The sequence below is a fragment of the Labeo rohita genome, chromosome 3 (genome assembly GCF_022985175.1).
Source record: "Labeo rohita strain BAU-BD-2019 chromosome 3, IGBB_LRoh.1.0, whole genome shotgun sequence".
Taxonomy (NCBI): Eukaryota; Metazoa; Chordata; class Actinopteri; order Cypriniformes; family Cyprinidae; genus Labeo; species Labeo rohita.
This window is the reverse complement of record NC_066871.1, coordinates 12,631,501-12,703,589: the sequence shown is the minus strand read 5'-3', so window position 1 is coordinate 12,703,589 and position 72,089 is coordinate 12,631,501. Positions and strand designations below refer to the sequence as shown.

The 72,089-nt window shown below is 35.7% G+C and overlaps 3 protein-coding genes across 7 annotated transcripts in view; 1 reads left to right on the top strand and 2 right to left on the bottom strand.

The window, feature by feature from the left end:
- Positions 1–11,192, bottom strand: part of si:ch211-198m17.1 (mucin-2) — a 22,684-nt gene extending 11,492 nt beyond the window's left edge. For all 3 annotated transcript variants that reach the window (XM_051106823.1, XM_051106824.1, XM_051106825.1), the window contains exons 1-2: positions 10,962–11,192; positions 1,775–1,852 (exon numbers count right to left, since the gene is read on the bottom strand). In XM_051106823.1, coding sequence (XP_050962780.1) covers positions 1,775–1,852; positions 10,962–11,010 — 127 coding nt within the window. In that variant the 5' untranslated portion in view covers positions 11,011–11,192. The remainder of the gene's footprint in view (positions 1–1,774; positions 1,853–10,961) is intronic.
- A 9,735-nt stretch (positions 11,193–20,927) lies between these two features.
- Positions 20,928–37,367, bottom strand: znf281a (zinc finger protein 281a). The gene is made up of 7 exons (XM_051106827.1): positions 37,188–37,367; positions 31,668–32,213; positions 28,163–28,264; positions 27,908–28,031; positions 25,326–25,409; positions 25,086–25,204; positions 20,928–25,010 (listed from the first exon to the last, which is right to left on the bottom strand). The coding sequence occupies exons 2-7, from the start codon at positions 32,115–32,117 to the stop codon at positions 23,373–23,375; spliced, it is 2,517 nt and encodes an 838-aa protein (XP_050962784.1). The 5' UTR covers positions 32,118–32,213; positions 37,188–37,367; the 3' UTR covers positions 20,928–23,372.
- Positions 37,368–43,319: 5,952 nt separating this feature from the next.
- On the top strand, positions 43,320–71,502 carry kcnj19a (potassium inwardly rectifying channel subfamily J member 19a). 3 transcript variants are annotated; one of them, XM_051106828.1, is made up of 3 exons: positions 43,320–44,395; positions 60,569–60,785; positions 69,240–71,502. In XM_051106828.1, the coding sequence occupies exons 1-3, from the start codon at positions 43,727–43,729 to the stop codon at positions 69,875–69,877; spliced, it is 1,524 nt and encodes a 507-aa protein (XP_050962785.1). In that variant the 5' UTR covers positions 43,320–43,726; the 3' UTR covers positions 69,878–71,502. The 3 variants fall into 3 exon arrangements, with proteins under 3 accessions (XP_050962785.1, XP_050962786.1, XP_050962787.1); XM_051106829.1 differs by lacking the exon at positions 69,240–71,502 and adding an exon at positions 64,747–65,084; XM_051106830.1 differs by lacking the exon at positions 69,240–71,502 and adding an exon at positions 64,671–64,716 and having other exon boundaries at positions 43,321–44,395.
- Positions 71,503–72,089: the final 587 nt, after the last annotated feature.

The following is a 72,089-nucleotide window of genomic DNA, read 5'->3' as shown; positions in this document are numbered from 1 at the left end:
TGAATTCTTCAAATAAAGTGCGCTAATATTTATCAGTGTGTCTACTTACACTACAAACTGAACTCAAACTGAATTCTTCAAATAAAGTGCGCTAATATTTATCAGTGTGTCTATTTACACTACAAACTGAATTCAAACTGAATTCTTCAAATAAAGTGCGCTAATATTTATCAGTGTCTATTTACACTACAAACTGAATTCAAACTGAATTCTTCAAATAAAGTGCACTAATATTTATCAGAGTGTCTATTTGTAAGTGCAAAAAGCTTGCCTTGTTGGCAGAGGCTGTTTACACTAACTCCACCCACCACTGTGTGGATGGGCCAGACAACATTACAAAAGACATCCATCGAATAGCGGTATTGGTGGAGTAGGAACTAAGAAGTGCGTCAGTAACTTTTGACGTAATCGATCCAAGTTCAAATCTGCCTTTTACCAAACTCATTCTTCTCCAGTTTTTCTCTCTTTTTCTATGACATATCAAATTGGAAAGGCATTTATTTTCAATAAAAATGAAGGAAATTTTCGAAAAAAAAAAAGTGGAACTAACGTAACTCACAGCTATTTAAAGGGATAGTTCATCCAAAAATGAACATTCTGTCATTGATTACTCACCTTCATGTCATTTCAAACCCGTAAGACCTTTGTTCATCTTCGGAATACAAATTAAGATTTTTTTTTGATGAAATTCGAGAGCTTTCTGACCTTGCACAGATAACTGACATGTTTAAGGCCCAGAAAAGTAGTAAGGACATCGATAAAATAGTCCATATGACATCAGTGGTTCAACCGTAATATTACGAAGCTACAAGAATACTTTTTGTGCCTTGAATGTGTCAGTTGTCTTGCTGTCTATTTCAAAAATATCTTAATTTGTGTTTTGAAGATTAACAAAGGTTTTATGGGTTCAGAACGTCATGAGTATTTAATGACAGAATTTTCTTCTTTTTTTTTTTCTTCCCTTTAATGAAAAGTGTTTATTGGGTAGGGTTAGGAGTAAGGTGGCATCCATTTAATAATTTGAATAAAAATGGTGATTCAGACCTAATACATTATTTTTGCATCATTTTATAATGTACTACAATTCTGATACAATATCTGCCACTATTTGCACTAAGTATAAACAGCATCTAACTACTATTTACACTTATTACAAAAAATACTGCTATTTTTAAACAGTCTATTGCTATTTTCATGTAGTGTAAATAGAATCTATTGCTATTTGCACTTAGTGTAAAAAGCATATATAATAGCAAATGTATGAACGCTAATAGCAAATAGCCTCTGCCAATAAGTGTATATAGCTGTAGGCAGTAGCTGCTCTTCTAAAATACTTAAAGCCCATCAATACTTCATTAAACACATGAAAGACAAGTAAATAAGCAATGGAACTTGCTGAACAATGCAGACGTGTTCTGGTTAAATTGTTTTTAAAATCATATGCAAAACTTGACCGACAGGTCTGAGAATTGCATGACTGAATTCTGAATGACTTGAATGAGAAAACAAAAAAAAAATTTCTTACAAAATTGTTTTCACTTAAAAGAAAGATCAAATGTATTATAAGGACAGCGTTCTGCTTTATGTAACTTCTGAAGCAACATCATATTAGCAAGAATATTTTATTGAGGTAGCTGAGGTTGATATATGTGTTACTATAAACTGTATATAATAATATCTGATATGATAACTTCATTTGTCACTGGAAGTAAATTAAATATTGCAATGACTGAACTAGCTAATGTTTTGTATTAGAAGCAGTGAACTACCTTACCGGTAGTATTGGCTGGGATGTCTGTTGCATCAACAGTTGAATTTATGCTTGGGGTTGTGGTGGATGTCACTATTACAGCTGTGAAAACAGAGACAAAATTAGTCAGATGGTATGAGATGCATATGCAACAAATACATACAATTTTGGAACACAAGTTTCGATCTTCATTCAGTTCCTGTAAGTCTGTTTCATGTAATCCAATCAGGCAGGCCCAGTTACTAATTCAGCAGTGCTATTTGCTGTCAAACACAACAACTACACAAAACATGCATCGCATCCTGTTAGTAATTTCATTAGTTTCCAAGAACAAACAGTCATATAGAGTGACTGTCACCTGCAGTTATATTCTGCTTGTCTTAGTACTTAGCAACCACACACAAAAGAACAATAGATTAGAAAAATGGAAAAATGAACTCCAAAACACACACACACACACAGATGTTCTATCTCTAATCATGGCTCTATTATTACTATTGTTTGCTCTTGAAATCCAAACACTGACAAAGATATAGAAATTAGGAACTTTCACACTATTGCATAACTGCCCAGTTTTTATTAATATTTCTCCACACACCTACATACTCACACATAGACTTTCTTTGATTCACAGTTTACCTAGCAATAAAGTCACATTTATTCATGCTTAGCTGATGACAAAAGGTTAATAAAGATGTCAGTAGAATTCTTATTTATTAACATAGCTCACGTATAAAATGTTAAATCAATTAAACTGGAACAAAGGAACAAAGAAGTCTTTCACATATGCTTTGAGTGCCTCCCATGTTGGGAGACCTTTGTAAAGGATCCATGTTTTTACCAAATTATGATACATGTTCACATTTCCTCTGGATTTAATGCAGCATTGCTTAAAATTAAAGATCCGGCAGACTTAGATGCACTACATTCAAATTAGAAACATCTATTTCCCTTCATAGTTTATCACATTCTTATATATTTTGTAAAGTATACTACAGATATATACAGCTTAATATGACTGACCGATCCTGCATTTTGTATTAAATACTGACATTAATACCCATCTTGTGTGTTTTCCCAAGGCCAGTGCATGACTTAGGGTGATTAGCCTACTTGCTAATCCTTTCCAGACACAAAGGGGATGAGTGGGTTAAAGCATGGTCCAGTTCTAGCTCAAACCAGCACCAGAAAAGTCTGGATGAGAAATGAGGCTGTCTGGGTCAAAGAGCACATAAGACTCACTTCTGACCAGAGCAGAGGTCAGGTCAGATGTGATCTTACTGGAATGTACTAAGTTAATTGAATTTACCAAAAACATATGACCTCTTATATGAGGGTAAGTGTGGGCTGGACAGCAAAGGTTGGGAACCCCTTGCAAAATCTGTGAAAATGTGAGATCATGCAAAATGCATGTTGTTTTTATTTAGCACTGTCTTGAGTAAGATATTTTACATAAAATATGTTTACATATTAGTCCACAAGACAAAAGAAAATAGATGACCCTTCCCGTCTGAATGAAAATGATATTGTAATCTCCACTGTATGCCTTTTCCACATCGGACACCAGCAGACTTTCTCCTGCAGTCTCTATCACAGACTAAGAACAAACACTTAATATTATTTATCATGGAGTTTGATTATTAAGTTTATATCTGACCTTCCCCAAATTGTACAAATGATTATTGTTATTAAAATTATTTCATTTTAATTTTATTTTTGTTTATTTAATTTTTTATTTTGTTCTGTTTTTGTTAAAAAAAGGAAAATTGAATGGCAGAAGACGAATGTAACTACATTTCTTTGAAATAATGTGCAGTTGTTTATGCTGCTACATCAAAAAAAAAAATTTCAAAAATAAATAAAAAAATTGCTGAAATTATTAAAATAACCCCCTTAAAGTTTGGGAACCCTTGGTTCTTAATACTGTGTGTGGTTACCTGAATCATCTCTGACTGTTTTTTTTTTTTTTTGGTGATTGTTGTTTATACGAGTCCCTTGTTTGTTCTGAACAGTTGAACTGAGCACTGTTCTTCAGAAAGATCCTCCAAGTCCTGCAGATTCTTCAGTTCTCCAGCATCTTTTGCATATTTGAACCCTTTCCAGCAGTGACTGTATGATTTTGAGATCCATCTTTTTACAATTCAATAATTCACAATAATAATTATAAGGTTCAATAATTCACAGATGCTCCTGAAGGAAACACAATGCATTAAGAGAAACATGCAAGTATCTTCTGTTGCTTCTGAAGGGCAGTACTAAATGGAAAAAAAAAATGATATTTTAACAAAATAAGAAAAATCTTCATCCTGTTCAAAAGTTTTCACCCCCGGCTCTTAATGCATCGTGTCTCCTTCTGGAGCAAAAATAAATAAATAAATAAATAAAAATAACATGCATTTGGTGTGATCTCCCTTATTTTATTACAATTATTCACATTTTCACAGATTCTGCATAGGGGTTCCCAAACTTTCACATGCCACTGTATATATGTGTACACAACCTATAGTCATTTTTAAACAATAGTTGGTTTAAATAAAACATTTATTCATATTTCACTGGGTTGTTTTTCACTCAGCATTTTTTTGAGTGTACATTTTGATTTAAGAACACATAAGAAACATATGGCTGATTACCCCTTGTCTACTGCTAGCTGGTCAAACTAGTTCTTAAGACAGAGTCTTAACATAGTGGCTATTTGTTTATGCACTGTTTATGATACACTTAGATCAATAACTTTAAAGTCAGTCAACTAATTACAGACTACTAGCCTGCTGAGGGAACTCACAGGATGAATTTGCTACCGTCACCCTAGCATTCAAATACATGCTCACAGTAAGCATTCATTCAGGTCAAAGGAAGCCAAGTTGCTCCTGTTCTGTTACCAGAGTAGCTGATGTGTCAACACCCTGTCTCCTAACCAAATTCCACTATTGCTATGTACAGTAAGACCTCTATTTCTCAACTAATGTGTGTGTGGCAGGTATAAAATGACCTTGGAGCCTGTCTCACTCCCTCTCACACAGACACACACCCACTAGATTTGTTAGCTATGTGGCAATGAGCTTAAGTCTAAGATCTGTTATTTACTGTGTTGTAACTGTAATTGATACGTATGAAGCAATGTTATATATAATGTTTTTAGACAGAACATACACACTGAGGGGTAGGCAGTGTAAGAAAGACCAAATAAGATGGGTTGTGTGTGTGAGAGAGTGTGTGAGAGTTAAACATGGGGGTTGACAGGCAGATCTGAGATGCCCTGAGGCTGGAATCTTCTGCAGTCGTGGCTCCCTGCTTCAAAGCGGAAAACTTGACGCCAGGCGGCAGGAAAACCTAACAACTGCGAAGTGCTTTCACCTCCACCTCCCACGGATAAACACACCCACACTCACTATCATCATCCTGGCTCTCTAAAACACACGTAACCTTCTCATTCTCGTAACCCAACACAAAGACCATGTCTGACTTTCTGTGACACGCACTGATTGCCCTTTCTCTCGGTTTAATTATCTCCTCCATTCACTCCATGGCTCAATTAAAATCTTTTGTCAAGTAAGAAAATAGGCTTCATCCGAGTCAATAGTCAAAGATGGGTTTCGGTTATTGGACAAGCTGTTAAATATACTTTAATTATGTAAAATAATATTTCCTTGTATGTGTTTGTAGCATGTGCTGTTCAGCAGCTACAGCTTAAACGGAGGCAATAAATTGATTGGAATATATAGATTCATACCATGTTTAACAGCTGTGGAAAGAGAACTGACGTTTGTTTATACTCTTCCTGTTTTACAGCAAGGGTGTGAGTACAAAAGTACGTCAGTCTATACACAATGTTATCTGATGTTTTCACTACCTTTTTTTTTTTTTTACCACCAATGTTTTTCCTGGCATTTCAGATATATTTTTAACTTAACATACTGTTTTATAGGGTGGGGTGGTTTATGTTCTGTCACTTTTATTTAAAATAAAAAATATTTTACAATTCTGTCATCATTTACATGGTGAGTAAATGGTGACTCAGTTTTTATTTTTGGGTGAACTATGCCTCTAAATTGTCCTCTAGGCCATAGGAAATGAGATGATACATTTTATATACTTAGTTGTACTAAAGGATATCTGCTATCAGCTGGAATGAAAAGGCAGCATCTAAATAAGGGCCATAAAAATATATCTTCAAAAACATCATCTAGTGACAAGATTTCCCAAGGTCCTCTAGTGACATCCCACCTCAAGAAAAAGCTGTGTCATTGTAATCGAATTAAGCGGAATAATAACATTAACCTGCTATCAAACAATTAGTGAATGTAGTTAATAATTTTAACAATTTATAACTCTTATAACTAATTTTAGCAATTTTAGTTTTATTCACATACTTTGTACATTTGTAATTACATTTGTGTACATTAGTGCTGTCAAACGATTAATTGCGATTAATCGCATCCAAAATAAAAGTTACTGTTTACATAATATATGTGTGTATACTGTGTATATTTATTATGTATATATAACACACATACAGTATATATTTTGAAAACATTTACATGTATTTAGGCTACATGTATATATTTTTATTCATAAAATTAATATTATATATAAATATATTTAATATATAAACAGAACATTTTTCTTAAATATATCCATGTGTGTGTGTGTGTGTGTAATTACATATGCATAATAAATATACACAGTACACATACATGTATTTTGTAAACAGAAACTTTTATTTTGGATGCGATTAATCGTGATTAATCGTTTGACAGCACTAGTACATTTGTGCTGATATTTAGCCTTAGATGCATTCTCTTTGGCATTAAACCAAAGTACAAATATACTTTGTTACCTTCCTGTCATTTACTTTGAAAAACAAAAATAGATTAGCATATAAAAAGCCATGTGAATCTTTCAAATATGGAGATAAAACCAAAATTGTTTACAGTTTCCTAGATAGGAAGATCCATTCCCGGTCTACCATAGTTTTGTACAAGCAGGTTTACGAGGTTACCGAAACTTGCGTGTGTTTTTTAGCTTCCGTTCCTCACTAATATTGTTACATACTCAGTCATGATATTATTGTTCCTCTATCTTATCTTTGCTGTCTCTCTATTGTGGCACAGATGTACTCTCCCATAGTCAGTCTGTTCCTCCTTCACACGGTTTTATCTATATTGAACATTGAGCATTTGGAGCTACGTGACCTCGTGAACAAGTCGTTCCTGGTTCTCTAAAACTACTTTTGTGATCAAAAAATAAATGACTGACTTCATCCAAAATGAACATTAAAATGGAAAATCTAAAAATGAAGTTGATTGTAACAGATATATTAAATATCTGATTCATTTTTAAGTATCGTCATCACTATTAATATTACGACTTGAACAAACCACTAACTTTAAGGTAGGAATGTGCTATAGCAATGAATGATAACTCAAATCCTATAAGTTGTTAATAAAAGCACAAAGCACTTAAATGTTCTTTAGCCTCTAGTTACAGTATTTTTGGTTTCCATAGCACTTGAGCTAAATGCTTGTTATAAATCATTAAGTTCTCTTTTTTGGTCCCTTAACCACACTTCCTCTTCCTGTCTAAAACTAGTTAATTTTGCCATTTGTAGACAAGCCATTATGATGCCATATACTCTCCCATACTCTCTCTTACAATGGCTTACAAAGCTCTAAATGGCTTTTAGGTAACAGATGGTTCCCTGGAGAAGCACTTCTGCGCTAGTACGAACTAGACGAACTCACACTCAATCATATCCAATTAAAGCACAGTCAGCCTATGCTGTCCAATTAAAGGGGCAGATTTACAACATCTAATCCCAAAAACATGGAGAAGAGAAGAGAAGAGAAGAGAAGAGAAGAGAAGAGAAGAGAAGAGAAGAGAAGAGAAGAGAAGAGAAGAGAAGAGAAGAGAAGAGGCACCTGATTACAAAAATAATTACTATTATAAAGAATTTCTGAAAACTACAAATATCAAAATAGACTATGTATTTTTATATACAGTTAAAAATGTATATTAATCTCCTTGTAGTTTTAGTTGAGTCTTAATTTACAAAACAGACTGCATTCATTAACTATATTGGTTGTGCTGGAGAGCTTCTTTATCCCTCAGATGCCCAGATTAGCATTACAGCACTTTGCCTGGATTAGAGCTCTCTCTCTCTGAAACAAAGGCCTTATTCCACAATCCTCCCTCGCCCAGCCCCGCATAATCAGACCTCATCTGATTCAATAACATCATTTAACTTATTACTTATTTAAAAACATCACATTAAAAATAGCAACAACAGCACGTCTGTTTCTGACAAGATACTGGAGTACCAAGGAGGCAGCTGAATTGAATGACTTTGCTTTTATACAACAGTTCAATAAACAAGAAGTTAATATTACTTACATTAAGACACAATATTACTGGCTACTGTGTCTACCAGCACAAAAGTCACAAACAAAGCCACATTTAGGAATTAGCAATTAGCAGCGCATTTTAGTGGAATGAATAGGTTTAGCAAATGATTCAATGACAATGACAATACCTTATACCTGTACCTTATTTACCACATAAATGGTACATATTAGGGGCTTTCACTTTGAGTTCTTATGAACTAGCCACCAGGGCAGGTCTGACTCTGTTTTCTATGTTCGTGGAGTAAGTATATGTAAAAAAAAAAAATGCCCCTGCACAATTAAACAGTGTATTATGACTGTTGCGATTAAAATTAAATGTGAAAATGAATGAAAAGTGTCAATTCACAGGATTACACTATTGCTTTTACACGCAGTGTTGAGCCTTATAACCAGTCAAATGCGTTTCTGTTGAATTTAGGAATGCATTGGCCAATCAGAGGCACTTATATTAGCTAACGCTGAAAACGCCAGAGCTGTTGATCACGTTCCCGCATGATAAACACAAGTGCAGATATGATGTAAATAAAATATCAATTTTGCCACTTCAGTGATTATAATTAGAGTTTTTGCATAAGTTGCGCTAGACTACACTAACGTCATGGCATGCAACAACATGCTAGTCTGTGAAGTCAGAATATGACGTGCCCAAAATGCAGACACAAAACAAAAACATTGTGTTTTCTATATCGATAGAGCAAAAAAAGAGCAAAAACAATCTACAATATTGCTTTTTGTCATAATACTGCAGCTCTCAGAGCTCCTGTTGTTTACATGTGTAGTTTAGATACAATTTTAAACAGTCTATTGTTATTGACAACAGTTTAAAATATTGATTGGGTAAATTTAAGTATGGTGATTAGTATAAGGTGATTCTAAAAATTGTCCTCATTAATGTAAAAAATGTAAATATTGCCCCTTAACAGAAAAGTTGATTTGTTTCATTCCTGTTTTTAAACGAATCAGCTGATTTAATGATTCAAATGATAACTCAAAAAGTAAGTCCCTTTTTGTCAGTGTATGTGGGATACTTTTAATCCCTTATTTTATATATTATCTCACACGTTTGTCATTTTCCTCACACATGACGTCTTGCCGTCTATGTGCCATCCTGTCATTCTCTCTTTCCTTTGCTTTCTGTCTTTGACAGGTCCACTGGTGGGACACAGCTGGACTTGGTGCCAGACATAAAGACAGGACGTACCCACAGGCTATTCTTCAACTGCAGTCGTGGAACTCCACACACACAGTAGGACTTATTTTATTAAAAACACAAACATGCCCTAAGCCAAAGGCGGTACATCCTGTGGTGCCATATCTATACACAATCTATTATGTGACTAACTAGGACTCCTGTCTGCCACAATAATAAATTAACATCTGAAATTTGAGTACAATTTTTGAAATAAACATATCAGTTTGTGATCAGTGAGTATCAAATTAAGATTGTAAGATCACAATAAGAACTGCAACACAAAAAGCTCATATTCAGAATGAAACACAGGATATTTGATATCTATGGTAGGTCCTGTACTAAAGGATGTGACGTAGCCAAGCCCAAGAGTCCTCACACCCACCCAAGTGTGTTTGTGCGTGAATGAACATCAGAGAGTCTCAAAGTCATGGTACAATGACTCACCACAGACTAACCCTCACACCACACAAAATGCGAAAAAAAAAAAACATTGTGGCATTGAAGCTTTTGATCTTTTCCATTTAGTCAAAGACAGTGTGAACTGCTCTTTTATTAATTATCTTGCTGAAAAATCCTCTATGGGTTTTGAGAGTCAGTTTTAGGTTTGATTTGAGGTTTTAAAAGTCACAAATGTCTCAGTTAAGAACAAAAAGACCCATTAAGAACCAGTAAGAACAGAAAGTTTATTTTTCTTCTTTTCAAGCAATAGTGGATTGTGTACAAAGGGGCACCGGGTACATGTTTATCATTACTAATACTTGTTTCATTTAATGTAATATATTACTTTGAAACCTAAAACTGCATGATGTGAATCATTCAGTCAGTTATTCAAAATGTTTCCCACTGACCACAACTGACCAATGACATATTTGCATGTGATTATGATTTATGAGAGAAAAAAACAATCTTTTAAAAAGCATAGTAGACCGTTTCATTATTAGGCTATGCCTATATTTAAGGTACTAAATGTGGCACTTCTGTCTTCACACAGAGCTTTGTCAGAGGGACAAACTGCTTATTTTAGACTATTGAAATTAGCCATACTAAACGTTAACACGAAATCAAGACAGAGCGCACATTAGTTTACCTATATTTTATTTACTTTCATTGCTCAGCAACTAGCAAATGTTACCGGTGGGATTAACCGAGTTAGCTAAGGACAACGCTGAACGCCTATCATGCTCTTAATATGCTATACAGGTAGTCAGCTCACTACGTTTTGCGTGGCGAAGAGCATCACGTTGTTTATTTTATTCCTTAAAATCCGGATCTACTGCGTAAAGTCTTACGCGCTCAAAGTCTTTCACTGGATCATTCATATGTGCCTCACGTTTTGTTTGGTGTTGCCATGCGAAAGTTTTGCCTCTTACAAACACTTCTAAGCAGAGACGAGCATTAGTATAAAACTGAAATGTAATTGTGAAATTTTTCCAGCGCTCGAGACTGTCCATGGTCCTTAAAACATAACACGGTAACGGCGCAACTCAAATCATCACCAGTGGGTTAGTATACAAAATAAAATATCGCTAGTCTTTCTTTTCAAATATAGGCTACTTATTGTATATCTATAATAAACCCATCAGCAAACACAAACACACGCAGACAGCAGGCTTACCTGAAGTTGAGATTAATATTAATAGGAATAGTTGATGCGTCAGTAACATAGTTCTCTACTGAAGTGTCGTTCATACAAATGATTAAAACTACAAAAAGAAAGTGATACTGTAAAAATAATGAAAACAGATTCCCTAGAAGATGTCTTCCGTGTCCAGAGCTTTATGTCCGTTAACTAGGTGGCTCTCGGAGGTTTATTTCCTTTGGAGGATAGAGATCCGCTACAGGTGGTTTCAAAGAGGCAGCGAGTTAAATACGCCTGCAGGGGGAGGATACTTAAGCTAGATTGCGAAACAGGACTCGAAATCAGTGTGGCACATTCATTTCTTTTTCTCCAACACACCCAACATTAAAAACTCCAGGTATATATTGTAATAAACTTAACAAGTACCTCAGGTGAAATGACCTATTTGTTTATTTATTTGTTTGTATGTTTGTTTGGTTTAATCAAAATCACAAGTTATGCATTAAAACAATTATTAGTACCAGTAGTAGTAGTTAGTTAAATATATTTGATCCCGTGGCACACATTTGGTTTAACGTCATGGGTGTGTTAAGAAAATGTCACTTAACAAGGACTCCTTTAATGAAATCAATGGTTAACTTCCTATTTTTAAATGTTCTAAGCTCCATTTGTTATGGGGTGCTTTAGGTATGCTTTATTTGCATTAGTTTGGAGCATTTGCATCAATGTGGCGTTTATTTGCAGTAACATGAGTGATAGGAGGGAGGTCAAAAAATCCATCAGGACTCATGTAAAGACCTCTTAAAGATAAAATTGTTTGCCATAGGAAAAAAAAAACGTTTGGAAAAAAAGTTTGAAACAGTTTAAAGATAGTGTTATAGTTACGGATAGACAGAATGAAGTTTTTTTTTTTTTTTTTAATCTAAAAAACAGAACGTTTTGTGTGAAGGGTAGGTTTGGGGGGGATAGAATATACAGTTTTTATTATGTCTAACTAGGACTCCTGTCTGCCATAATGATAATTTAAGTTTGAGTAAATTTGAGTAAAATTTATGAAAAATAAAGAAAAAAAAAAATATATATATATATATATGAAATAAGTGTATCAGTTTGTGATTAGTGAATATCAAATTAAGGCTGCGAGATCACAATCAGAGTTGCAACACAGAAGCACATAATTTGAATGAAACAGGATATTTGATATCCAATCCTGCAAGTGCTCACATTCACACCCATGTGCATGCAAAATGCAAAAACACTGTGGCATTTATCTTTTAAAGGAATAGAAAATACAGTTTGTGTAGTATAAAAACCATTACGCCCATGAAATGTGCCCATAATGATGATTTTTCCAAATTTTATACTGTCACTTTATCAAGGAAACACATAATTCAGATAGTCAATCAGTATTCCTAGAAGCAGAAGGTATTGTTAATACCATTATCTTTTAACCTGTATACTGACGCACAAGTTAAGCAGTTGCACAATTAGAGCACACCTTATTGTGAAACATTTTACAAATTCTTTTTCACAAAATTAACTCAAGCCTTCAAATAAGTCTTTTATGAGGCTATAAAGAGCTTCTGCTTTGAACTAAAGCATATCTGGAGATGTCAGCTTTACAGGCATATTTGATGTTTGCAGACTCCATAATGAAGCATGAGCAAACCTCAATAACAAATATGAAAATTAAAACCATGGAGAGGAAAACAGTATAAAAAAGAGTCTGACGTCAAAGGTTTATTGTTCTAATTCACTCCAAAAACTCATTAGGACCTTCACAATAAGGGTGGGAAGCACTCATATCTCCAAGCGAAATGGTCTGTTTGATATCGTTTTAAGGAGAATGTCTTGACATTTTGTGCTCAAACTCCTTTGCTTGTATCAAGTAGCTACAGACACTCCCTTTCTTCTTATCCTTCTTATCACTTTGGAAAATTTGTGGATTGCCAAGGACAGGATGGCAACATAGGCCTTTTGTTTGACCATCAGTGATAAAAAAAGAACTACTGTGAACACTCCAAGCTCCAACAGATAAAACTTAGCCATGCTAAGACTCAGTGTCAACTAACATGCCACAGCAAAATGTCAGGAAAACAAACAGCTTGAATATTGTTCTGTTGAGACATATTTCCTTGTTAGTTTCTTTTCAAGGCACGTATGTATAATAAACAAAAAAAAATATTTTACAAGACAATTAACAAACAGGTATTTACTGTCTCTTAGATGTTTCCTGATCAGAACATCATGGAATGAGAATATCTTGGGTCTTCCAGGTCTAATCGCTCATCTTCTGAATGTTCTAGACACACTTAAATGTTTATCAAAAGCTTACCATTATGTGTCATTTGCTATGTGATAACGACTGATCTGTGCTGGCATTCAGACAATGTGAGAGGGTAAAGAGATCTAGAGCTGAGGCGACCATATTGTTAACATTTTAAATGGTCATAAAGACAAATGGGGGTTTGTGTAATGAGGAGGGCTTGAACTTTAATCTGTGCAGGAATGCAAAGTCATTCAGTGCTGAGTATATCAGTATAGTCTGTGTAGCAATGACACTGACAGTGACATCAGATTTCACCATCACAGCTAGCAAAAATATGTTCTATTAAAAAAATGCTTTAATAAAATCCCCATTAAGTCATAAAAATGTTATTTCTGAATGTTCTCGGAATGTTCGAAACGGCCAGATTTTTAAGTGTTTTAAAAAACGTTTCTTTCTTGGTCGGGAACGTAAAGAGGAAATCCACTTCCAGAACAACAATTTACAAATAATTTACTCACACCCTTGTCAACCAAGATGTTCGTGTCTTTCTGTCTTCAGTCGTAAAGAATTTATGGTTTTTGAGGAAAACATTTCAGGATTTTTCTTCGTATAATTGACTTGTGCCCCAGATTTTGAACTTCGAAAATGTAGTTTAAATGCAGCCTCAAAAGGCTCTAAATGATCCCAGCCGAGGAAGAAGTGTCTTATCTAGCGAAACGATCTGCCATTTTTTTTGAAAAATAAAAATGTGTATACTTTTTAAGCACAAAAGCTTGTGTAGCACAGGCTCTGGGATGCGCGTTCACAACACTACCTACTATTGAATCAGTCAAAAGGTCACGCGGAACCACAGACCCAATGTTTACAAAGCGAACGTGCAAAGTAAGTCAAACGCTGTTTACAGACAAAAAGCTACAATGATGTCGAACGATTCTGAAGTTGTAGGAGAAAATAAGATTTTTCGACATTCTCTATCTTTTTGAGCCGGAGTACACAGACGATGAACTTAGACGTGATTCGTAATAGTGATGGAAAGTTCGGATCATTTTACCGACTCAGACCTTTGAATCTCGTTCAGCAAAATGAACGAATCTTTTTTTCCGAGTCATTTCGTTCATTTTAGCAAAGTATAATTAAAATGTTACGTGTTACTTCCCTAACACATCTACTGCTTACACAAACGTTGATCACACTCCAAACAAGACAAAATTGTAATTCTATCAGAAACAGAAAAGATTAATTCATTGTTTACCTGGGTCTTTAGTCTGTGATTAGCTCACATCACCTCTTATCTGACAAGTTTTAGGTTTTGAGTCGTTCGATCATCATGTGACAGCCCCATAAGATGAACGAACGACTTGAATAACCCAAAGACTCGAAACAGGAGAACTAATTCCAGTACAGAACCTAATGGAATGTTGTGCATGCGTGACTGAACGAATCACTCCCCGAGATGACTCGTTCTTCCCGAGTCACATTAAAGATCCGTTCAGAATGAATGAATCATTCAAGAACGCGCATTCCAGAGCTTGTGCTACACGAACTTTTGTGCTTAAAAAGTATACAAATTTTTATTTTTTGAAAATAAATGACCGATCGTTTCGCTAGATAAGACCCTTCTTCCTCGGCTGGGATTGTTTAGAGCCCTTTGAAGCTGCATTTAAACTACATTTTGGAAGTTCAAAAATGGGGGCACAAGTCCATTATACGAAGAAAAATCCTGAAATGTTTTCCTAAAAAACAGGAAGACGACTAAAAACAGGAAGACATGAACATCTTGGATGACATAGAGGGTGAGTAAATTATTTGTAAATTGTTGTTCTCGAAGTTTTAGACTGCACTTAAGCATAAAAACACCATAAGACAATTTAAAATATTTAGGAAACATGTTAAGTTCAAATACTTGTTTCTACAAAAACAATGCTACAGCCTGTTATTCTATTTTAAAAATGTGCATTAATTGTAGGAATATCTGTTTTTGTTTTGGTCTGTTTGATTTCGCCCACCCAATCACCCAATGGTATTCGACACCTCGGGTTGCCAGTTGCCAAGCGGAAAACACAGCGTAATTTAGCCACTGAAGCGAGCAAACTGGGTAAGAGATCGCAGATTTTACCCGATCTAAAAAGCCCCGGCATCCGTCTAAAAGCTTTATGACCAGAGATTAAAATATGATTAAAATCAACTCATCAGCTGTGTAAGTCTTGTCATCTTCCACTGTCAGATGCGCTCCTTCCTGTTGCATGTCCTCAACCTGGCAACCCTCGTGAGCGTTCCGTCTGAGGAGGAGGCAGGAGAACCAATATTTTGAATTTGGACTGCAGTACCCATTTCAACCACTAGCTGTCAATATGTAAATATTGCACCTTAAAACAAGACAAAAATGTCCAACAAAAATGTTTCAGGGAAAAAAAAAAGTTTTATCATGAACAATAAATAACATTTTTGTTTTAATACTTTTTGGGAACATTAATAAAGCCCAGAGAACATTGAACGAATGTTCTATTATTGTTACTGGAATAACGAGTTCATAACTTTTCCAGAACGTTCTGAGAACATTTCCTGTTAGCTGGGATGTTACCATTGACAGATCACCTAACTTCCCTTAAATTTGATAGTATTCTTAAGTTATTATAGTAGTAATTTATAGTATTCTTAAGTTTTATTACACACTTTCTTCTGCAGTAAGTAAACTGTTTTACTGGCATTGTCAATTAAGGCAGTTATTAGTGAACCAAATTATTAGGCTGACTTGTCTAAACATCTCCTCTATAAATGTTGGAAAATGCTGTTCAGAAGAGAAAAGACAAGAACATGGTTGCCAGGTTTTCACAACAAAACCTTCCCAATTGCAACTCAAAAACAGTCCAAAACTAGCTGAGTCGTGTTTTGAGGTGGGTCCCCTGTTAAAAATTGCGCTCCGGGGGAAATACTACACATTTTTTTGTTGGCGTTCCCCTAGTACATTCGCATTTCAGGGCTTATTGAGGTCACTTTAACCCACGGACATCAAAAACAACCCACGGCAACAGTGTTAAAGCTGCCCAATTCCATGAGAAAACCACAGACATGGCAACACTGATCAAGAATAATGTATTCACAATTACCCTAGTAAAAAGTAATTTAATTTCTTTTATACTAAGTATAGTTCAAATCTATTAACATATTTACTGACATATTGCTTTAAACTTCTTGATTTAAAAATTATAATTAAACTTAATTTGGAGTACTACCTACTTGTGCACAATGCACTAGTTCTAATGTCACTATTGATGAGGATTGTATGATCTTTGAATAATATCGGTCTTTAAATTCAAAATATTTAAAGTGCACCTAAAATATATTTGGAATAGTTCTACTTTATCACAATCACATATACTTAAGTATATGTTTAGTTATACTTCAGCACTACTTCTGCACAATTAAAGTCCATTAAGTACAAAATTAGTTGTTCTAATTTAGCAGACTTTAAGTATACCATTTTAAAGCAGAATTGCAAGGTATTTCTATTAAGTACATAAATATGTAAATGTATTTGTAGTATATTTAGCACAAATAAATGTACTTTAAATACATTTTAGTATTTTTTTCCCACTGGGATATCAATGAGAATAGAACAAAATATTAGAGTAATGTCAAGAGATCTTTGACCAAGACTTCTGCCTCACTTTTTTTTTTAGGTTAGTTCAGTAATGTTAGATTGAGGAAGCAGATTTAATTACAGCCTTACTGACATAATAAAAAGCATTTTGGATTAAACGTCACAACTACGCACAAGAAGTTCAAAAAAGCTCTATTTGCTCATGGCTTTATGTTTCAAGCGAACTCTTTCCATTATATACTTATGAAAATGTGAGGGAATCCAAACAAATATTGTGATAAGCAGGCAAATCACCATTAGCCAGCCAGCATCGGTCCAAGAATGGGAAACAGGGCTTAATCTGCAGCACATGAAAATATTTTATATTCTGGTTAAGAACAGATGTTTACATAGTAAACATAGGGTTTTTATAGTACGTACTGAAACATGACCTTTCAGGGAGACTCCATAATAAGAGATTTAATCATTGTAGTGTTTTCAAACCTGTTTTTTTAAGCAAAACGTATTGCGTATTTTTGTGAAAACAGGTGAAATGTGTCTTTGTTTTGAGAACCGAATGAATGGTTTGGAACATTGTGCTAACTGAATCAATTATAGTGTGTGAGCAATCGAGAAAACCTGTAATGTGATTGGAACATGACTGAGTTAAGGGAGGGAAGTTTTCCACCTAGTATAAGCAGGTATTGACAAGTTCAGCTTTACCTTTAAAGTAAAGTGACTTTCTTTCCAACAACATGCATTTACATACAATGTGCGAGTAAGTTGTTCATTTTTACTGACGTATTACAGGAAGTAAAATGAGGAAACGGGAACAAAAATAATTGTAAAATGGAAGTTCCATGAAATGTATTAAATACTAGTGCCATCATTCTTTTATGATGCCCATTGACTCATTTCTACAGTTCAAATTCTTTCAGTAATAGACTTTATGGCACACCTCTGAGCTGTTGTTTTCATGTCTTGTCCTCAAGCGGTTCTAAACCATCAGTAAACTATGTAAGCGCTTGTTCGGCAAGATTACTGCGTTCGAATATGTTGCTTGTTCCTAAGAAACACGGGACAAAAGTTTTATGTGTCCAGTCATTCATCAAAAGGACAGGACACAGAGAACCACAATAAATCCTTTTGCCTTTAATTAAAGCTGAAGAAGGACTGTTTTATGGTAAACTGACGGTCGTACAGCTGCAACATACAAGAACCTACAAATCAAGTGCGATTTTAGTAAAATAAGTTCTTTTCTCTTTTGGACGTTAATTAGATTTAATCGTTTTGGTTTCATGTTATAAATTAAAAAAGTATGGGTGTCATTCAGTAACAAAAGTAGTATGCAGTGTACAAAATAACACATTTATCTAAGCTTCATTTATTTTGATAAATGAACTTAAAGGTTGCTGTTTATTTAAGTGGTTACTGTTGTTGTTGTTGTTTTTTTAATAAAATACATGTCTAATTGCTTACTAATTTATGATGTTAAGTAAGCACAGACAGATCATCATACATCTCTTCCTTTTGTCTTTTAAAAAATGCATTCAAAATGCATCCACTGAGAAGTCTGTTCCAGGGCAAGGAAACCAGGAAGAGACATTATTTTCTCATTATGTATCTCACTTCTTCCTTATTAGTCTGGTTTAAATGGAATCATGAAATTTTGTAATGTAAACAGATAACAAATGCGTGTCAGAAACATTTGAAAAACATTCTCATTATACTGCATAGCTGACAAAGACACCATCTCAGTGACGCCAAACTAACAATGCATCCTAAGTTCCTAACAAGAACCGCATTCAGGTTCACTTTAGTTCTACTGGGATATCCTATTATTAAAAATAGGACACTGAAATGAAGAAAAGCACAAAGTATAGATATGAGCAGTCCTGTCATATTACACCGAGCAACATACAGTCAAACAAAATCTCAACGCAGACCAGGGATTTCCTCCTGTTTTCACAAAATGAGGAAATGTGAGTGAAGAAGAAAGCATTGCAGCTTGAAGCTCATTAAGTCAATAGATGCTTGGCTGAAATGCACATTAGTCATGTCACATGTGACAAGTCTCTGTTTGCTCAATCGTTCTTAGGACACGATACATCTTTTATAGCTTTATGACATGCACGTTGCTGTAGTGACAAAGGCTTGGTTCTTAACAGTATATCTTTGTTAGAAAGCTGCTCCTTTGGCCTCATTGCTTACTGAGAACGATACTAATTTAGAAAGCTACAACTTCCTGATAAGATGAATGCTAAAGTTATTTAGAAGAGTTAATTTTCATAACAGCTTTACTAATGTGACGTGAACGGTTACAAATGAACCGTTCGTGGACTTTAAACCTTTTAAGTGACTGAGTGCTGTGTCTAGTGTGTTGTTTTAACACAATAAATAGGGGCCATTTAAATATCAGGTCTCAAATCACCACAGATTCTTATATTCTTGGAATTTAATGCATGCATATTTGTGATCCTGAACCACTAAACCAAAAATCATTATGATATTAAGTAAAGATCATGTTCCAGGAAGATATTTAGGAAATTTCCTACCATAAACAAATTAAAACTTAATTTTTTATTAGTAATTTGCAGTACTAAGAACTTCATTTGGACAACTCTAAAGGCGATTGTCTTTTTTGAACCCTCAGATTCTAGATTTTCCAAAAATGTACCTTTATGACTGGTTTTGTGGTCCAGGGTCATATTTGAAACATGATAATATTATTACAGAAAAAAGAAAAAGTACGGTGGTATGCTTACCCCAACCTAACATATTTTCCATAATAATAATATTAAAAAAAGAAGGTCATCTAACTTTTTTTTTTTCTCCTAATGACTCTACTCCTCAGACATTATGAACAAATGAATCATCTGTTGATTGCGAAGCTAAATTTATTACCCCGCAACGAACAGGGACATAAATGTCTCTATTGACTCTAATTGTACTAAAAATTCCTTGATGTTGTAAGATACAAGCAAATGCTTAAACTTAAAAATGACTTTAAATATTTGATCAGCATTTAGCCCACATAAAATGGGCAGCCGTCTAAATGTTTCATAAACACTTTCAAAATCATGTAATAATCTAGGCCACAATGTATAAAGGTTATAAGACAATATCTTGTGTATTCCTGTTAAGATAAAACTCAATGATTTCTACTTTTAAAATTGGTAGAAGGGAAGGGGAAAATAACCATTTTCTATTTTATTAATTTAATTAAAATGTCATTTATTTCTGTGATGGCAAAGCTGAATTTTCAGCTTCATTACTCCAGTCTTCAGTGTCATGTTCCGTCAGAAATCGTTCCATTATGCTAATTTGCTGCTCAATAAACATTATCAACAGTGATACATTTTAAGGATGATGTTAGAATCCAAAATCCAAAATAGATCATTCATTCACATGCAATCTGGGAATGGTTGTGAACTTCAGGGCACTTCATAGGTAGGCCCTGATAACCAAGTTGTACAGGATTGGATAGAGAGCTATAAAAACACCTCAAACACAGTCCGTGCTCCACCCTGACACAGATATCACCTCATAATGGTGCGAGTGATCAGATACCAAGAAAACACAATACGTTTTGCTCAATTTTAGAAAGGTTTGCCTCTTTCTAACTACTTTCAGTCATGAGAATAAGCTAATTGCTCTGATTGTAACTCTTGGTTTATGGTCAGCATGACAGAGCAAGACTCAAGATTAGATTCAAACTCACCCCTACTTTTGCATTAGCGGTTCAGAACCTTAAGTTCACTTACTTAAGCCCTTCAGCTCAAAAAGATACGGTATGTTTATCCAACAAGATACTGAAGTACGGTATGTAAACACATCACACAACAGAAATAAATCCATGCATCCGAACACACTGATCTCAGCATTTTTATTGTTTTTCCTAATCAATAATAAAGTCAAAATGGACAGGTATAGCCCTGTGTATCAGATCACAAGAATCTGTAATAAAATAAGACAGGAGAGAAAAAGATCATTAGCTACAAATTTGGCATGGTGACAAAAAGGGGGCAAAAAGAAAACATTATCAAAAAATTTACATGCAAAAAAAAAAAAAAAAAAAAAAAATGTAGTGTTATTAACTATGTAAACAAAATAAATACTTTCAGGAATATACAGCGAAAAGCCAAAGAAGAAGAAAAAAAAAAAAACCTTATGGTGGCAACCACTGACACATTGATGGCTGGCATTATTCAAGCCACATAGGATATCATTCAAGGCTTAACAGTGTCTGAGGGGGCTTTTACACATTGAACCGGAAATCATATTTCAGCTGTGCTTCACGTCAAATCATAACAACATACAGAACACAACTGCAGGGCACAGGATGAATTTAAAACTAAAATAAATTCAAAGCAAATGCTAAAGACTTCAACTAAGATTTCAAATCATAGCGTCTTTGGATCTCCTGCCCTTACATTTTTGAAAACAATACAAATCGACCACCTTGCGGTCAGAAGAGGAGGGAAAAAAAGGAAACCGGACAATAAAAAAAAAGACAAGTTTAATGGCAAAGGGGCTATTTGAGGCGTTTCTTAACGGTAGCCACGTCAGTCATGCTACATACAGTCACTCTTTGATATCCCTGCTTCTGTCACCAGTGATATGAGGTATAAAAACCATCATCTATGATGATTTGAGTCATCACACTCCTCATTAATGTGATTATTACTACTATAGTGAACGGAGTAGCCCAATCTTGCTAAATGAGTCCTAGTGGTCAGTTTGTGTTCCCTAAGAGACGTCCGCCTGTCAAACAATCTTGCATGTGGTTCTGTCCTTTTTGGGTTTGGTGGGTAAAACACACGAAAGAAGGAACAACATTAGATGACAGCAATTCGAGGACAGTGTAACAGCAGCCAACAGCGCTGATGGAAGACAGTTATTGATCGTTTCAAAAAAAAAAAAAAAAAATTACAATAATACTTGTACAGTACAAAATCATACATATAAAAATGTAGTTCAAGGTAATACTTTGCCCTGCATGCACACTGCAATAGTTGGCTGAATTCCTTTTGGACTGTTCAGTCGGTGTATTTAGGACCAATACTATATAAATTACTAAGAGCGGGACTTTTTACAAGTCGCCTCTGGTGAAAGGCTTGAGAAAAAAAAAAATTAACATTGTACAACAGGGGCCATTTAAACACAAAGCACGTTTTCCCAACCCAAAACAAAATGGAGACGAAACCCCCCCCCTCTATAACCTGCCCTACGTCCATGAGAAGCTGGGAATAAAATATAAAAAGAGACACCCTACACTCCCACCCCAAGAAAAGCCCACCCTTAATTCCAGCAAACACGTCCCGTTGAAACTAAAGTATCTCGTAAGACCAACCTCATCATTGGTCTTTTCAACATAATCTACGCTTCCTAAAAATGAATCCCACCCCTTTTCTGTCCACTGCCCCCCCTTTTAAAAAACAGCATGTCAGTTACACAGTTCACATTCTGTGTGATCAGCCTGGGTGGTTTCATTCACCATGTAAATAAAACAGGATCAAAAAAAGTGCTAAATGGGATTCTTTCTGACAAAGAAGGGGTAGGAGGAGTGGACGGAGGGAGAGAGGGATGAGCAAGCCAGACAGGCGCAGAAGAATCCCTCGATCTGGCCTGTGCCATGAGGCACTTACACGCTCGCATGCAGCGCCCTCTAGTGTAAAGCCCTTGGCTTCGCAATCCAAGGGGAAAAAAGGAGGACAGGGTGAAGGAGCTTTATACGCCTCCCTTCACAAACTCAACCCTCTTTATCTCCCTCCAAGTCACCTGCCAGTCTCAAGAAACAGTATATGTTATTTTACATACAGATATTCTTATAAATATATATTTATATATATATGGCCCTTACTGAAAGAGAATGTGAGCATTTCACATTGACATAAAAGTACCATAATCTCTATACAGCTAAGTGGAAAGTGGTGTCAGTGTAATTTAACAGGCAGCGCGTTTGTCGTTTACTTGTCGCACTTATTCAGAAGAATTAAAAAAAGATCTCCTGAAAAAGCTCTTTGTATTTGCAAAACGTCTGCCTCTTGGATGAATGCTTGCTTGCTACCCTTTTTATAGATTTGCCGTCCACACGTTTTCCTGAGTAATACTTGAATCATTGTAACAGACGATTTCAGTTCTGGGAGACTCCCTGCCATTGCTTTTTCATAGTTGTTTTTACATGCTTGTGAAGTCAATTGCTAAAATGTACGTGAATGACTTTTGGAAAAAAAGTAAACAGAAGTAATTTAGTTTACGGTTTCATCTATTCATTAACTAAAAGCCGAACTAGGAGCATTTCCTTAATTTCCAAAGGAAATTAAAAAAAAAGAAGAACGTAATAATGGAAAATGCATCGCAGGCCAAAGGAGGGTGAAATTTCATATAAACATAATGGCAGTGAGAAAAACATGACTTAAAAACATTACAATTTCATTGAAGTAGGAGAACTAAATAACAATAATAATAACAATATTAATAATAACAATAATAACAATAATAATAACAACAACAACGACAATAATACAAAATAAAGACAGCATGACAAAATAAACATAGGGAACCTCCATCTGAGCATCTAGGCACAGGAGCCCATTCACCTGTAGCTTTGGCTTGTTGGGGTTTTGGAGCCACTGCTGACTGGGTCGCTGGCATCAGCCAAGAGACTGCTATACCCTGAGAATTCGGAGACTGATGTCTGTAAGCGGTGAGTTACCTCTCCCCCCGAGTCACTGCTGAAGGCCAGGGACACTCGGCCCCCTTTAAACTGTGCCCCGAAAGCCTGGGCAAAGTTCTCGATCTGATAAGGAGCCTTGGCTGGGTCCAACGTAGCCAGGTCCTGGGAGAATCCTCCAGTGGTGGCTGCGGCTCCGTTTTTCGGCCCTTGCTGTTCCTTTGGCCCGCCCAGGTCGGGAGGCTGAGGTGTGATCTGGTAGGCGTTGGTGTTGGGGGTGTGTGGAGGTGGCGGAGGGGAGGTGTGCTGCTTCTCCAGCTGTTCGGTGAGCTCCTGGGAAGGTGTGAGCTGCTGCGTGTGCGCAGACTGCTCCAGGCTGCTCAAGTGGAAGCCCGTTGGAGGCGACGAGCCCTCTAGGAGGCCAAAGTGGGACTTTGGCACAGACGAAAGGGAGGGCGAAGACGAGACGGGTTGAGAGAACGAGTACTCGAGAGGTGAGGAAGTATACACGTGCTTGTCTGACAAAAGCGGGCCTGAAAACGGTCCCGTCGTAGTCACGGCAGAACCGGGACTGGAACCCAACGGGAAGCTTGCGCTGTGACTGGTCCTCTCCAGTGCCTGTAGGAGAAAACGTGAGTACTCGTGCATGATTACGGCTTTGTCGCCACTGTTGGGACTTGACGGGGTGTCCTCGGTTCCCAAGGGGTCTGTGGGATCCGTGGCGGCTGGTTGGAGCTCAACGTGATGGGGATCAGTGATGTCGAAGGTCACGTCAGGCTTGTGAGCGTAGTGGTCCAACAAGCTCTGGAGAACCTCATCTGGGATACCAGACTTGTCCTGCTTTATATCTACCAGAGGGGAGTCCAGAAGGCCAAGTGCAGCGTCGCCATCTAGCACGCCGGAAACGACACCCTGGATGACCGTCGGTTGCGACTGCAGATGGCTGACGCCTACGTCATAGTCTGAAGCTCCGGAAGCTGCAGCCCCATTGTTCGGCACATGGAGGTATCGCCTCTTCTTCAGGAACTGCATGGCATCGTCATAGTTGCTGCTGCTTGGACCAACTTTGGTTCCTGGACCTGGAAGAAGCCCGAGGCCATCCAAGCCTCCTCCCGTGGGCAACTCCATGCCTCCTGGCTTGGGTTGATCCATGGGGTGAGTGTTCTTCTCCAGGGACTTTCTGTTCCCCTTCTTGAAGGCCATCTTGGGAGCCCGGCCATGTTCACCATGCATGCTTGGGCCCGGCTCGGATGAAGATGACGTTGTTGATACCCCGTGATTCCCGAAGTCGTGCACCCCGTAAGCGTCCACCCCTTGACTATGTGTCACTCCCATAGACCCGGATGACTTTTTACGTTTTCGCTCACCCCCCTCACCAGCGTTTTTTGTCTTGCCTCGTTTGCGGCTAGGCGTAGATGCATTTCCCTGAGAGATTCCGTAGCTGCCGTGTTCTCCGTCGCCTGCTGAGCCCAACTCGTGCTCTGTCCCATCCACACCCTTTTTTATGGCATCTCCACACGTCCGCTTGTGCTTCAGCAACCGGTCCGTTCTGGAAAAATACTAAAGAAGGAACGCAAGTGTGAGAAACACAGTACTGCTAAACAGAACTGGCTGAAACTCGTGCATGAAACGCACCTGTTGGCAGGTGTCACACTTATATGGCTTTTCTCCACTATGAGTTCTCTTGTGTCTTTCCATGTGATACTTCTGAATAAAACGCATGTTGCACTGGTCACAGCTGAATGGCTTCTCTCCTGGAAACCAGATATGCAAAAAAATAATTTTACCATAAAAACGGAAGCGACTGCGAAGCAAACAAATAAGCCAGATAAGAGGAAATGAAAGCTGAAGTTGGTATGAACTTGAGGAACTTACCACTGTGGATCTTCTCGTGTCTCTGTAAGAGGTATTTCTGAATGAAGCTCATGTTACACTGAGTGCAGCGAAAAGGCCTCTCACCTGTAAAGGACATGGAGTGTCAAGCATTGGCGTGTTTGGCGACTACAGAGGCAGCAATACAACATGATGGATCTTAAATGGGGCCGATGCCACCCCCAAGTATTTGTAAATAATTGTGTAAAAGTAAAATGATTATATCAATGACATCTGAATGTAAAGTTTAAATCAGCAAACTTATTTGGGTGCCATTAAAGCAGTGGTTCTCAACCTTTTTGACACAAAGGCCTCTGTTTGTACAAAATACTTTTTTGGTAAAAAAGATTGTTAATACAACTTGATCATTTTAAGACTTACTGGGGCCCCCGTTTAGAAGTCTGCAGAGGTCCCCCAGTGGGTCCCGGCCCCCTGGTTGAGAACCTCTGTATCAAATGTAATAAAAGGTGATTTATGTTCTTAAAGGGATAGCTCAGCCAAAAATGAAACTTCTGTCATTAATTACTCACCCTCATGTCGTTCCAAACCTGTAAAAACTTTGTTCATCTTCAGATCACAAAATAAGATATTTTTGATGAAATCCAAGAGCTTTCTGACCCTACATAGACAGCAACACAACTACCACGATCAAGGCCCAGAAAGGTAGTAAGTACATTGTTAAAACAGTCCATGTGACATCAGTGGTTCAACTGTAGTTTTATGAAGCTACAAGACGACTTCTTGTGCGCAAAGAAAACAAAAATAATGTCTTTATTCAACAATTTCTTCTATTCCCTGTCAGTCTTCAATGCACCGTGCATCTGGGTTCTACTTCAGAATGCCGGCTCCTGTGTCAGCACTATTTTTGCTTTTTTGGCACACAAAAAGTATTCTCATAACTTCATAACATTACAGTTCAGGGGCCGGATTCACAAACATCTTCTTAAGAAATAAGTTAGGATATTTCTTAAGATAAATTCCACGAAGTTTGTAAGAATGGTCTTACATGCAATTATTAAGTAGTTCTCAAATATGTTCTTAAGAACATTTTAATCTTCTTCTTAAGAAGAAAATTACAGTATTTATCTGAGTAAATACATGGCTGAAGACGCACTAATAAACTCACACTTCGAAGTCTTTTTGCACTTCCTGCAGATTAAGTTACCCGAATAATCACAGCATTTTTGTCACAACATTGACTGGCTTTTCATGTTATTAATGTGCCGTGTTTTAGAACAGTTCATCGGTTTCATTCATTTTTGTGCTGTGTTTTTGCGCCCTCATCCAAATGAATGCTTCCGGTATGTGTGTCCGCACTGTTACAGCAAATGCTGCGCATTCATATGCACTCAATAATGCCAAAATATATTGTATTTATAGGCTAAAATTAAAAATGTTCAAATGACACTTTTGTTGGGTTGCTACTGAAGTCAGCAAAAAGTAGCGTCACACATAGGCTAATCATGAGTGACCATTGTTTAATCTTAAGGAAAAAAAAAAGAGAAGAATATTCTTAAGAAGAATTTTTGGAAATACAAAATATTCTTGTCTTTTTTGCTAACGCAGAAAATGGCAGTTAAGAAGACATTTCTTCTTAACAATGTTTTGTGAATCTGCGACCAAAACTGCGACCAAAAAGGTGGCATTTGCAGCAATTTTTTGAGAATGTGCAAGTTATAATTTGCCGTGGTCAACCACTTTCATTACCATATAACTATAAACTATGAAGATAAAAGTTCATCAGCAAGCATTGATTAATCCCATATTGTCCCAAATAAATCCCAAAAGAGCGACCAATGGGTAGAATGAGTCTAGAGCCTTGCGGTTGAACCACTGATGTCACGTGGATTATTTTTACGATGTCCTTACTACCCTTCTTGGCCTTGAACATGGTAGTTGTGTTGCTGTCTATGCAGGGTCAAAAAGCTCTCAGATTTCATAAAAAATATCTTAATGTGTGTTCTGAAGACGAATGAAGGTCCTATGGGTTTGGAACGACATTAAAGTGAGTAATTAAGTACTCAATATTCATTTTTGGGTGAACTATCCCTTTAAGATGCACTGGCGTGTATATAAAATATGCAGATTTTCATTATTCACATTTTGTTCCAACAGAATTTGCTTTACAGTATGTTTAAGAAATTAACATTAAATATTTTACTATTCATTAAATCTAAATTATTTTTAATACATTAACAACTAATATATTTGTAAGAAACTTTGTGTATTAAAAAAATCTGTGCTATTTTGTGAACATCTATCCTGAATAAATGCATTATATATATAGCTTTTTCGCACACCTGTTTTCATAAATCATTCTAAATCATTAAGAAACGATTCAAGCAGCTCACCTGAGTAAACAATGTTTTCTTTGTGTAATACAAAAATAGTTTTGCTCTTTTGTGCACTTGACAAACCAGCTATTTTAGAATGCAAGTACTCTTAATCTCTACTTAACACTGGCTGTTAATCCTTGGAACAAATTGTTTTGTGATGACACTGTGTGCACAGGCCAATCTCTACTGTGTAGCACACCCACTAACATATGCACGCTGTATTACGTAAGTGTAAACGCATATGCTGACCTGTGTGTATAAGCACATGTCTGCGTAAATGATAGGAGCTCCGGAACGCTGCATTGCAGTGCTCACAGATGTGCGGTTTGGAGTTAGGAGACAAGCTCCCTCCATCTGGATCCAGCATCATTGACTGCAGATAAAAACAATGCTCAGCATTAAACAACACTGATATTATTATATAAAAGGAAACCCTCTTTAAATTTGAACAATGAGCACAGCAGTGAATAATAAATGAGATTTATGTTAATTGTTTGTTCACACCTTCGACTCTCCTCGTTTCCTCCGTGTCTTGCCCTCCTGTCCCTCGCCATTTGACCTTCGACCTTTCCTCCCTGAGGATTCTTTTACCAGCCGTCCTGACAGCTGGAAGGATAACAAAGATAGAATGGGATTGGGAGCAGACTAAATAAAAGACAACAAAATCCCATTCATTCACACAACATTTGTGAAGCACAAATCTGTTTTTCATTTTGTATGCATGGCATATTGAGACTCAAGATGTGTGAATAAGAGACACTCTGTGCCTCAGACTTTTTTTTTTTTTTTTAATGAAACAAACAGATACAAAAATCAGCCACGACTCTATAATACGCACAGATTAGATGAAAGACTACTTTGAATATTAAAAGTATTCCCTAATGAGTATGTGGCAGAGGGCAGGGTGGCAAATCTCTTATTTATGAGCCTCCATATCTATCCCTAGAGAATCAATAGCACTTTTCGTGTCCATCTATGGAAAAACACCATGTGGATTATTGACCAGCTGCACATCTGAATATCATCTCACACTTGGGCAGTGTAAAACAAGAGAGTGCTGAGAAACACACACAAAAACCTACGCTGAATGGAGATTAAAATATGAATTGTCAATGTGACACTCATTGTCCTATGCTATGGCATTTTTGACAAAAGAACAAAAGAGAAAACTAGAGCGAGAAAGATATTTTAAATCGCACCCAAGGCTAGCCAAAACAAATCCTACTCTTTGCTCCAGTCTGACGTCTTTAAAATGACCTCTCTCTCAACAGAAAAAGCATGAGGAAGAGCAACTGCCAAAGATTAAATCCAACCAACCAGAAAACAAAAGACAGAACAAAGACATCTCGTATTATTTCTTGGCGTGCTGCTAGAAATAATCGCGAATTAGCATGAGTCATCATTTTATTAATGTAATCACAGCTGCCTTCGGCTACTGCACAAAGACAGAGCCAGATGCAGTGTTTCAATGCTTCAGCACGATTTCCTTTCAGTCGTCGGTGCGGATGAGATGATCAATAAGCCCTTATAATGATTGAATGGGTTCACTGCCCTTATAACCTTGGAAAGGACTTAATCACCACAGGATGAGCAGCAAAGGTGCCGTTTTGCATTTCCGAACACACAACTGCATGACTCCTGTTGCCCCTGACTCACACACAGAAACGAGATGACATCACTGACAGGAAGGACCATTTCTATCCTACAGTGTTATTATGGAATCTGCATTCAGCTCGGCTGGTGATGGAGCTGTATGACTTCCATGTACCTTAAACACAAATCTGGTTTAATGTAAGTCTAGAGAATTTGGATATTTAGATATTGGGCGGTCTATATACCGATTTTAAGCATTGCAGTTTAAAAACAAATGATTTTATGTCATTGAAACAATCAGCTGCGAAAGAGAACTCATTTTGCTATATGTGCCGTCTAAGAGATTGTTTCCAAACGCTGTCAGAGAGATGCACGCACATGAAGACGTGCTCATAGAGCATGGGAGTGTTGAACAGAGTTATTTTTAAATGATTGAATACACACGTGTCAAAATGCCCATCTTTGCAAGCATCCATAAACACAGTATTTTAGTTCTTAAGTAAAAGCAAAAAGCTAAGAAAGAAACAAAAGTGTAAAAGTATATTGGATCCAGGCAGGTCTTAAAGTGACAGCAGTCTAATATTCCTTTCATTTTTAATCAAACAATAAAAGAGAAAATCGTTCACTGCTCTTGACTAAATCACTTTTGTAACTAATAAGAAACATATATTTTACACAGTGAAGAATATGCAGTGTTTTTACACAATTAATGACTTTACACAATATAGTGTTTTGTATCTATTTGTAGGTTTTTTTTGTCCTGTTGCTTGTAATTAGTTTCATATTTAAATCACTGACTGTTTACTTGTCTACAGTGAGTTTGTTTTTTCCTTTTTTTAGGCTAGCATTAGTTTTTTTGTGATATTGACACTGGTAACAAGAATTATAAAACTTCTACGGTATCAAAAATGTTGATATCAAAGCAAAAATAACTTTTTGTTTATCGTAATATATGTCGTCAACCATGAAACAAAATTCTTCATATTGTGATATAAGATTTTGCTCATATCACACAAAGAAAAACACCAAAACAAAACAACATGACAAAAAACGCATGCCCACCAAACATAATCCAATTTTTAAACAGCACTGTTTAAAAAAAAAAAAAAAAAAAACACACACACACACTTTTAATTTTAAATTCCACTAAAATTCAACTGTTTTTCTGTTGATTTGTTTTCTTTTAATAGAATAACTACACTCTTAAAAATAAAGGTTCCAAAAGGAGATTGTCAGGGTTGACCATAGAACCTTTCAGTAAACAGTTCTTAACTTTGTTTTCTTAGTGTGAAGACGACTTTATAATCTAAAATAACTTTTTTTCCCACTAGTCTTCGTGGAATGAAAAGTTTCCACGAATGTTAAATGTTCTTAATGGAACCACAGATGCCAATGAAGAACCTTTAAGGGAAGTTCAGTAAAATATGGAAACTTGGAAATCACATGAAGGTGGTTCTTTCCCTTTAATAAAAGCACAAGTGAGAAATTCCTTGGTGTAATTACCAACCATACTGTCAGGATGTACATTTAAAACCAGAAGTTAACGTACACCTTGCAGAATCTGCAAAATGCTAATTATTTTACCAAAATAAGAGGGATCATACAAAATGCTTCTTAAAATATTACATCTAAAATATTTCACATAAAAGACAAAAATGCTCAATGCTTCAGAAGAAAACACAACGCAAAGAGCCGAAGATCAGGGTAAATTTAACTTATTTTGCCTTCTGGGAAACATTAAATTATCTTACGCAGCTTCTGAAGGGCAGTACTAAATGAGGAAAAAAAAAAAAAAAAAAAGATATTTAGGCAAAATAAGAAAAATGTATACATCTTTATTCTGTTCACAAGTTTACACCCCTGGCTCTAATGCATTGTTTTTCCTTCTGGAGGATCAGTGAGCGTTTGAACCTTCTGTAATAGTTGCATATGAGTCCCTCAGTTGTCCTCAGTGTAAAAAGATGAATCTCAGAAATCAAACAGTCATTGCTGGAAAGGATTCAAATGCACACACACACACACACACAAAAAGAAAAACTCAAAGAATTTGTGGGACCTGAAGGAATTTTCTGAAGAACAGCAGGCAGTTTAACTGTTCACGACAAACAAGGAACTCATAAACAACTATCACTAAAAAAAAAAAAAAAGCTGTGGATCATTCAGGTAACAACACAGTATAAAGAATCAAGTCTATGTAAACTGTTGAACAGGGTCATTTTTATGAATTCAACTATTATTTTCTCTTGTGGACTGTATGTAAGCTTCTTTAATCAGGTCAGTACTAAATAAACAATAACATGCATTTTGTATGATCCCTCTTATTTTGGTAAAATAATTAACATTTTGCAGATTCTGCAAGGTGTATGTAAACTTCTGGTTTTAACTGTATTTTTACAGACAGACACGGCACACTTACGTTTCCCAGGCTGAGGTCGTGCACCACCAGGTTCTGATGGTTGCCCAGCGAGACCTCCAGCAACTCTCCTCCACTTCGTACTCCAGTTCCGGCTCCACCTCCCGGGTAGAGAGGCAGCCTGTAATCATGTTCAGAAACCTTCTCCTGTTTAATGCCCATGGCATGAACATAATCTCCCACGCTTCCCATCATCCCTCCTATGCCACCTCCACCACCCATGCCACCAGCACTCAGCCCTCCTCCTCCTCCACAGTCCGGTGAGTCCCTCTCCTTCTTTAGGATCATCTCGTGGGGCTGCAGGTCAGCCATAACAGTTTGACTGGCCAGCCGGGTGAAGCTAGTAACAGGGGGCAGGTGGCTAAACATGAGCATGCCCGGACCAAAGCCTGGCTCCATGCCACCGTTGGAGCGGAGGAACTCATTGCCAAGTTTGTCCTGGATCAGGCTCATGTTGAAGGGGCAAGGCTCAGAGTGTTATCACACTGACGCTGATGCTGGAACAGGGGGCGACAGGGTCTGCTTCAATGCAAGGCCACCTCACTCATCCTAAAGACATAAAAAGAGACCAAATAATGATTTGACATTCTTTACATATGATACTAATATGCAATACTCACAACTTGGCTTTTTTTTTTTTCATTGAGCAATAAATTGTTAAAATAACTAGTATACTGCCAGTCAAAAGTTTTTGAACAGTATGGTTTTTAAAAGAAGCCTCTCAAGTTTAAAGAAACTGCATTTATTTGATCCAAAGTACAGCAAAAACAGTAACACTTTGAAATATTTTTACCATTTAAAATAACTGTTTTCTAATTGAATACATTTTAAAATGTAATTTATTTTTATCATCATTACTCCAGTCATTCTAATATTCTGATTTACCGCTCAAAACAAACAAACAAACAAAAAACATTAATTATACTATTGTATGTCGAAAACAGCTGAACAGATTTTTTTCAGGTTTATTTGATGAATAGAAAGTTAGAACTACATTTACCTGAAACAGAATTCTTTGTAACACTTTAAATGTCTTCACCATCAATTTTGATCTTTTTAAAGCAAAAAACAAAAAATTATAATGACTCCAAGCTTTCAAATGGTATAGTGTATAATGTTACGAAAGGTTTCAAAAGGTTTTTGGTTTCAGATAAATGCTGATAGTTGGATCTTTCTATACAAAGAATCCTGAAAAAAAAAAAATTACTCAACTGTTTTAAATATTGATAATAAGACCAAATGTTTCTAGAACAGCAAATCAGCACATTAGAATGATTTCTGAAGGACCATGTGACACTAAAGACTGAAGTAATGATGCTGAAAATGTAGCTCTGATCACAGGAACAAATACATTTTAAAATATATTCAAATAGAAAGCAGTTATTTTAAATAGTAAAAAAAAAATACTCCACAATATTACTGCTTTTACTGTATTTTGGATCAAATAAATGCAAGCTATGTGTGCAGAAGAGAATTCTTTACCATAAAACATTTACACAAAAACATGTACAAAAACTTTAGACTGGTAGTATATGATTTTAATAAAAAAAATAAAAATAAATAAATATTCACAAAATAATAATATACAATACCATTCAAGAACGTTAACAAAGATGTATTTATTTAAATAAATATTGTGAAATATTACTACAATTTACATGAACTGTTGTTTATTTTAAAATATTTAAAAATGTAATTTATTTCTGTGATGACAATCTTCAGTGTCACACAATTCTTTAGAAATTATTCTTATATCCTAATTTGGGGTTCAAGAAATGTTTCTTCTTTTTAATGTTGAAAACAGTTTTTTTGTGGAAACATTTTTTCTGAAATAGATTTTTTTAATAATGTAAGTCTAACTTAAACTGAATGCATAATTTAATGCATACTGAATAAAAGTATTATTATTTTTAAATCATACTGACCCCAAACTTTTAAACAGTATATACAGATTTGTAGATTTGTAATTTGCAAAGTTTTCCTTTCAGCTCTTTGAGGCTGCTCAAAACCAGGTCACTGTGACAAATGTTTGTAGCAAAACTATGAAAACTTTATGAGGTTGGCAAACTCATGGAAATCGTAAAGCATGTGATGCAAACGAGTGACGTGCAGATCTTTGAGAGCAAACTTAGAAACAGTAGCCGTGTGCTCTTTTGATCCAACTAATAAGTGCTTATCTGGATTAATCGCAGAGGTTTGTGGGTCAGACACAAAAGAAGCACGTCAACTCTTCGATGTATTGTGTTTGCTATTTCCTCCTTGTAACACACAAATAACAACCTACAGGAAACAATTCACTTTTAATGAGAAGCAACGTTAAGTAATCATAAAGATTAGGAGTAATCACGATAAGAGTGACACAAACAGATCAACAATAGAGATCTCATTTATAAATGCAGAGATTTAATGCTTGACCTCATATGAAGGATTTTATTATTAATTTTTTTCTTAAAATGCGAGTCATTAGCTTCATAACACGTAAGCATCTACACAGACTCAATGTAAACACAGATCCAAAGCACACATGCACAAGACATCTCTACTTCATTTTGCTCTGATTTTTAAGATTGACCATCAATTATGTCTAAAGATCATTTAATTTAACTGAAAAACTGTCATTTTTTGTAAACTAAATTAAGAAGTGCCAATTACATCAGATTGTAATAGCTAAATTTATATTTTCAGGCTGAAAAAACAACAGTATTTACACATGCACAGACATTCACTTAAAGATATCATACGCAAAACAAACCGCCTGGTGTTTGCTCACACGCTCTATTTTTGAACGTTAAGGATTAAGAGCATGTTATAAATATAAACACAGATGTTGTGCCCTGTGAACCTGTCTAGCATTAGGAATGTTAGTGGATTGTGGCCTATGGGACATTCCTCTTAAACTTTTAAGTCCAAGGCAAAGTGTGCGTTTGTGTGAAAGAAAGACATTTGTTATGAGGCCTACATTACTTTATTGTGGTGGTTAGTTTATATTCAATTATTATTAAGTTTGATGTCTGAAGACTGGACGTCCTGCTCCGACTTATTACAGTCTGCTTTGTTTACTATAACTGACAAACAGATCGTTGCTACAGCCGATCAGTAATGATACTAATTCAGGTTTAGCAAACCTAAAACACACAAAACTTAATTTCAAGACTAAAAGTAATGACTCTGAGTCAGATGATGATTCAGCAACTGGTCTGAATGATCTAGTGTGTGCGTACCATCTTACAAGACTCAGTTTGTTTGCGGATTGGATTAGACTGATTGCACTGTAGGTTTTTGCGTGCGGACGTGAAGACAATATAATAGCAAGACACGTTTTTGCGGGAACATGATCAAAATCTCATTACATTAAACTGACTCACAACTTGGGTATAAGCAATAAAATACATGGAGAATAAAGAAGGTATTTTGAAGACTTCTATTGTATTGTATGAACAAACAAACGAACCAAAAACACTAGGATATTCTCAAAATATCTTTTTGTTACACAAAACCAAAGTCAGTCATACAGGTTTGCAATGACATGAGGGTGAGTAAATGATGAGACATTTTATTTTGGGTTGAACCATCCTTTTAACTGGAGCACTGTATTACTCATCAAAATAAATATATCAATGGAATAAATTACAAAAAAGAGCATGCTTCTCATCAATTTAACATCCCTTATTAAAGTAAAATGGTTTTACAAATATAAACGAGAGCTGAAGTAGCTATGGCATTTTGCAGAAACGTTTTTATGTTAATTATGACGAGCACCGCACATTGGTCTCCACGTCTCACTTGATGTGTGTGCGCACACGTTTGCCGTGGGTACATCATGTTTCCGGGAAGTCATTGGCCTATTGCTCTTCTTTGGATTCCTGCGCCATCTGATGATTCATACTAATTCATTTCCCCTTAAAAGGCTGCTGGATTGGATCTGAACCAGATGCTCTGGCATTAGTCAGAAACACGCCATCCGTGTCACTTCACATTTAGGGAAAAGATGAAGTCTAACCTCAAGTATCAATAGGAGCCCATTCAGCGCATGGATTGTTCATGTCCAACATTTAATTAGCAGAGCTTCAAAACATGTCCAGCTTTCTTGTGGTCCCACATTTGTGTGACCCTGGACCACAAAACCAGTCTTAAGTAGGGTGGGTATATTTGTAGCAATAGCCAAAAATGTATAGCATGGGTCAAAATTATAATTTTTTCTTTTGTGCCAAAAATCATTAGGATGTTAAGTAAACATCATGTTCCATTTAGATATTTTGTAGTTTTCCTACTGTAAATATATCAAAACTTCATTTTCAATTAGTATATGCATTGCTAAAAATTTCATTTGGACAACTTTAAAATCAACATTTAGATTTTTTGGCACCCTCAGATTCCACATTTTCAAAACAGTTGTATCTCGGCCAAATATTGTCCCATCATAACCAAGCATACATCAATGGAAAGCTTATTTCTTCGCTTTCTGTTGAATCTGTATGAATCTCAATTTATGCTATTGAGATGGAACATGGCTAATGTTAGTGGCAGGTTTCATGGTATGGTTAGGTTAAGGGTGTGTTTAAGATCAACAATGTAATTACAGCTGTAACCACAGAAATTAAGTATTTTGAAGTATTTTTAAAATATAAATGCGACGTAAAAACGTGTGTACACAATAAGTGCACTGCATCAAATGATTAATTTAAATGTTAGTACACAGCAGTAATACAAAGTGGCTCCAAACATATCGTGGAAAACAGAAAAGCGAAATAAAGGAACACTTTGTCCTAGCACAGGCGTCTTTTATCTCGTATAAAACCACACGGCTCGCGTCTCTTTGTGTTGTGAGTGCGCGCAGACGGCACGCGACGCAGATGGTATGTAAATAGCTTGTGCATACGTTAGCCAACTGAGCTAGCTCATCAATCAGAAACATAAATCATTTATTTCACACACTTAAATCAACGCGAGTCTCAAGTCAGGACGCAGTGGCCATATTGGCCAGAAAAACAACATGACTTCGTGGCGCGGGACATGAAGTCTATACTGTGAACGTGGGAGATGTAAGTTTTTGTTAGTGAGGCAGGACCGTTATGGTGGGATCCATATTAATAACTTCATGCCGACTCACAAAGGGCCTCGCTGCTAACGCGCTAGCTATCAGGCTAAGCGACGCTTAATAAATAAATTGCACTTGAGAAGTGTACGTGCACTCATATAATACCAAATATAATAAAAACAAATGCAATAATTAACTAAAAACCACTTTACAAAGTACAAAAGTGCTTTTGTTTTACAACACAAGCTCACAGCTAGAAATCAAGACATACAGAATAAGTACAATGGTATTGCTGCGAGAGCGACGGCGCTTACCCATAATAAACAGCCCCATGCAACTCCAACGAACAATTGATGCTCCGCGTCAAGCTACGCGGCTACATGCTACACTACGTCGCTGCGCTGCGCTTTGTTGTCTGCCCCGCTTTCGTGCGCCTCTCCAGCGCTTCAAACTTCACGCAAAGCTGATCACAGGATTTCGCTTACCAGTGCATGTCCACCGTTGGCTCTCTGTGTGTGTATTTTCCCCCCTCGATCGTTTCTTTTAACGTTCAGAGTCCAAACATTGTTCTCCCGCAGCTGCTGCGTTCCTCCATCTTGTCTGAGCGCGGGGAACTGTGGGTAGAGCGGACGGGTCCTGAGAGGAGACAGACGCTGTGATCCAGGGCATTGGAGCAGCGTCCGATAGTGAACTATCGCACCGAGGAATAGACACTAAACCTAGTGGGTGCTGTTGGGAGGATTTTCAACTCGATTTACCTTTTGCCTTATAGATTGTATCAAAACACACAATAGGTTTTTTGGCATCTTCATCATAGAAGAATACGTCTGCAGAGACTGCGTTCTTTTTCTATTTTCTATTCCCCATATTATTCTCTCAGACTGTGTTTGTCTCTCTGAAATATAGTGGAATCCCTTTGGGTCTCCCAAAATTAGGACACCGCACATCCTGTAATATGGTTCCCAAATTAATAGGATGGCTGTGACACAATTCATTAGGCTAAAGAAAAAAAAACAATTCCTAAAATAGCCCCTTAATTAATTAGACTATTCTAATTGTTAGCAGAAATCGTGACACCACAAAAAGATCCAGTGAGAAACAAAGGAAGAGACAATATAATAATACAATACTAAACAAAATAAGCTAAAATGATGACAGAAGCATTAGTTGGTGAAAAACATTACACAAAAAGCTGGCCCTCCCGGAACTCAATCGCAAGGAAGAAAATGTAACCGTTTTATGAGGTCGCGATTTTGTATTTATAAATTAATAAGGAAACATGATTTTCAAAGAGAAAAAAAAGGCCCAAGCATCACCTAAATCTAACCGACGACAGGGCATAAGCATAGTGTACGTAAACATAAATACACTACCAGTCAAAAGTTTTTAAACAGTAAGATTTTTTAATCTTTTTAAAGAAGTACTTTCTGCTCACCAAGCCTGCATTTATTTGATCCAAAGCAAAAAACTGTAAAATTTACAAATTTACCAAAAATATTTACCAAAAAAAAAAAAAAAAAAAAAATGTACTGACTCCAAACTTTTGAATGGTATAGTGTATAATGTTACAAAAACTTTATTTCAGATATATGCTGATCTCTGGATCTTTCTATTCATCAGTGGATCTTGAAAAAAAAAATCTACTCGGCTGTTTTAAATATTGATAATAATAATAATAATAATAATAACGATTCTTGAACAGCAAGTCAGCACATTAGAATGATTTTAAAAGGATCATGTGACAGTGCACTGTAAAAAAAAAAAAAAATTTGTTGAGTCAACTTAACCTGGCTGCCTTTAAAATTTTAAGTTCAGTCAACTCAAAAAAGTTTAGTCAACTTGAAATGTTAAGTTGTACTAGGTGACAACTTTTATATTTGAGTTGATTCAACTTAAATTTTTAAGGCAGGTGGGTAACAAGCCCAGCTTTTAAGTTTAACAAACCAATTTTTTAGTTTAGTCAACTCAAATATCCAAGTTGTGACTTAATTGTGACAAGATGTGACAACTTAACATTTCAAGTTGACTGAACTTAAAATTTTAAGGCAGCAAGGTAACAAATTGTTTTAAGTTAATCCAACAAATTGTGTTTTTCTGTTTTTTACAGGGTGAAGACGAGAGTAATTTTGCTGAAAATTTAGCTTTCACAGGAATAAATTACATTTTAAAATATATTCAAATAGAAAACAGTTATTTTAAATAGTAAAAAAAATAACTAAGCCGTACTTTGGATCAAATAAAAAAGCTTGTTGAGTAGAAGAGACTTCATTAAAAACATTAAAAATCTACTGGTCAAAAATATTTGACTGGTAGTGTATGAGATCATTGGAATTAGCCAATTAATGACAAACTGTGAGGTTTTTTTGTTTGTTTGTTTGTTTGTTTGTTTTGTTTTTTGGCAAACTGGTAGCTAACTACTGACAGTTATGGAGTTAGTGGTGGACCTTCATGCTTACTTCATAAAAATTTTAAGTTTCCATACAAATCACCATACAAATTTATTTATTTATTGGATAATTTCAAGGGATATCGTGTCTTCCCATGCTTTTTAAATGCCTAAAAGTAGTGCATCACTGAAATGTTGCGATTTCAATATATGGATAAAAAAATCTTTCAATCTAGGAGTGTAGGATTGTTTTCTTCTCTTACCATGAATGTGTCTAATGCACTTGCAGCCATTTGTGTGTGCAAGGAGGGGTGTTTATTTATTTTTCAGTACCCGTGTCTATGAAATCTCTCCTATCTCTAGACTGCATTGAAGATTCTTTTCAAATGTTACAGTCTGAAAATGTTCTGTAGAGAAACCAGTGTGTTCATATGTATTTAGAAATTTACTGCATAATTCATTTGAAACATTATTATGACTATGGATCAGACAATAGTACAATAATGCTACTCATAACCAATCAAAACAAACTATTGAAATTATAGACAGACCTTTAGGCTACAGCCTGTAATCTTATCATAGGCATTTTGTCCTCTTTTACATTAATGCAAATGCAGCAGAATTAAAAAAATAAAATGTAGAGAAATATGCAGTTAATCAGAGGCTTCCAAAAATTCCAAAATACAGTTTAAATGCGGCTTCAAATGATCCCAAATGCGGTTGTAAACGATCCCAGCCGAGAAAGAAGGGTCTTATCTAGCGAAACAATCAGTTATTTCATTTAAAAAATACAATTTAAATACTTTTTAATCTCAAACGCTCGCCTTGTCTTGCTCTGCCTGAGCTCTGTGTATTCTGGCTCAAGACAGTTAGGGTATGTCGAAAAACTCCCATCATATTTTCTCCCTTAACTTCAAAACTCATTTCAAAATCATCCTACATCACTGCAGAAGTACCGACCCAGTCTTTGCAAAGTGAACATGCAAAGAAGATCAAACACCCTTAACAAAAAAGGTAAAACAGCGATATAGGACGATCTTGAAGTTGAGGGAGAATATAAGATGGGAGCTTTTCGACATACCCTAACTGTCATGAACCAGAAAAAAACATCCAGGCAGAGTAAGACAAGACGAGCGTTTGGCATTAAAAAGTATATAAATTGTATTATTTTTATGAAAATCACCAATTGTTTCATTAGATTCCTCGGCTGGGATTGTTTACAATCGCATTTGGGATTGTTTGAAGTCGCATTTAAACTGCATTTTGGAAGTTCAAACTAAGGGCACCATATCAGTCCATTATATGGAGAAAAATCCTGAAATGTTTTCCTCAAAAAACATAATTTCTTTAGGACTGAAGAAAGAAAGACATGAACATCTTGGATGACTAGGGGGTGAGTACATTATCTGTAAATTTTTGTTCTGGAAGTGGACTTCTCCTTTAATCAAATTCATTACCTTCAGCTATAAGATACATAGAAGAAATGGAATAAAAATAACAGTTTGCTATGTTTTCCAAATCTTTCCACTGTTGTAGTTGTTGAATCTGCTTTCAGTTTTAAACATATGGTTCATGACTAGTATTTAAGAAAACTTGACGGGTCATGTGATATCATGTAGATATCATCAATTCTTAGAGCTCATTTATTATTCACGAGCTAGCGTGTATTAATACACTCACTGTCTCCATCTCTGCCTTTCTCATTTTTTTTTCCTGCCTTCTCATCATTCTTTTTTTTCATTTCCAAATCTGAAAGGCTGTGTAACTGCATCTGGTGTTCTAATACTACATTATATTGTTTTTTGTATCATGGAGAAGAATATATATATATATATATCAATCCCAAACTTCTATGCATCATCCACATGGGGCCAGTGATAATCATGCTTGGTGTCAATCACCAAGCAGGAAGAGAAGACCCTGATTTTTTTCGAACACTGCTTTCTTCACTGTTGTTTATGTGTACTTGAGCTTTGGCTACTGAATTACACTATATACGCTCAAAGACATGTTGAAAGGATCACATAAACCATACCCTGCATAATATTGTAGTTTGCATAGTAGTTGAAAATAAAACTAAGTATCCTATAACAATGCTCATGGACACTCACAGACCTACATAATAAAAATCCCAGGCACTGCTCCATATTTCATTATTGCTCAAACTCATTCCCCTGATAAATGCGTTTAATAATGTTTAATCTAAGATGGAAACAAATACACAGTGCCTTCCCTAACAAGAGAGATGTTTTTTCATCTGTGTTCATTATTCCTCAGAGCTAGAAAAGTTGTCATTACGAGGGACTATAATGATTTTTAATAAAACGCACAAACAGATATACTGGCCTGGTGGCCTGATGGCTGCCCATGCATTTGAGATTTCCCAAAGGAGCAAACAGACAGAGGAAGAGGATGCAGTTTCATATTTCTCTGCATTGAATAACTGCACAATAACCAAAAATAAGCATGACATTAGACTGGTGGGAATATTATGTTCCTGTGTCTCTACTGTTTAGAGCTTACAAAAGACAAACAGTGCCTTTCTGTTGGCATTAACATCATCGAACTCACTGATGGGCTTTCTGGAACACATTCTTTGCTGACTTTTTACACAATTCACTAAAAGAGCACCATGTGAGGTAGTTCAAATTTAGGACAGTTTATTGTTTAGGCACTCTTTAATTAGTTTCTTTAACCCTTATTATCATCAAGAGAAAGACCATTAAAACATAAAAATAAAAAAATAAACTGAGTGCTAAAAGTCTTCTAGTCATAAACGACACTTAGGTGGAGAATAAATAAATACATATAAATAAATAAATCAATCAATAAATAAATACTTGTGCCTTTACACTACCAGTCAAAAGTTTTTGACCAGGTTGGCGCTGAAAGCCTTGTGGGCAGCGCGCTGACCTACAGCACTATTGCGCTACGGACGTCCCGAGTTAGAATCCCGGCTTGAGGACCTTTCTCGATCCTGCCCCCTTCTCTCTCTCCCACTTCATATCCTGTCAACTATGATCTGTCCTATCTTAATAAAGGCAAAAAGTCTATAAAAAAATATTTTTTTAGTCTCTTCTGCTCACCAAGCCTACATTTATTTGATCCAAAGTACAGCAAAAACAGTAAAATTTTGAAATATTTTTACTATTAAAAATAATTTCTATTTTAATATATTATAAAACGTAATTTATTCAGGTGATTAAAGCTACCTTTTCAGCATCATTACTCCAGTCTTCAGTGTCACATGATCCTTCAGAAATCATTAAAATATGCTGATTTGCTGTTCAAGAAACAATTTTTAATCATTATTATCAATATTTAAAACAGCTGAGTACATTTTTTTTCAGGATTCTGAATAATGATTTCGGAATAAAAAGCTTTTGTCACTTTTGTATACACTATACCATTCAAAAGGTTTAGTATGGGGGGGGGGTGCTTTAAATTGATCAGAAGTGATGATAAAGAAAGATTTCTATTTCAGATTAATGCTGATCTTCTGAACTTTCTATTCATCAAAGAAACCTGAAAAATTCTACTCAGCATTATAATACAAAATAAGAATAATAATAAATGTTTTTGAGCTGCAAATCAGAATATTAGAATGATTAAAAATTATTAAGATTTATTATTATTACATGTGCGCCTTTCCAATAAGCATAAAAATAAATGTAAAAAAGGATGCTAAATTTCTTAAAGTTATAAAGTCACAAATATTTATTAGAAGAGGCAGAATTTAATTTTATTTTATTAAGACTAATAACTTCCAGGCCTTTTGTTTTGACTTGCTTAGAGATTACTTATAGAAATAAAACCGTGTAAGACCCAAACCCCCTATAATTCAGCCTAGGCATTCATTCATGAATGAATGAACTGCTATCGTGTCTTAGCGAATTGTGCATTTACGCATCTCAGTCAGCAGATGGCGCTACTAGTTTGATTAATTGACTGCGGGATTGCAGGGAAATTATGATTTTATTTTTGGCTTTAATCACAAAAAAAGACCACTTTAATTTGTCTATATTAATACCAACACGGCAGTACAAATTATGATGTCTGCTTTAACAGGACACCAGTGTAGTCGACTGAGTAGCGTATTGATTTCAACATTGGACTGGAAATCCAATCTTCTTCCCTATGCCAGGGGACGCACACACACACACACACACCGCACAAGCATCTTTTCCAGTGTAGAAAATAGTATTTCGCTCACACAAGCCCCCTCCTCCCACCCGTTCGTCCCTCACACCCACTCTTCTCTTCTCTCTCTTATTCTCCTGTTCATGCCATATTATGTGCAGAGGAGCCGAAAGTGCACAGAGAACACAACCCGTGCATTTCACACGGACATCCAGAGAAACCAGAAGAGAGACTAATACAGTGATGCTACAGTAAACTGACATTATAGCAGGGACGCGTTTTCAGCTTTCCTGACATTTACAGTCCAGATTTGGGAAAAAAAAAAAAAAAAAAAAAAAAAAAAGTTGGCAGAGAGACCTTGCCCTGCCTCGCGACCTTTTTCCATCTACTTTTGAAAGTGAAAAGGCACCAAAGCCATGCTACAGAGAAAGTAAGTTTCCTTTTTGTATTTTTAAGAAAGGAAAACCCCTGGTTTAATGAAACAAATGTGCTGAAGTTATGGCAGCGCTAAGGCGTAAATTTGGAGAGGACTACCAGGTGGTGAACACGAACAGAGGCGCGACTTTCCCCAGCGCACCGGTGAAGAAGAAGCGCCAGCGCTTTGTGGAGAAGAACGGACGCTGCAACGTCCAGCACGGAAATCTCGGCGGAGAGACCAGTCGCTATTTATCCGACCTGTTCACCACGCTTGTGGACTTGAAGTGGCGCTGGAACCTTCTCATTTTCATCCTCACCTACACCATCGCCTGGCTGGTCATGGCCTCGATGTGGTGGATCATCGCATATATAAGAGGGGACTTGAATCATGGCCATGACGCTTCGTACACTCCGTGCGTCGCCAATGTTTACAACTTCCCGTCAGCGTTCCTCTTTTTCATTGAAACCGAAGCAACCATTGGCTACGGTTACCGCTATATTACGGAGAAGTGCCCTGAGGGCATCATCCTGTTTCTGTTCCAGTCTTTGCTGGGCTCGATAGTAGACGCGTTTCTCATCGGCTGCATGTTCATTAAGATGTCCCAGCCCAAGAAGCGCGCAGAGACTCTCATGTTCAGTCAAGACGCGGTGATCTCACAGCGAGACGGAAAACTCTGCTTAATGTTCCGCGTGGGCAATCTGAGGAACAGCCATATGGTGTCCGCGCAAATCAGGTGTAAACTCATAAAGGTGAAAACACACACTGCACACCCACAGCTATACTTGGCCTTTGGTTGATCTAATTATTACATGACAATACAGCTGGAAAGAGCAAAGAGACAATTTGAAGAAATGCAGTAATTTAGACTTGTATTGTTCTGCTTTTTTAAAAGGGCAATTGTAATGTTTAACCCAGTCAGTAAAAATAGGCTACATTTGTATTAAAAGCTGGCAGCTGTATTGTAAAAAGAGGCTACAGTTACAAGCATTATGGGATGGCATTATGGTGATATAATGTCAAAACCAACTTATTTATATGAAAATATGTCCAAATTTACTTTCTAATAACATAGGCAACAACCAATAATAGGTAGCCTAGGCTAATAAAAATAAAGAAGTAAAGTAACATACGCGTTAAAATAATGCAATAAACTAAATGCTTTAAAATGCAACATAAAATGCTCCAGTGTAACTCAAAACAAAAGGTTTTTAAAATTATACAGCTGGGAATTAAACTTATTAATAGATGTGTATTTTTTTTTACTTGCAAACCATTCCAAACAACATTTTACAGTAATTATGTGTGTTGGATATGGTAAAGCCACTTACAGTTAACCAGTTAACAGGATTTTACTCATTTATTGTAAAATTACTGACATTTTTTACACTGTGTGGTTCAACAAATTGCAGGAAGTGTTGCTTGACTTTAAATCACCAAGCTATTTGAAAACTATTCATTTACATTTCATTGATTCATTTATTTACAGGCTCTTTCTGTGCCAAGATGTACTGGAATAACTTAGTTATTAATCCCATGTTGTTTGTGTCAGTATATGTGCATAAATAGGTTATGTGCAGTATATTTTTATCATTTCTAAATTACTTTGATACTCTTTAGCTATTTAGTAGTGTTGTATCATTAAGTTTTATCTAATGTAATTTAGTTTTTATTGTTGTTATGAGTATTTTTTTTTTATTCTTTAAATATGTGATGTGATGTAGGTGGAATTCTTTTGGACTGTCATTCATTGAGATTTAGTAGTGCTTTGTCTATGAAAAATAATTAACAAGGCTAAGCAGCATGGCAGTGTTGAACCATAAACAAGATGTTAGTCAGTAGTGGAAATTCATATATTTATACCAGGTTCACAACATGTTTTACATATTGTGTACAACTATAAACTTCAGAAATATCAGAAGGTTATTATGAGGAATTACAAAAACTGTAATAATATGTTGCATTCTTGGAATCAATAATGTGTAGGAATAAGTAGTCTTGTCTGTGTCTCACAGAAAGTTTAATAAGTTTTAACAGAGTTGCATAATTCATTTCTTTCATATTTTGTCATTGTATTCTTTTTGATGCATTTACGTATACCAGTGCAAGTATGAATAACATTTAGGATTTACATCTTAAAAAGACTCATTGCTGGATCAGTTCAGGGTTTGCAAACTCCTGTGTGTCTGTAAGGGAACTGCAAGGGGTTTGTGAGTTGATAAAAAGCTTATGATTATTTAAATCATAAAAATGAAATTAAAGAAAGATTTTTAACTAAAAACAATTAAAATACTAAAAAAATGAACTAATTTATATTTTTATGTCCTGTGACCATTAACCAACATGTTAAATTATTAAAATAGTAACTTAAAATTTCAAAGGGGGAAATATTTTCTCTGACAAAATGTTTGTGAATCCCTGCTGTAAGGCATAGTGCACTGAATGTTTGTCCTCATTTTAATCATTGATATTGAGTTTCTCTGGAATGGTAGTTACAAGACTCAATTTTTTCCTCAGAAACACACTGTCTTTTTTCACAGAAACCATACTGAGCAGTGATTTTTGAGAATAAGTGACAATCAAGGGACCTGTGAAATATGATTTAGCGGGATGTCAGTACAGCTGAGAATTCGAGGCGCGTAGGTACCCCTTTCACAACTGATTACCAGTTACATGAAAAAGCTTGAAATTTTATTATTGTAATCTCGACACGGGCAGCCATCGTCACAGCTGAACAAGATGAGACTCAGTGACAAAAGGCTCAGATAAAAGAGTTTTACAGACAGCTAACTGTGTCCAACATCTGTCACTCGTAACCAGTGACATTTAAACCGACCTGCTCGCTAATTGGAAGGCGGTTCCACGTCAGCGACATTTCTGTCGGTTTTAGAGGGTTCTTTCCAAAGTGCGAAGAGAAAAGACAATGTCTGTGGGTTTTGAGCTCATAAGCCTCTCTAAGACTCCGACGGGAGCTGAGGTCACAGCCAGAGAGATGCCGGAAAATTTGCATTTGCACACTTGTGAAGGAGGATTTTTACAGCCTCAGGCAATAACTTTCAGAGCCTTAGAAAATGTAGCAGAATAATTTACAGATGTGCACGTGAGCACGCTGCTAGAGCTGTACGAGGTATATTCTGAGAGGGAGATGAATCGTTCTTGTCAATGGAAGTTTTTTCTAGAAGAAGATGCTTACATAACAGCTCTAGTAGAAACATACTATGCTTTCTTACAATGTGCTTTGATGCTGCTGTGTGAGTGTGTGTGTCTGCTGTTCCATATCAGCTCAGTCAACGGAAAGGCTTAAAATGAAATGAATAAGGCATGCAAAGTTGACACACTCACACAATAGGACTTCTTCCAAGTAATTGATGAATAGGACTGTCTGTCAAAGGCCGCTGATAAGGTGAACAAAGAGGTCAGTGTAATAGAACTGATCTTTCATGGCCCATATGCCCTGAAATTGTGTGATCATCTGAATCTATCCAGTATAATAATGTTGAAATAATTGATCTCAGCCCGCAGAACAATTATAGCGTTAAAGCAGGTGACTATTCTTCAAAGATACGGATGGATGCCCTTTCAGGCCCACTCCAAAAATCTTTCGCAGAGCTCACACTAATTAACTACTGCCAAGTGAATGCTGTGATTGATTAAGAGTCTTTGGTCAATGGCGTCTGACTTAATGAAGCAGCCTGTCAGTTTAAGCTATGCTGAAGTTTTTCTCTCGATGAGAGAAGAAGAAGAAGGGAAACAGAGGATAAACAGAAAAAGCAGAGTTAGTGAGAGATAGTGAAAGGTTTGCCAGAGTAGTATAAGGTTGGGACGGCATCAGGGAACACAAAAAAAAAAACAGACAGTGTGAGAAATAGAAATTGAATTTATTGGAAGTTAAAATTGAGAGTACAGAAGCAAAAAACTGACTCAATAAAAAGAAAGAGAGTGATGAAATGTGAACATAAATTGGAAAGAAGAAACTTCTCTCTCTCATATAACCCTAAATCTTGTCTCATCAGTATTTTTCCCTAGTGCTTCAGGGCTGTTTAAGCAGCCAAGAGTTTTTATCTTTAAAGAATCCACAGCTAGAGCACCACAGATGTGGAATATGAATACAAAAATAATAGTTCTCAGAAAAATGTAAGAGTTGTAGAACAGAAGCAGTTTGTGTATATATTATGTATATAAATATGAATAAAAATGTATATCAATTTCTATTAAATTACATTTTAAAATATATCTAAGTGAAAACAGTTATTTTAAATAGTAAAAAATATTTCAAAATTTTACTGTTGTTGCTGTACTTTGGATCAAATAAATGCAGGCTCTGAGAGCAGTAGAGACTTCTTTAAAAAAAACAATAAAAATCGTACTGTTCAAAAACTTTTGACTGGTAATGTAAAATATATCAGATAAAATAAAAACATTTTTAATTAGAGGCAGAGAAAACAAATGGTGTAGTCTGGGCTATCTCTGGGTTTGGCCTGGAATACATGAAAGAATTGAAATTTACATTATTTTATAGTAAAAATTGTAAAAATATAATAATAAGAGCTGAATGTGCACTGGAGGGGCTTGTCTATACAATAACAGCTTAAGGAGGCTACTTAACACTTAAGAGCACTTAATGTACCTACCTAAGCTGGCATTGCTTTCTGTGTTTCAGTCACATACATACCAGCTCTCTCTCTCTCTTTCTCTCTCTCCATCCTGCCAATTGTTTTGTTAAAGCCAGCATATCCATTCGATTTAGATTCAGTCGCCCACACACACACACACAGTCTCAGTCATTCCCAGTCACCTTTTGTCAGATCATGTCTCATCATGTCGGATAAACAAAGCAGAAACATTTAAACTGTGCTTTGATAGTATTGATCATGCATTTATAATTTCAGCTGTGGATGCACACTTAAGGAGACATGCTTAAATGTTCTGATTTATCATGAAGATTTCCAGTGGGTCCAAGACATATGGTGTGGTGTTTTGTGAGAGAATGTGTGTGTACTTGTTGTACATCATTCGCTGGAGGTGCAAATAACAAATAACACGCTAGAGATGGTCACACCAGACGGACCCTCTTGCGGTTCATCTTATATTCTCTCTAATATGCAAGCATAGAGACACTGCACTAGCCCTAACATTCTCTCTAAAATGGATAGTTAACTTAAAAATTCTGGATATCATTATTTACTGAACTTTATGTAATTGAAAACATTATGCTATATTTTATGTAAAATAATAACAGAATTAACTATCCTATTAATGCTTGTTGTTCCTAATTGCTATCTGTCCTCACATGTTCTCTAATTTGAGAGAAGCATCACCATATGATTTTTTCCCATCTATTTATTGTATCTTCAGTTTCAAACAAATGAAGTGGTATCTATCACCTTGCTCTCACGTAATTCCAGTTCTGAGTCACAGTCTCTATTGTTTGTGAATTGATGAACAGAGAATACAGAGAGAGGGTAGACAGAAAAAAAGAACAGATGAAAAGAACAGAAAGATGAAAGGAGACAAAGATCGTTATCATGAGGGACAAAAAAAAAAAAAAAAATACAAGGCATGAGTTGGGAAAGAGTGGGAGACAGAGATAGAATTCAGGAAGACACAAGAGCATTCTAATGCAACATGGTAGAAATAAGGAATAATGAATGTATGTCTGGCTTGTGTGAAGGTCTGGGTTGAGAAAACATAAGTAGGATGAGAGGACACTGAACACTTGAGACTACCACAATATGTGTAGAATAGAATAGAATAGAATAGAATAGAATAGAGGACACCTGAGAGTACCACAATATAAAACAAAATGAAGTGAATAGAATAGAATAGAATAGAGGAAAAGACTCTTGAGAGTATCACATGTATAGAATAGAATAGAATAGAATAGAATAGACACTTGAGAGTACCACAATATGAAATTAATAGAATAGAAGACATCCTGAAGAAGGCTGTGTATGCCGAAACGCGTAGATCTACACTTTTAATTGTTTTAATGATTTAGCCCAGTCCATTAAAGGCTTTTTTTCTACACGAGTACCTTGGAATATTTCGTTTTTCAGTTGAAATTTACCTCCATATGTCCAAAGAGCACCGCTGATTTACTGAAGAAACCAGTGCAGCACTCTTGGCCTTTGTTATTTTGTTTAGAATAGAAGACACTTGAGAGTATCACAAGTATAGAATAGAATAGAATAGAATAGAATAGAATAGAATAGAATAGAATAGACACTTGAGAGTACCACAATATAAAATGAACAGAATAGAATAGAATAGAAGACATTTGAGATTACCACAATACAAAATGAAATGAAATAAACAGAATAGAATAGAGAATACACTTGACAGTATCGCAATTATAGAACAGAATAGAATAGAAGACACTTTAGAGTACCACAATACAAAACAAAACAAAATGAATAGAATAGACACTTGACTGTCACAAAAATAGCATAGAATAGAATAGAATAGAATAGAATAGAATAGAATAGAATAGAACAGTTAAAACACTTGAGAGTACCACAATACAAAACAAAATTAAGTGAATAGAGAAACTAAACGAATAGAATAGAATAGAATAGAATAGAATAGAATAGAATAGAGGACATCTGAGAGTACCACAATACAAAATGCATAGAATAGAATAGAATAGAATAGAATAGAATAGAACAGAACAGAATAGAATAGAGGACACCTTAGAGTACCACAATACAGAATGAATACAATAGAATAGAATAGAATAGAATAGAGGACACTTGAGAGTACCACAATACAAAATGCATATAACAGAATAGAGTAGAATAGAATAGAATAGAATAGAATAGAATAGAATAGAATAGAATAGAACAGAAGAATAGAATAACTGAACAAAATAAAATAGAATAGAGAAGACACCTGAGTATCACAAGAATAGAATAGAATAGAATAGAATAGAATAGAATAGAATAGAATAGAGGACACCTGAGAGTTCCACAGTACAAAACAAAATAAAATGAATAGAATAGAATAGAATAGAATAGAATAGAATAGAATAGAATAGAGGAAAAGACACTTGAGAGTATTACAAGTATAGAATAGAATAGAATAGAATACAAGACATTTGAGATTAAAATAATACAAAATGAAATTAAATAAACAGAATAGAATAGAGAATACACTTGACAGTATCACAAGAATAGAACAGAATAAAAGACACTTGAGAGTACCAAAATACAAAACAAAACAAAATAGAATAGACACTTGAGAGTGTCACAAGAATAGCATAGAATAGAATAGAACAGAATAGAATAGAACAGTTAAAACACTTGAGAGTACCACAATATAAAACAAAATGAAGTGAACAGAGAAACTAAATGAATAGAATAAAATAGAATAGAATAGAATAGAATAGAATAGAATAGAATAGAATAGAATAGAGGACACCTGAGAGCACCACAATACAAAACAAAATGAAGTGAATAGAATAGAATAGAATAGAATAGAATAGAATAGAATAGAATAGAATAGAACAGAATAGAATAGAACTGGTTTGTAAAGGAACTCCATGGGGTTTGTGAGCTGGTGAAAACCTAATAATAACATATAAAAAATGTAAAAATTAAAATAAATGAAAAAAAAGAAACACTAAACAAAGATAAAATATTGTAATTGTTTACCTACATGTCATGTGATCATTAACCATCATTAGAAAACTGTGAACTTGCAAATGTGTTGTTAAATTATTGAAATACTTCTAAAATCTCGGGGGTATTTCACAGTAGGTCAAAGAGGTTCGATTAACAAAACATTTGGAGAATATCTGATATATCTGAAGTTTCATCAAAGACTTATTATGTTTTTACACTTATATATTTCTCCAGAAGTAATAATAAATAGTTAAGATATATATATATATATATATATATATATATATATATGAAGAGTTCAGATGCAAAACCAGCTAAACCAGCATTTCTTTCTGGCTACTTTATATAGGTTTCTATGTAAGTACTGGCACGTCTGATTGGGCTGAAGCTGGAATTTAGCGAGTTTGAAGGAAAAAGTATTTGATGGACGTATAATGTGTCAGGAGCATTCACTCAGTAGCATTATCTCATTTTTGACTGAGATTTTTGCATTTTGCGTCTGAACTCTTCATATATATATATATATAATTATAAAAGCATTTTGTTTAGCTTTTATTTGTTACCACTAACCGATGTTGCGTGTGCACCCTTAATTTACCTGAGCTGAGTGGTGAAACCACAAGGTCTTGCCTACCTTTCTTTCTAGCGAAAAAACCCCCCTGCCCTTTCTGCACACACAGATTTCCAAACATTCATTCTCATATTTTACGAGTTCCAAATGAAATGTATTAGGTGATGTGATTACCCAGAGAGGAAACCCATTTACATTGTACGACTGAATATTCTTGTCTACACACACACACGATCATCGTGATGATAACAAAGCGCTAATTGTGCAAGCAACCTCATAAAAGCCGAAGAGAAACCCGCTCCCACTGCACTTCAGCTGGATTTGTTTGATCTCATTTAACGTGTCTTACAGCGAGAACAGATGTTTGCTGTTGTGGCGACAGTCACATGTGCGCTGTGATGAATGAGTTAATTGCTGATAATTCGATTACAGAAGACAGGCTTTGACTCAGGTTGACTCTGTGGGTGTGTAGTGTGTAAAGGTCTTTTTGTGGTGATGTGTTGGTCTCTTTTGTGAGTGTAAAGATCTATTTTAAATAACTTTGTGCGTGTTTATGCTTGACAGTATGTTTGACATGAATGAAAAGGTTTAGAAGTACTTATAGGGTTCATGTACATAACCTCAAACCGCTTGAGTGTATGAACATAATGGGCCGCAGGCATGCTGGGAGCTATTTATACCTTTGTATGAATATGTATGCTTTGGTGTGTTGTGTGTGTGTGCATGTGTGTTGCAGGGCTGGCAGTGATGCATGAAATGTGAGGAGGACAGCATGTTATTTGTCTTGTCACTGACAGGCATTGGGGACATGTGACCCTGCAGTGATACAGATGGATGAGTTTGTTATGGACACGCACAGGGGTTATACGTGTATGGCCTTCGGCAGTATCAGATATCCACTAAGAGGTGCACATTACACTGTCTATATAATGCATGTGCATTTTATTGGGTAATTCCACAGAAGAGAACAGAAGGAGAAAAAGAATACAGGAGCCAATTTCTATTGTAGAGTTTAATTTTGGTTATAGCAGCACCCTGTTAAAAGACATATAGGTTCTTGAGGAAAACATTAAACGGGTTAAAGGTACAAACTGTAGTTTCAATGCAGCTTCTACACGATCCCAACTGATGAATAAGGGTCTTATCTCTTATTTTCTAAAATATATAAAATATATGCTTTTTACACACAAATGCTCATTTTGCACTAGCTCTGTGATGCACATCTACAACCTCACGCATTAGGTAATCCTGTTGGAAAGGTCACACGTGGTTAGTTCTTCATCTGTGTACGGTTCAAAAAAGTTGGGTAGGGTGAAAAACTCCATCTCATTTTCTCCTCCAACTTCAAAATCGTCCGACATCATTGTTTTACCTTGTTTTGTAAAGGGCGCTTGACTTTCTTTGCATATTCGCTTTGTAAACACTGAGTCGGTACTTCCACCTACGATATGTCACCTTTCCAAATGACTACGTAATGTTGCAAGTCGAGTGGGTTTTTTTTAGCATTTGTTGTTGTTTTTTAGAAAATGACTGCTCATGTCAGCGCCAGTAGCCCTGTGGGCAGTGCACTGACATATGGTGCAGTTGTACCTTGGGTGTCCCGAGTTTGAATCCCACCTTGTGGACCTTTCCTGATCCCACCCCCCTCTCTCTCTCCTACTCACTTCCTGTCTCATTTCCACTGTCCCCACCCCCCCCACTGAAACTGCAATTTGGACCTTCAACCTGTTGATTGCCATTGAAGTACACTATATGGAGAGAAATCCTGAAATGCTTTCCTCAAAACCTTAATTTCTTTTCGACTGAAGACAAAAAGACATGAACATCTTGGATGACACAGGACTGAGTAAATTATCAGGAATTTTATTTCTGGAGTGAATCAATCCTTTCAGTTCAGTTGCTGCCTTTTTTATGTGTAATCACATTGGCTCTACAAGTCATTGAAACTTAAATTGGGTAGAATAGAACAGATGTGTTATTCTCTTGAATCCTATGTTATTTCGCTAAACGCGAAATACGTACCGATAAGCACGTATCACTGCTTTTAAATGTGATGAACATACATATGGTATGTTTTATGTGACGCTGGTTGTACGTGTCATCGCAGTTCTGAATTGAAATGTCCATTGAGTGGCACTATAACTCTAATGCTCCATGATGTTTTAAAATAATGTACCATCTCCATTACACCTAAACCTACCCGATAGTATGAACAAAAGTGAATGTGATGTAAAAACACAATTGCAATCATGCTGTTGTAGCTTGTTTTTCGGTCCCTCATCTTTTAGCTCTTTCATCGCGAGTCGTGTTTTTCACAGGATTTGTACCCAAAGATTTGTCATCCTAAATCCAATTCCGTGCCAGCTGAGCTACCGAGCAAGCTTATTACGTCTAGAAAACAAAACACATGGAGCTGTAATCATAACTGTGTACAAAAATGATTGCAAGTGCTTGCTGTTTTACCGCCTCTTGTTCATTTCTGATATGTATTGGTACATATTTCGTGTCTTGCGAAAACATTCCAACAGGTACGTTTTCGTCATGGGATCAGGTAGCAACCATCATAAATTTCTCTTGCACAGTTTAATTTTGGTTGTAGTAGCACCCTGTTAACAGTGTGAAAGTCCCATCTATTTGCTTGTGAGTATCCCAGCCCCCTTCCCACAGCTCTGCTGTCAAAGCCACTGTGAGTCAGAGGAAGGCAAAGCAGTGAAATCCCAGCTTTTATTCACCCATGCACATGACTGAGTCAAACGGATGGCTGCTGGTACCTGCTGCAGTGGAAAGAGGTTTCGATCCACCTCCTCCTGTTTTCCCTCTTCTTTGAGACTCTCTCCTTTCTATCTCTCCTTCTCTTTCCTGTGGGATATGAAGAAGAATGACAGGTTTGATCTGGCAGCTCTTTAGTCTACAAGGCACACACAAACACACAGATGAGCGTTCAGACACAGGCGCATTCAAATGGCCATTTGAATAATAGCTTTTTCACTTCAGTCACTGAGGTGCTGTTTTTAAGATTGCTTTGGCTCTGTCTAGCTGTGTGGCTTAAAAGCCAATGGATACTGAATTAAAGCATTAGAGCTCATCAGACCCATGCAAACATCTCATCACTTAACATCTTATTCAAATTAAGTAACTTTCTCATCTTAAACAGTTTAAGATTATCACCTCTGTGATTTGGTGTGAATACGTGTATAATTAGCGGCGTTTTCCTGAAACATGCAGGAAAGACGATGTGTACAATTTACTCGTCTGCTTCTTGAACTCTGTAATCTGTCTTTTCAAGCTTAACTTAAAGAGACAGGAGTAAAAAAAAAAAAAAAAAAAAAACATTGCCTAGAGTGGATTTAAGAAGCAGAAGAAAGCAACAGAATGTTTGTGCTTTAATACAGCCTGCTGGAAAATAGTGTAATTCCATTCATACTCAATAGCACAATCATGTATACAACAATGGTGGCTTGTGTCTCATGCATTGTGTATTTTAGTTACATAGCCGGGAGGAAACTAACCATCACAGCAATAATCAAAGGAATGCTGACAGGTTTGAAAGGGTTTGTGAAAGTTTTTGTTTCTCATTATTGCGATAATATTTCTGCCCCAGCACTTATTGGGACTTCATTGGGAGGTGAGCTCAGGGTGTCATCCCAATATCTGTTTCTAACAGCCCCAAAATAGCAAAGATTACATTATGTACATACAGAAAGAAAGAAAAAAGAATGTAAAAGGCATACATCTTGTATGTCAATTGCATACAAACAACATTCAAAGGGTTATTTTGATATTTTGGTCTGGTTTGGTTAACATTTTTCAAAATATCTTTGTGTTTCTCAGAAGAAAAGAAAATACTGGCTTTGAATGAAATGAGGATGAATAAATGATCAAAATTTCATCCTGGCATGAACTATCCCTTTAAAAAAAATAATAATAATAATAAAATAAATGTATAAAATACTGTAGTATAAATACAACACAAAGAAATGGCAGTGGGAAAGAAATTTAATTCTGGCTTGAACTATTGCTTTTTTAAAAAATTTAAATTAAATTAAATTAAATTAAATTAAATTAAATTAAATTAAATTAAATTAAATTAAATTAAATTAAATTAAATTAAATAATAAAAACAAAGTAATAGCAATGGGAAGAACTTTAATTCTGGTATGAACTATCCCTTTAAAATAATAATAATAATAATAATAACAATAATAATAATAATAATAATAATAATAATTAGTAAAGTAAAAGTGTACAATAAAAACAACACAAAATAATAGCAATGGGAAATACATTTAATTCTCTTTAAATATTTATATATATATAAAATAAAACAAAAAAAAAAATAAAATAAAATAAAATAAAATAAAATAAAATAAAAACAAAGTAATAGCAATGGGAAAAGCTAACTACAGGATATGTATGATTCAAATGACTAAATAATTAAATACATTACTATGATAATAATGTTGGTACAAAAAACTGGTGATCAACTTTACATGTCATAATAAATACTAAAATATTAAAACATTAATAGTTGACACTCAAATGACTATGTTGAGGTAACAACACGGTTAAAAACAGCATTTTATTACAACAAAGTCAGAGACATACATTCAGGTCTCTCAGGCTCACCATGACTGCATTTACTTGAAGTATACAGTGAAACAGCAATATTGATAAATATTATTCCAATTCAAAATAACAGTTTTCTATTTTTACATGTAATCAACAAAATTTTCAGCAGTCATTACTCCAGTCTTCAGTGTCACATGACCTTCAGAAATCATTCTAATATGCTGAAAAAAAAAAATAAATCTTTTACAAACAGTTGTACTACTTAATATTTTTATGTTATATTTTTTTAAGGATTTTTTGATGAACAGAAAGTTCAGAACAATGTTTTCTCACAAATGAATAGTAACTCCCAGTACTAATTGACAATTTTTGGCAAAAGTAGCTTGTTATTTTAAATGCTAGAGTATTTTTAAACCAGCTGAGCTACTGACACTATTACAAACATAGTCAAGTTAGTAGCATTGCTGCTTTTTGGGGAGAGCTATTTACTCCCCAAAACCTGTCCAGGCAACGCTAGACTGATAGAGTCGGGGATTGAAGACTGTGCTGCTAAATAAAAAGCAGTAGGCACGTCGATTTTTGGCAGGGATGTTTGTGTGTGTGTGAGCAGGGATACACTGGATATAGGTAGTTGGTGTGATGCGACTTCACGGTGGAAGTGCTCCTTGTGGGTTGATAGAGAGTTGAGGAGACGCTTAGTGCTGCTGCTCCAGAACCTCTGTGTGGGTGAAGGTTGTGTATCCGTGTGTGTGTGTGTGTGTGTGTGTGTGTGGGATGGTGTGATTTCAAAAGTATGTTTATATTCTTCATCCTTTACTCTGAGGCGGAAATGTGTGCACAGGAGAATCTACTCCTGTATATGTGTAGAAATGCCTGTGTGTAAATTTTTACATCATCAACAAAATTGTATTGTAGGGAACTAAGCAAAATCACCTTGAAGAATTAAAAAACAGTTAACACTCAATATGCAGTTTTGCTAATTGTTGATGTGTTAATTTTTCATCCTGTAATCAATATATCCAGTCAATGGATCAACCAGCCCTACCGGTTACTGGATCAATCCCACATTAAAGCCTTAATCAAGTCAATGCACAATCCAATGCATCCGATCAATCTAGGGCTACTCGTTCTGGCACAAAAATCATCATGCCATCACTGCACCAAAAACACACCTGCTATCATACACTGCAATGGAAATCAGACATATTTTTAGAGTTTGATCTGTGTGTGTCATCTTATGGTGAAATTGCCTTGACTGTCTCTGATTTTTGAGCCTGGCCAAGAATGTGTTGGCAAGAGAAAGTACAAGACAAAGAGAGAAAGAGCAATAAGAGTGAGATGGAGAAAATAATGGGGTAAGAGAGAGATAGAGAAATGTCATACTGCGTCTATATGAGCACTATTAAATTTTTCTGCTTGGGCGCACTGGATGTAGGAGTGATAGGCCGTGTCCAGCAAGCCTTCCCTGCAACCAGAGTTCAAACTCACCTTGCAACTCGATAGATTCTCATGATTTATAAATAAATATTCACCTTACTCGCCATATTTTCTTCAGTTTACTGATCAGTTGATGTCAGATTTAGATTTGAATCCGTTCTGCATACAGATCTGTGAGCTGTTGGAAAAGATGTGCAGTTTCAGCTAATTTGCATTTGTGTCTAAAGATTAATCATAATAAACAATAATTCTTGTAACAATATGAATGTTTTCACTCCTGTTTTTGATCAGTTTAATGCATCCATCCTAATAAATGTTTATTTTATTTTATGTCATTTTATTTATTTTATTTTAGCTGCTAAAAAATGAGTTTTAAATTTAAATGTATTAAAAAAGAATGCAATTTTTAATTGAAATATAATTTCACTATATTATGTATTATTTTTATTATTGTTGTTTTTACTAATGGGTATATTATTTGATTGGGTACACCATTCTGTGTTCTCTCCTCTTCTCTCCTCTCCTTTCCTCTCCTCTCCTCTCCTTTCCTTTAATTTAATTTAATTTATTTCATTTTATTTATTCATTATTATTATTAACAATATTACTATTAATAATAATAACATTATTATTATTTTGGCTGCTCAAACCATGGTTTTGCTATCACAGGGAAAAAAATCTAATTTTACAATAGTATTTTTAATCATATTATATTATTTCAATTTAAAATGGTATTCTATTTCTATTTCTATTTCTATTCTAACTCATTTTTAGCCGCTTAAATAAATTTAATTAAATTATAAAAAGAAAAGAAAAGAAAAGAAAAGAAAAGAAAAGAAAAGAAAATTCAATTGAAAGGAAGGAACAGAAAGGAAAGGAAAGAAAAGAAAAAGACGTAAATTGAATATCAATAATAAATTAGCACCAAATCAGCATATTCGATTTCTGAAGCATTATGTGACAGTGAAGACTGAATAACTTTACCATGGAATAAATTACATTTTAAAATAAATGTATTTATTTATTTATTTATTTATTTATTTATTATTCAAATAAATGCAGCCCTGGTGCACAAGCTTTTTTTTTTTTTTTAAATGCATTAAAAATGGTGTATGAGTTTGGATAGGAAATTATAAATAGGTAAATGACACATCTCAACTTCTAAGTTATCGTCCTTTCACCCTTTTACCTTTGTACACTGCCCTCCAAGAGTTTGGAAACACCCCTGGCAAAGTGTGGTTTTGGATGATATCAGCATAAATCCTTATCATTTTTTGTGCAAATACATTACAGTAACTTGACATTATCATTGGACCAGCAATAATAATTTTCATTTTGATTGCATAATAATGGCAATATATACATGTCAGAGTCAGACACGCCCCTTTTGCCAGCTGTGATGCCTGGTTACTGGTTTAAACTTGGCCCAGGTTTTTAAAAGATTTTTGGGTCAGCACACCTTAATAGCTTCAACAGTGAAGTTTACAATACAATGAATTTAGGCCCAGATTATGCAGAGCTGTAATAGCTGCTAATGGTGGATATTTTGATGAATCGAAAATGTACGTTTTTTCTATGTATAAACTGTTTATGTAATAAAATATGTTTTCCTAGTTTGTGTTGTCCCTTTATCAGTGCAAAATTATCACAAATTAGAAAGGATTCATGCCAATATTGTCCAAAACCTCACTTTTCTAGAGTGTTTCCAAAGTTTCGGAGGGCAGTATAGGTCTTAATGCACTTTGGCCGTATTTAGAGACTGGAAATGCTTGTGTAGTCAACATGTGGAACATGATTCCAAGTGGAAGATTTTTAATGCCCCACTGAGCTCCAGTGTTTTAAGTAATAGGCCTATTTATAGAGGGTTATTGGTTTACATCCCATGAGGGTGTTGTACAGCTGTAGGGCCCTTTGGAGACGCTCTTAGCCTAAACAGCTCCAGTAAGACCACTGTAGTGAAAGTGGATGATATGGAGACTTGGAAGTGAGAGGACATCCGCCATCTAGCTGAATGTAAGAGTGCTTCCCTTCCACTTTATATTCAGAGCAACATTAATTCAGAAGAGATTTTGAGTGTGCGCTTTCATCCTCTGCCTTTCCACACACAAACAAAAACCCCATGTGTAGAAAAAACATAACCCTCACGCTAGAGCTCTCTTCCTCAGTTTGACATCGCCCTGTATATCATCAGGTCTTAAATTTCACTAGCTCTCAGAACAGACACTCTTTATCGTCTTAAATCACAGCTGAAATGACACAATGCTTTGTAGGCATTTTCTTATCTCACCCCAGCCTCCTCCTTTGCTCCGTCTATTTTATTTTACTGTTCTGAGCACTCATGCTTGTCGAAATTCCCCATTCACTCCTTGCCAGCCACAAACACTCTCTCACATGCCTACAGAGAAATATTTTCCTCAGACACTAAACAGCATGAATGTTTCCCTCAATTTCAATATATTCTGTTATTTTGGGTCTGATTATAATACACTTTATACAGCAGAAAAATTGTGAATATACATGCTGCTGACATTTCCTATTTCCATTTCCACCTCCATTGCTTACCATTCTTGATTATCTTTTTTCAGATTGATTGTTCCTGCTGTAACTCGTCTCAGTTATTGAAGGGCACAGTGTAAAATTGATGTTTTTGATTTGATGATTGTCAGTGGGTGAAGATGATGACTGCTATGATGATGATGATGCTGATGACTTCACTGTCTCTCTCCCAGTCTCGTCAGACGCCGGAGGGCGAGTTCCTGCCGTTGGATCAGTGTGAACTAGATGTGGGCTTTGGAACAGGTGCTGACCAACTCTTTCTGGTCTCTCCCCTCACCATCTGCCACGAGATCAATCCCAAGAGCCCTTTCTTCGACCTCTCCCAACGCTCGCTCATGAACGAGCAGTTTGAGATCGTCGTCATCTTGGAGGGCATTGTGGAGACAACGGGTGGGTAGCATTTTTTTTGGAACATAATTTGTGATTGGAACAAAATTGAGATTTATACATCATCTGAAAGATAGGACAATATTTGGTCGACATAAAACTATGAAAATCTGGAATCTGAGGGTGCAAAAAAATCAAAATATTGAGAAAATTGCCTCTAAAGTTGTCCAAATAAAGTTCTTAACAATGTATATTACTAATCAAAAATTAAGTTTTCATATATTTATAGTAGGAATTTTACAAAATATCTTCATGGAACATGATTTTACTTAATTTCCTAATGATTTTTGCCATAAAAGAAAAATCAATAATTTTGACCAATACAATGTATTTTTGGCTATTGCTACAAATATACCCCAGTTTTGTGGTCCAGTGTCACATTTAGCTTGACACATTTACAATATTGCTTCAGTTATTTTGCACAGTATTTTTTTCTACTTTTTATGTAAAAAATATCAACACCTTACAATAAGGTCCACTTGTTAACATTAGTTAATGTAGTAGCTAAGAATGAGCAATACATTTGCTTAATACAAGTTAATAAAAAACAACTGTTCATTGGGCCTCATTCATGAAACTTGCATACATATATGTGACCATGAAAGACAAAAACAGTCATAAGGGTCAGTTTTTGAAATTTAGATTTATACATGATCTTTAAGCTGAATAAATGAGCTTTCCACTGATGTATGGTTTGTTAGGATAGGACAATATTTGGCAATATTTGAAAAATCTGGAAACTGAGGGTGCAAAAAAAAAAAAAATCTAAATATTGAGAAAATCGCCTGTAAAGTTGTCCAAATGAAGTTATTAGCAATGCACATTACTAATCTAAAATTAAGTTTTGATATATTTACGATAATAAATTCACAAAATATCTTAATGAAACATGATCTTTACTTAATATCCTAATGATTTTTAGCATAAAAGAAAAATCAGTCATATTGACTCATACAATGCATTTTTGACTATTGCTACAAATGTACCCATGCTACTTAAGACTGGTTTTGTGATCCAGGGTCACATATGAGTAAATTCAGAGAAAAAAACAGACCTTCCAGAAAACTCTCTTCCCATTTCATAAACATCAAATTTTATAGTTAATCATGAATATTAATGATTTCCATTTTTTCATAAGTAGGGCACGCATGCAAGCGCATTCACAATTGAAAACCCACCACCCTTATTTACTGTTGCAATGTCTGACAAACAATGGCACTGTCAGGCTGATGATACACAAGGCAACATTTTGAACAATTTTGTCGGACAACTTTTTTCGAGCAATGTTGCTTGGGCTCGTTTCCATTGAGAATTGAAAACAAATTTCTGTCTTGAAAATTTAGATCAGTCATGGGCCCTGTGTCTCACCTGGTTGCCCGGCAACATTGCTCAAAAAGTTGCCTCGTGTATCATCAGCCTTACACTACATGTCATGTTCTCACACAGTGAAAAATACATCGCTCGACGGAAAGGAAAGTGACAACACGCTGACAGACAAGACTGTTTGCTATGAAACAAGGTCTCAGCTTAAAAATTTTGTCATTTTTTAAAGAAATTCAAGCAATAAATACTGTTTTGTGGCTCTTTAATGTGTAATGGCTCTTATGTGTCACTATATTGCCTCATAAGATCAATCGACACATGAACCGATCGTCTTTTTTTATTTACGTAAAGTATGAAATAAACATGAATGAACGTCAGAATATATTTTATCTCAACTGCAGAAAGACGTCAATACACACAATTTTCAAGTTTAAGTCCACCAAAGTTAATTCACTCTCCTGTCTGATTTGTTTGTTGGATAAAATAGCAGACTCTGCGTTATGATTGGTCAGCTGTTTGCAAAGGGTCAATTAGCATAATAATATTCATTTAACATGTGTCCACCAAAGCGTTTTTATCCAGCTGTAAAAATGCCTGGCGCTCTTCTAAAAACAGCCAGCTGGTGGCACACCGTTTTCCCAGCTGAGACACTTTGTTTGGTATGATTTGAAATATCCACAGTACCAACGTATTACTAGTATCTTGTTTTGAAAAATATTACTGAATATAACCAGTAATATTAACTTCTCTACTGTTGTTTAGTTAGTAGTAAGTAGTATGGTTGGTTGGTGTAGTATTTGTCTCGCCCCTCCTCCACTGATTAGACGGAAGTTATCAACTCTGAGCTACAAAAAAAAAAAAAAAAAAAAAAAAAACAACAAAAAAAAAAAAAAAAAGCAAAGCAAACAAACTTGTTAATTATGATGGGAGTGTAAAATATATATATAAAAAAAGATGATTGTGACTTTTTTTTTTCCCTCAGATTTCTTTTACATTAACATCTCGCAGTTTCCCACCATTGAATAAAAAGATAATTAGTTATTTTTTTTAAAAACTGAGAAATAAGCTCAGAATTGAGATATGAAGTCAGAATTAAAATGATGGTAAGAAAAGGAAGCGGAAATGAGAAATTGAAATATCTTTGCATGTATATTTACAGTTTTTCTGCTGTATGAAATAAATAGTAAGCACACCAATATAACAATATATTAATAAATGCTGTCCACTTCCAGAACAACAATTTACAAATAATTTACTCACCCCCTTGTCATCCAAGATGTTCATGTCTTTCTGTCTTCAGTTGTAAAGAAATTATGTTTTTTTAGGAAAACATTTCAGGATTTTTCTGCATATAATGGACTTCATTGGTGCCCCGAATTTGAACTTCCAAAATGTAGTTTAAATGCAGCTTCAAAGGGCTCTAAACGATCCCAGCTGAGGAAGAAGGGTCTTATCTAGCGAAGTGATCGGTAAAATGATCTGAACTTCCCATCACTACTACAAATCAAGTCTTCGAATCACCACAAGTTCATCGTCTGTGTGCTCCAGCCCAAAAAGGTAGAGTATGTCGAAAAACTCTTATTTTCTCCTACAACTTCAGAATCGTCAGACATCGTTGTACCTTTTTGTTTGTAAACAGCGCTTGACTTACTTGCACTTTCTTAGTCTTTGCGCTTTCGCTTTGTAAACACTGGGTCTGTAGATCCGCCTACGTTCCGCATGACCTTTCGACGTGATTCAATAGTACATGAACGCGCATCCCAGAGCTAGTGCTACACAAGTTTTTGTGCTTAAAAAGTATACAAATTTCGCTAGATAGGAAACTTCTTCCTCGGCTTGGATCGTTTAGAGCCCATTTGAAGCTGCATTTAAACTACATTTTGGAAGTTCAAAATCGGGGCACCAGTGAAGTCCATTTTATGGAGAAAAATCCTGAAATGCTGTCCTCGAAAAATATAATTTCAAGGGGGTGAGTAAATTACTTGTGAATTGTTGTTCTGGAAGTGGACTTCTCCTTTAACATTTTCAAAACAATGAACATATTCCTAAAAACACAATGATTTTTCACCCCTTTTTCATGTATTATGCAAAAAGCTAACTTTTTTGACAAGAACAAAACAAATTTGCCAATGACAATTTTATTTTCTCAAGATGTTTTCTCTGAAAACAAGGCTTATCTTATGCAAATGTGCTTCTCAAGTAAATTTATCTTGTTTTAATGACGTTAAGATACTTTAATGGAAAACATGACACAATTACTAATTAAGAAAATGATTTTTTGCAGAGCGTTCATTTGTCATCATTCATCTTCATTTATCAGATCTTACTGAACACATCATTTTTCTCACACGTCCTTTTAACCTTGTAAACTGTGCTTACATCTCTGTATTCTTCCTCACACTCCTCAGTCTTGAATGGATGCAGTAGGTACAGTCAGTTCAGTAGGGGTGATGAGTGGGTTGTAAAAGAATGTCTTTCTGATTACATTATCAGGCCTGTGCTGTAGCTGTGCTGTTAGCAGTGCCTTCTGCATAATACGTTTTTTTTTTTTTTCCTCTCTCTCAGTAACATGCTTGTCAGTTTGATGTATGAGCTTCAAACCTCACTCGAGTTCTATCTGTTCCTGGTGTCTTTTATCCAGGCAGAGTGCAAGGAAGTAACCGAAGAAGGCAGGATGGGATTTTCTTTTGAGGATGTGAGAGAAAGAGAAAAACGAGAGTGGATCTTTTTGCATTCTTTGCCACTGTACAAATAAACAAAAACAGAATTAGACTTCCTTTCCTGTCTACTTCTTATCCTTTCAATCAAATATGATTCTCATTTCAATTTCAGTGGTGTTTTCTAAGCAACACTATTCTTAGTGGCCATATTTAGTGATTTGAGCATGAATATATATTCAATTCTATTGCATTTTCATATTGAGAGTAATGACTAAAAGACGATACAATAACAAAGGATTAACAAGGAAAATAAACATAAATATATTTCATTTTAGTTGAGCTGTAAATGACAATGTATTAATAATTTTGCTGCTTTTGTCTAACCTTACAGCTGAAAACAGGAAATTTAATTCAGCTTCATGTGTTATTAGCTGTTTCATAGTAAATTACCTCTGATAAAAATGGAAACAATTTGCATGGGGCCTTTCAATTTAAACTCTTGCTCTCTCCGAGAAACGATACGAGTTGGAGACAAAGCGAGCAAGTGTATTAAAGCCTCTGTGTCAGCGGCTATCATTATTACAGGTGTAGCAGCAGTGATAGACACAAACACCCTCACATGCACATTTATCAAGCATATCAGTGTACACCAGAGGTAGGCTCCTGGTAAACCATTCATTCATTCACTTTTCATTTAGTAATTAATTTCTGGTCTGGCCAGTAACGGGGGCAAACAGTCATGTGGTGGTTACTTTCACTTTCAACAGTTAACCACCCTGCTGCTCAAAGCTGAGGCTTGTCATGTACTCATAAGTGCTTATTGATCCACTGAAACCCTGGACACAGACAGAAATGTCAAGTTAATCATTTTACACAGTGGTACAAAACAAAGCCACGGATCTGTATCGCTTTAAGCGCTTTGCAGCTCACAGAAATAAAAAGTCTAATTTTCATTTGCGTCTCGTCTTTGTATACCCTAATAAGAAACAACAAAGAACGAAATATGTGCAATTTAGTCAAACAGACTAAAAGCGTATGTGAAAAGTGGGAAGTATGAGGCGTCTCTTAATCAATACCATAGATCAGAGCAAAGGAGACGACAGACAGACTCTAATTATGTATGCCGACAGAGTATTGCGCAATCAAGAGTCTTACTGTGAAGACTGTGAAATTTGTCTTGCTTTAAAGGAGAGCTTAAAAAGCTACTTTCAGCAGAACCGCAGTGAAGCCATTGATACGTTTGCAAAACCTCTTCCAGCATTGATCCATCATTTAAGCCTTTAGATGAAGCCATGCCACCCCATTGCTCTCGCTCAGCACGATCACTCTGGCAGCAAAATATGGGATTTTCAGTGTGATTAATGTCACATAAACTGGTTTAATTACATGGGATGATGTAGTGCCAGCAGAAACACTGTTAGAGAGCGAGTTGTTGTGATCTTCATCCTTCATTTTTGAAAAATGAGGCTTGTTCATGTTTTTTGTTAGGTGCTGCTAATTAGTAGGCTATTTAATGATAATTATTTAATCATGAGCAGGCCCACACAGAAGCTCTGCAGACTTTGAACACCTGTAACTGATTCTTTTTTTTACATATCCCCTGCTTTTGCATATTTGTTTATTAAATATTTGGCTAATTTGATGCTTTCTGTTGTCTTTAATATTCTCAAGGCCAGTTTAACAGGTTTCATGGTGTTTAAATCCATTTTGTAGAAATATGCAGAATTTTCCCCAAAAGCAGCACTAAAACTGTTAAAGGTCTGCAAAAGTCTGAGCCTGATTATGAGTAAATAATTATTTAATATGACAACAGTAAGAGTGCTAATGCACTGAATATTACTAATGATTCAAACCAACAAAACTTGTGCTATTGCTTTAAAACAGATCAATAAACTGTAAGTAAATATTGAGTAACGTACATTTTAGACACAATATTTTTGGTTACTTTGTATATTTTAATTTACTAAAAGAAATATTTCCAAATGAGTGAATGATTCAATGCCTCACTCATGACTACTTGTTCAATAAAGGAATGAATCATTGTTTTAAACAAAGTGCATGAGTAAATATTTTCAGTAACTCATAATGATTTGAGTGGTTTTCTATAATGAAACTTATGTTCATAAATGAATCAGATTTTTTTAAACAAATCAGTTGAGTGAACAATTCATTGGTGCATGCTTTATTCATGAATGAATCAGTATTTTTGAATAAAGTGGTTGAGTAAATGATACAGTGACTCATTTATAATCAGTAGCTTTGTTCAAAAGTGTTTTATTTTTGTTCATCAGTGTTTTAAAAAGAATCATTCGAGTGTCATTATTTTTTAATGACTCATTTATGATCACTTGTTTTGGATCACAAATCAGTTCAATGACACTCATAAGACATACTATACTGGCTACTACCTATCTGAATGAATTATTCAGTGTCTCACTCATGATTACATTCTTCATTCATGAATGAATCAGTGCTTTTAATGAAAAAGTTGAGTGAATGATTCAATCACTCACTCATGATCACTTGTTCAGTGCAAGAATGAGTCAGTGTTTTGAATAAACTGGTTAAGTAAATGATTCAATGACTCACTCATAATAATTTGTTTTGCTCAATAATGAATAAGTATTTTAAACAATTCGGTTACATGAACGATTAAGAAAAGGAAAGGAAAGGACGTGACGTGGCCAAGAATGGTGACCCATACTTGGAATTTGTGCTCTGCATTCCCATCTAAATGCATACACACAGTATTGAGTAGTGAACAAACAAGCACACACACTGTGAACACACACCCGGGGAGCAGTTGGGGGTTCGGTGCCTTGCTCAAGGGTCTCACCTCAGTTGTGGTATTGAGGGTGGAGAGAGTGCTAGTAATTCACTCCCCCCACCTACAATCCCTGCCAGACCTGAGACTTTGGGTTACAAATCCGACTCTCTAACCATTAGGCCACGGCTGCCCCTAAGTGACTTAAGTGACTCATAATCACTTGTTGAGTAAAAAGATCACTTGCTTCATTAATGAATGAATTAATATTTTTGAATTAATTGGTTGAGTAAATGATTCAATGACTCACTCATAACCAGTAGCTTTGTTCAAGCATGAATCAGTATTTTGAACGAATCGTTTGCGTGTCATTATATACTAAAGAGTTAGTTAACCCAAAAATGAAAATTCTGTCATTAATTACTCACCCTCATGTCATTCCAAACCTGTAAGGGTTTCATCTTCAGAACACAAATTAAGACATAAACAGCAATGCAACTGACACACTCAAGACCCAGAAAGGTAGTAAGAACATCATTAAAATGGTGTCACATGTGACACCAGTGGTTTAACTTATTCAACAATTTCTTCTCTTCCGTGTCATTTAGGAGCCAGCATTCAAACGTAGAACCCAGATGCACTGCACCTTGTTTACAAGCAGAGAAAGGCACATGAAAGAGAAGAAATTGTTGCATAAAGTCATTTTTATTTTCTTTAGGTTAGACCACTGATGTCACATGGACTATTTTATCAATGTCCATACTACCTTTCTGGACCTTGAACATGGTAGCTGCGTTGCTGTCTAGGCAGGGCCAGAAAGCTCTCAGATTTCATCAAAAATATTTTAATTTGTGTTCTGAAGATGAACGAAGGTCTTACGGGTTTGGAACGACATGAGGGTGAGTAATTAATGACAGAATTTTCATTTTTTGTGTGAACTATCCCTTTAATGACTCACTTATCATTACTCGTTTTGGGTCCTGAATAATTCAGTGATCATTAAACAAATCAGACACACTCATGACACGCTCATAAGACACCCTAAACATATCGATGTAACCAGCAAAAACACAGACACTGTAATATCCCCCACCACTACACAGACTGACAGTCTCAGCCAATTAAATTGAGCACTGAAACTATTGCATAATATAAGCATATAGCCTAAACACCTTCGTGTTTGTAGTGGCACAAATGCTATTTCAGTATGACAGCATATATTTTCCATCTTTCGTTTTATTTACTGGTTTGTGCTCATGAAAATAATAATTCCACTTCTGCAGAAAATGAAAACAACAAAACACAATGCATTCAATAGGAACACCAGTTGTTTAATGATTGCTGTATTGATTGTTTTTAATATTATTGTGGAACAGATTGGATTTTCAGTCTTCCCGGTCTGTTTACAAGCGAAAGAGCTCTGCCGTGTAAAGCTATGGCTTGAGCTGTGTTTATGACTCAGTGAATGGCCCTCTGGCTGAATTATGGTTGCAGGAGTCTTAAAACTCTGCCTTGCATGGCCTTCTCACGCACATTATGTACTGAGAGTTTGTAAATCACATTCTTGGACGATGGGGGAACAGAGCAGCATAAATCTTTCTCATGGCCAGGCTAACCTGACAATGAAAACCTCCTTATCTGTAATACATTTTGACTATAAACCTTTCCTCTCCTTTGTAATGCTTGTTTATTAAATGCTGTTTTTCACAGGTATGACATGTCAGGCTCGTACCTCGTACACGGAAGACGAGGTGTTATGGGGTCACCGCTTCCTGCCAGTCATGTCTCTGGAAGAGGGCTTCTTTCGAGTGGACTACTCCCAGTTTCACAGCACCTTTGAGGTCCCCACGCCACCCTACAGCGTGAAAGAATACGAGGAGAAATCCTCACTCCCATCCCCTTTGCTCACGCCACACCGGGAGCGAGTATTTTCCATGGACTGCCTGGAAGCAGGTGAGGAAGGGCTACATCCCGGAAGTGCTTCTTGCAAGCTGCCCAGCAAACTCCAGAAAATGAGTTCATCTGGTAGAGAAGATCTGCAGAGGAAGGTGCTACGCTTAAGCTCGCAGCAGTCCGAAAAGGCTTCGAGCACGGGGGACCTTCCTCTGAAACTACAGCGCCTCGGCTCCAGCCCTGGGCAGGCTGACGGAGAGGCACGATTCCACCTCAAAGCGCTTAAAGTGGGTTTCCAGCCCATGGCAATGTCCACGGGAGACCTCCACCAGAGAAGTCTGCCTCCCACTCCAGCAGCCATCCCCACACACCCCCACGGTCCCCCACACACGCCTGGCGGCCGACCAGAGGACAACCTGCCTCCCAAATTAAGGAAGATGAATGCAGATCGCTGACCTAGAAGTGCTTTTAAAACTTTCTCCTAATCTGAGAGCAGTTTTCAGTGTTTGTGTACCATGAGCACCAACAACTACATCCAGATTGGAGCAAAATTATTGTTTTGTTGGGAACTAAATAAGAACTCTTGTAGAGTAATGAAAACATGTCAAGAATGAACTTTCTGACTGCACAATGAATGAATATTTGCATTGGCTTGCACTGCAAAAGAAATGTATTCATGTATTTTTAATTAGTATTTTTTTTTTACTTATTTTACAGTGAGGGATCTAAAAAAACAACAACCTTGAAACCTTGAAAAACAAAATATTTATTTAAAAAGTTAAATGCTTAAATATCCTGGAAATAAAATAAACCAGATAAAAACACTTGAAACCAGACATATTTACTTGAAAACACATGATATACTGTATATACTAAAAGTCTGATGTTAATAAGAACTTTCTGAATCTGAATTCTAAAAAATAAGTATTGCAGTATCCACACAAATACTGAGCAGCACAACTGTTTTCAACATTGATAAAATAATAAATGTTTCTTGAGCAGCAAATCAGCATATTAAAATGATTTCATGATCATGTGACACTGAGTAATGACTCCTGAAAATTCAGCTTTGTCATAACAGGAATAAAATACATTTCAAAACAGAAAACAGGTGTTTTAAAATGTAATAATATTTTACAATATTACTTTTTTTAATAAATGCATCCTTGGTTAACAAAAAAAGCCCCTTTTAAAAATATAACATGTTACTGATCCCAAACTTCTGGGGAAAAATACACTTAAGTTAAAGGTACTTTCTTTGAAAACAAGCCTCAGTATCTTATGCACTGTTGATTCTGAAGTAATTTTGTATTGTTTTAATGTTTTTTTTTTTGTTTGTTTGTTTTTTTAGATATTGTAGCTGTAAAAAATATGGAGAAAAATACTTGTTAAAAATATAATGTTTTGCAGTGTGAGAACTAGTTGGAGGTACGAGTAGAAAGCACAAGACTTTGTTTTTTTTATTATTATTATTTGTCGTTTGTCCTTTCTTTCTTTATTTTTTTCTTTGAGAAAGCACAAAACTCCAGCTGGAAGTACTGTGATTTAAATTCTTTAGCTGTTTACTGGTGACTATATGGTCACCCAGTGTGTTTCAATCACACACTTAGTAATATCACAAATATACAAACTTACAATATGTGCATGCCTATTTCTCATCTCTAGCTGTGTATCATACAACCCTCTGTTATCCCTAGTTAAAATGAATAAATTCTATTCAGCTGCAACATGGTGTGTGTTTAGTAGTCTCTCTGGTAGAGAACAATCAAAGACATATGAAAATCTTAAGGGATTTACATCTCTGGTATACACAGCTTTAGAGTTTAGTACTCAGTGGTATTTTATAAGATGCTTTCTTGTGATGTTTTAATATGCACAAAAGGTCATTACATTGCCATTAAAGAGGACGCATTATGTTGAATTAATCATTTCATCCTCAATTCCAAACAGCTTGTTCATTAATAATGTCTGTAGAATCTTGTACTTTAATTAAAAATTCATGCGTTTGTGGAAATGTTTAATGATCGTTGGATTTCAACACTGGCAAAGAGAGAAATTCTGAAATAAATCATCAAATGGACGCAGTGCACTTCTTGAGGAGTCATACGTGTCATGAAAACTTATGAAAAATAGTTTCCATCAGAAAATGGAATTCATAAATTCAGTCAATCCATTAAACTCTAACAATGTCATAATGCAATCATAAGGCTGGTGACATATTCATATTCAAACAATCTTTCTGTCACCTTGTTTGCTGCGTGGGGTGAACTTTTGATGCCCTAATCATTATCCGTGGTGGGAAAGAAACACATTAAATGCCCATTTTGTCTCAAAACGATCCATTAGGACCTTTCGCTGTGATTGGTTGAGAGGATAATCATTGTGGGGTTTACTGGTGATTGAAAGTGTAGTGATTGGTTGACAGTAATTAGAGGAGCCATCAGGTCAGACAGGAATGGATGACTCAGGCAGTTCTATCAAAGCACAAAGATCTGAACACACATTATATTTTTTTAGAAAAGAATGATCAAGAGAAGAAAAATAGTGTTAAAAAAATCTTGGATCACAAAACCAGGATATATTTTGTAGCTGCATGGGTCAAAATTATTGATTTTTCTTTTGTGCCAAAAATCATTAGGATATTCAGTAAAGATCATGGTCCATCAA

What these genes read in the sequence shown, in the direction of transcription:
- znf281a (XM_051106827.1), bottom strand. Translation starts at nt 32,117, where the DNA reads ATGAGCCTGATCCAGGACAAACTTGGCAATGAGTTCCTCCGCTCCAAC. An exon ending in ACATGTGCTTATACACACAG is followed by an intron (nt 25,410 to 27,907) that starts GTCAGCATATGC and finishes TGTCCTTTACAG; the next exon opens with GTGAGAGGCCTTTTCGCTGC. An exon ending in AGTGTGACACCTGCCAACAG is followed by an intron (nt 25,011 to 25,085) that starts GTGCGTTTCATG and finishes TTCCTTCTTTAG; the next exon opens with TATTTTTCCAGAACGGACCG.
- kcnj19a (XM_051106828.1), top strand. Translation starts at nt 43,727, where the DNA reads ATGGCAGCGCTAAGGCGTAAATTTGGAGAGGACTACCAGGTGGTGAAC. An exon ending in TCAGGTGTAAACTCATAAAG is followed by an intron (nt 44,396 to 60,568) that starts GTGAAAACACAC and finishes TCTCTCTCCCAG; the next exon opens with TCTCGTCAGACGCCGGAGGG. An exon ending in GGGCATTGTGGAGACAACGG is followed by an intron (nt 60,786 to 69,239) that starts GTGGGTAGCATT and finishes TGTTTTTCACAG; the next exon opens with GTATGACATGTCAGGCTCGT.